General features: G+C 39.7%; 1 protein-coding gene and 1 pseudogene across 2 annotated transcripts; both read right to left on the reverse strand.

Annotated features, from left to right (window-relative positions):
- Positions 1-11,515: 11,515 nt before the first annotated feature.
- Positions 11,516-59,032, reverse strand: Kif5b (kinesin family member 5B). Of its 2 annotated transcripts, none has more exons than XM_075970759.1 (26): positions 58,756-59,032; positions 51,498-51,585; positions 43,602-43,675; positions 42,494-42,598; positions 42,063-42,111; positions 41,200-41,255; positions 41,025-41,112; positions 40,733-40,857; positions 38,444-38,548; positions 37,905-38,050; positions 36,964-37,112; positions 35,353-35,546; positions 33,609-33,677; positions 29,677-29,883; positions 26,841-26,984; positions 25,497-25,682; positions 25,028-25,145; positions 24,462-24,523; positions 24,251-24,360; positions 23,256-23,357; positions 21,586-21,646; positions 21,413-21,484; positions 21,156-21,260; positions 19,767-19,983; positions 18,939-19,086; positions 11,516-14,027 (listed from the first exon to the last, which is right to left on the reverse strand). In XM_075970759.1, the coding sequence occupies exons 1-25, from the start codon at positions 58,879-58,881 to the stop codon at positions 18,956-18,958; spliced, it is 2,889 nt and encodes a 962-aa protein (XP_075826874.1). In that variant the 5' UTR covers positions 58,882-59,032; the 3' UTR covers positions 11,516-14,027; positions 18,939-18,955. The 2 variants fall into 2 exon arrangements, with proteins under 2 accessions (XP_075826874.1, XP_075826873.1); XM_075970758.1 differs by having other exon boundaries at positions 25,497-25,685.
- Positions 59,033-70,708: 11,676 nt separating this feature from the next.
- On the reverse strand, positions 70,709-71,278 carry LOC142848955 (small ribosomal subunit protein eS10 pseudogene; annotated as a pseudogene).
- Between the last annotated feature and the right edge of the window lie 811 nt (positions 71,279-72,089).

Below are 72,089 nucleotides of genomic sequence, written 5' to 3' on the forward strand. Positions count from 1 at the left end.
TACTGTTTTAGGAAAAATGAATGAATGCTGTTGATTAAACTGCAGTAACTGGTCAGCTGGGAAAAGATTATTAATCTGACCTTGAAACTGAGAAAATACAATTGCCCAAGAATCACTATTTTGGAATAACCATTCAGTTTGCTGCTTAGTGTAAGGAACATTGATCACAGCTGGTTCTTTGTCAAAGTATTTCCTAGATTCCACTCTGCTTTTCTGTGCTAAGCATGCTACTGCTTCCAAAAAAGGATTTAATACTTTTGCTGGTGATACAGGCAGATGTATCCATAAAAGTGGTCCGTTCTGCCATAAGACTGTTGTAGGAGTCAGCCTTGTAGGTAAAATACATGCCTGCCATGTCTGGCTGTAATCAATATAGTGCACCTGCTGTTCCTGTATAGCCTGCTCTATCTGTGAGAGAGTCTGTCTGGCAGCTTCTGAAAGCTGGAATTTGGATCACTGTCCCCTTTAAGGATTTCACTTAGAGGTTCGAGGTTTCCTGTAGGAGACCTTAAATAAGGTCTTAGCCATTGTATATTTCCTTACAAACTTTGAAAGTCATTAGGAGTTTTTAAGTCATCCTTCCTGATTTCTATCTTTTGAGGCTTAATTTCTTTGGGGTATAACATATTACCTAGATATTGAAAAGGTGAGTGTCTCTGTACTTTCTCAGGAGCAATAATTAACCCTGCATGGTTTAGGCTCTGTTGTAATAGTCCATATGTCTCTAGTAAAATATCCTCATCTCTATGAGCAAACAGGATGTCATCCATATACTGAATAACATAAACCTGTGGAAATCAATCTCTAACCTTCTGTATAGCTTGAGCTACAAACTTCTGGCCTAAGGTGGCACTATTTTTCATGCCCTGAGGTAAGACATTCCATTGATATCTCCTCATTGGCTCTCTGAAATTAACCGAAAGAATACTAAAAGCAAATCTTTGACCATCTTGTGGTGCCAAAGGAATAGTATAAAAACAATCCTTTAAGTCTAAGATAATTTTATATGTACCCTTTGGTATCCCTGTAGGAGATGGCAGCCCTGGCTGTAACGCCCCCATTGGCTGCATGGTTGCATTAGCCTCCCTTAAATCCTGAATTAATCTCCACTTTCCTGATTTCTTTTTAATAACAAAAATTGGAGAGTTCCATGGTGAAATATGTCCATTATCCAGCTGTTCCTGCACTAACTGCTGGGCAGCTTGTAATTTTTCTTGTGTTAGAGGCCACTGATTCACCCATACAGGTTCAACATTTCTCCATATCATTGGGTCAAGAAAGATAACAGTAACTGTAAAATCACTAAGAAGGAAAGGCAGAGAAGGGGCTCAATAGCAGGGGCAAGACCAGAAGGATGCTCCAGGGGCCCTACTCACAGCCTGGGGTGATTATAAGGAAAGAGAAAGGGGACTACAGTTTTTCCCTATTTGGCCCATGATTGGTAGTTGCTGGGAGTAGGGAGCCAAACTAGGTGAATGGAGTTTCAGAACGTCAGGTAATGGATAAGCATCTTTTGTGGCCTCCATTACTGGGGTCAGTAGGGCAAGAATCTAGAAAAACAAGTTACTTTAGCATGGCCGTGGCTAGCAATAGCAAACCTCACAAAGTCTGAGACCTTGTGAGCTTGTTCCTATCCAATCTGATTATGAAGCCTTCATTAAAGAAAACCCAACCCTTCCTTCACATGCTACATTAATAATTTCAGATGTGATCATTCAATATCTCAGAATCAGAGAGCAATAACAAACCTAGGGGTCACCTTGAGGTTTTCAAATGACAACTCATTGTTTCATAAATGAGCAGTGGCATTCGTGAGGGCACAGTGTGACCAGGTGGCCCCTCTCCTGCTGCCACGATTTCCCAGACACAAGGGACTGAACCCTTATCTATGAGTTGCAGACACTCTTCCTTCTACAAGTAGCTTTCACCAGGTATTTTATCATAGCAAGGAGAAAAGGGATTGATGCTGTCAGGAAACTAGAAGCACAGGTGACCAACTACACTTGGGCAAGTCAGTTGGCTCTAGGAAACCTGCTTCATAGCCGCAGCTCCCTGCCCATTTCACTTCTCTCCTTCCCAGAAGCAAGCAACCACTCTCTCGACTTGAATCTCTAAACCACTGATATTTTCAGTTATCCACTCTTAGGCATCATCTGTTCTTCACTATGTAAGATGGAAATCGAACTCGCAGAATCAGTACCCCCCACCTCTCTCCCTCTCAATTATGAATTTGTTAATCTGATGAACTGATAATCACTGCTGAGCCATATAATATAGTATGGTGACATTTCCTTTCTTGTCTGGAATCAAAGTCAGTGTCTTGCATATGCTAAGCATATAGCCTTATGCTATACGCTTATATGGGTTATATGGAAATCTCTATGCTTTTCTGAATCAGTGGGTCTTTTTTTGTGCCTTATGTACCATTTTCTCAACACTAATTGTATTAACTCTCCTATCAAAATGCAATACATCAATTAATTTGTCCCATTTTTTCTTAACAGCGCTGGCAGCCTGCCCTAGCCAGGAATGACTGTCCTATATGCAGTCACCTTGGCAAGTCCTCTCAAAAAGACTTTTACTGTTTTAAACTATGTGTAGGTACGTGTGTTTGCATGTGTCCAAGTGCATGTAGGTGCAGGTGCCTTGTAGAGGTCTCAAGCTGAAGTTAGAGATGGTTGTGAGTAGCCTGATACAGATGCTGGGAACTTAATTTCAGTTATCTGAAAGAGCAGTTAGTGCTCTTAATTGCTGAGCCATCTCCCTAGCCTCAAGTCCTATCTTTTGTTGAATTTCTTTTCTTCTTTTTAAAGACAGTGTGTGTGTGTGTGTGTGTGTGTGTGTGTGTGTGTGTGTGTGTGTGTAGTAGCTCTGGCCGTCCTGGAATTTACTCTGCAGACCAGACTGGCCTTGAACTCACAGGACCTGCCTGCTTCTGCTGCCTGGGTGCAGAGGTTGAATTAACTTCTGGAAGCCCTCCAAGTGGGCTATGTATGAAGTTGTGAGACCCCAAGATATTGGAGATGCTAACATAGAATGTGTGCTGAGGAAAGGTGCAGGCACTGGGTGGAACAAGTGACGGGAGTGTAAGGGAAGTGAATTCAAGCTCACGCCATGCTACCACAGAGCCTGCGAGCTGGACAGGTTACAGAGAATGGAATGGGGTTTCAGCCTTGTTCTAGATCCAATCTTACTATCTGTTCTTCCCTTAGAGGATGGGAATGCTTACCCCTTCCATTGTATATTGGAAGTAGTTCTATTTAGAGTCTGGCAGTTGAGGGTTTGTTTGGAGGACTTGTAAGATGGTTCAGAGTGTAGAGGTACTCACATGTAGGCTGATGACAGGGGTTCAGCCTCTGGATCCCACAAAGTAGCTGGAGAGAACTCATTTCTGAGAATTCTCCTCTGATCCACACACGTGCTGTGGAATACACACATCTGCACAATACATAAAGCATTTGCATCTTAGCAGACTGACCTTTGAACACTCACAGTGTTGGATCTGTCAAAATGATGGTCTTGATGTCGGCTTGAATACTATATGAGGGTTGAGATTCTCTGGTCTGAGTCTGCAGTATGCCCCTCAAGGCTCTTGTTTTAAGCATGTGATCCCCAGCTATGTGGTGGTGCTACTTTGAAGCCACATGCCCCTGCTGCCGTAACAACCCAAAATAACTGTACATCCAAATAAACTTTCCTTCATTATGTTGTTTCTAAGGTATTGTGTTTACAGGAATGCATGAGTAATTAATACTCCAGGGAACACAAACTTGCTAGGCTTTAGTGTGATCCAGTCTAGGAAAGGGCTGCACAGGAGATGCAGCTTAGTTGCAAGCAGACCCATCGCATGTACTATGACTAACACTGGAGATACCAGTGCTAGGACAAGAGGCCCAAAGGCAATTAGTGGCGATGCCTGAAGGCCAAAGTCCCAAACCTCTGCAGTAGGACTGTAAACTCTATAGTAAATTTTATACTCTTGGAAAAACAAGTGCTGGTATGATGCTGGGTCTAGCAGAGATGGAGACCTGAACACAAAACCCACAGTGATAGTCTACTTAGAAATTCCACCAAGAGATGGATTTTACCAAAGCCAGAATATTACAAGGTCAGTGGTGCATTCAGATTGAGCATGAACAAAACCACAGGTACAAATGAAATCCCAGTGCTGGTCCCCAGATACCCACATCATCTATCACTACTTCACACCTACCATACTACTTCAGTGAATAGTCAGGTCAAATGTGGACTGCAGTGTCCCATGTGTAGTCTATAATGATAGTGACTTGGGGAGACGCCTGATTTCCAGTCTAACAGATCAGGAGTTTGGAAGACATCACTCCCATTCTGGACTGGCTGCCACATACTTCAACAGTGCTGAAGATGGCGCCTAGGCCCTTGAGCACGGTAGGTAAGTGATCTCCTCAAGAGACATGGACAAAGTACTGGTCCCTAAACTAGAGACACAGGAGTACAGACTGCTGGCCAACTGGAGGAGCAGAGTTACATGAATGACTTCAGGCGTCAGTACTGAATTTTAAACCAGTACATCATGTCCAGCTTCTGACAAAAGATTCTAAGACATTTCTTGTCAGAACAGATACAGAAAAGAATCAGAACATATTCAGATATCAGTATAGATTTCAGATCTATAATTACCAATTTAGAATAATTTATGGGGTTGGGGGTGTAGCTCAGTTGGTTGTTTGGTCAGCACTGCACAAATGGAGTGTGGTGACTCACACCTGTAATCCCAATGCTAGAAGATGAAGACAGGAAGATTGGAAGTTGAAGGCTATCTTTGGCTTCTGAAGGAATCTGAGGTAGCTTGGGCTACATTGAGACTGCTGCTAAACAACAGAACTGAAAACTTATGATGGATACAGAGTTGGTATAGTAAATGTGAGCGACACGGAAAACAGAGTTGGAAGATGTCGGGGACAAAGACTGAATAGTAACTGAAGTTCATTACAAAGGCAGCAATGTAATGGCAGCAAAGGAGTACCTGAAGCAATAACAACCAATGTTTCCTAAAATTAACAATACAAACCCACAGATCTGGTCAGGTATAGTGTTGTGGGCCTGCAGTTCTAGACTTTGAGAGGCAGAGGCAGGAGAATCACATTGAAGCCAGCCTACCTATTAGAAGACACTTTCTCAAAAACTAAGACAGCAGAGATCCAGTTACCCCTCGAAACTGAAAGGGGAGTACTTCTTAGATAAAGCTAGAAGAAATGAATGTCCCTGGTAGACGTGCCCAATGACAGAGCTCACTCAGACCTAGGAAAAGGAAGAATATGGAGAGGAACAGACTGAAAACAAACCCTAATCACCAGGGAAATTCCACTTGTCATACAACAGGGCAAAATGCTCAGAAAATACCAAATTGTATGTGCATTCACAGGGAAGAGCAAATGGTGTGCCTTAAAATGATGGATTGGTTTTATTCTGTTGCTTGACAAAACCAACTTTATTTTTGGCTTTTAGTTCCAGAGGGGACACAGTCATCATGGGGATGAAGGCGTGGTGGCAGAAGTATGAGTTCAACTGGCAGAATGCATCCAGTCATGAAACAGACAGAACAGGAAGTTGGACACAGCTATCCCCTGAAGTGTACTTCCTCCATCAAGGCTGTGGCTTCGAAAGACTGTAACTTTCCTATTAACAGCGCTGCTGGGGAATGAGCCTATGGAAAGGAACTCTTCCCATTCAAACTTCAAATGATATGCTAGATGAGAACAGAGGTGTAGGCTGGCGTGAAGCCATCAAGAACTCTCCATGACAGTGCGATGCCTACCAGGAAGACGCATTCCTACACAGTAGGAATTTCAACATCAATGGAATGCTAATAGTGGGCTCTATCAAAACCAAACCTGCTCCTAAAACAAGGATACCAACTTAGGAAGTCTGAGCCAAACACCGCTCTACTGTCATGTTCCTCCTGTTAGCAATGGGCTTAGACATCCTTGAAGAGACCATCTATCTAGCAGTTTGGTGGTAAGCTGACTATAGTAAGTCTACCACTCTGGAAAAGCCAGAGATCTGTCTTTTCTGCTTCTGGATCTTAAGCGGTATTGAGAGAAGTTAGAGCAGTTTGATCATTTTAAGACCAGAATTCTCATTTCACAAAGTAGAGTATGTGCCCATTGTTAACTGTCCATAGATCAGACCACACACTTCAGAGGCCTCAACTGCTGGCCTGGCAGCATAAGCGTAGTCTGATAATGGTGTTAACTGAAGGGTCATCTTATAAACAAAATCTTTAAGAATGAGGCACTATCCTTTAGAGCATAGTACACACTTATCTGAGCACTTCTGAGTTCTCTGTTTCCAAAAGAACAGTTCTACGAACAGAAGGAAGCACCAAGACACCATTTACCACCCTACCCCACACCCCTGTGACCATGGGAACATAGTGGCCCCTCCCCTATAACCCAGAGTTCTACAAAGATAAAGGTCCTTCCTGATCGTTAATGAGAAGAGTTGTACAACAAAATTAAATCCTGCAGTACTCTGCTACTTCATGCAAATTGTGTGCACATGAATTTATAGGCCGAAGGTCAACCCTGGGTAGCATTCCTCAGATATCACCCACTTGTTTTTTGAGACAAGGGCCTCTTTTTGGCCTGGAACTCATCATTCAGGCTAGGCTGGCCTGGCAAGTGAGCCCCAGGGATCAGTGTTTTGCCTCCCCAGGACTGAACTACAGCATGCCCCCATCAAATCCAGCTGTTGTTCTGTGGCTATTGGGGATGAACTCAAGTCCTCACTCCTGAGTGATCTCTCAGCTCCTGCTTTATGGAAATTTCTTTACACTAGCGATTTAATACAAAACTATAAATTCTCTGTAGTCAAAGTAAAACTTAGCTCTCAATGAACAATGCACGTTTTTATTGCCTGCACCACCAGAATTGCCAAGCCTGAGCTATTGGGTGAGCATTTATAATTAATATTAAGGCTGTGTGGTAATTTGGAAGCAGATTGGAGGGAAAGGAAAATTCTATCTACAAATGGTGCCCAAACATTCAGCACCTACAATCACATTAAACCCGAGAAAGCCTGGGAAAGGGATCTAGACACAGCAACGGAGTAAGACACAGCTTCCTAGTCTTGTCTTTCATGGCGGCTGTGGTGTGAAGGGATCTCCCAACTGTTGCCTGTGGACTTGAGCGGCCAGCCTAAGCCCTGCCAGCACACCATAAGCTAAGCAGCTTGGTGGGGTCCTGCATTCTCTCACGTGGGCAGTACTACAGAGGTGTCTCTTGGCAGCTGCCTGGGGGAAGAGCCAACCACCATGCACTACTGCCACATACTAAGCCAAGATACAGTGGAGGCTGACATAGCAGTTTAAGATTTATCTCATGTGATCAGAAAGCAATATAGATGCTCAGCAAAAAAAAGCCCCTGAATGGGTTACAGTGTGTAAAAAACATACGAATATACATAGGCTCGGGAGAGAGAAGAGTATACAGTCATAGATATTTAGCCTGGAGAGATGACTCAGAGGTAAGAGCACTGGCTGCTCTTTTAGAGGTCCTGAGTTCAAGTCCCAGCAACCATATGGTGGCTCACAAACATCTATGAGATCTAGTGCCCACTTCTGGCAAGCAGGCATCCATGCAGGCAGGACACCATAAACATAGTAAAGGAATAAATAATCTTTAAAGGAAGTTTTAAAATAATAAAGTCCTTTAAAAGGGAGCAAAGTAATATATAAAAAAGCTCATAAAAATGGAAATAATAGGCAGAGTCTGGATACTCTATGTTATTGCATTGTCTTTGAATTTTTTGATTGCTGAGGAAGGAGCAATAGCTGATAAGAGACATCTGATTATAAAAGCTGCTGGATTAAACCAACCTATATATTTTTAAGATGCCTTGACTTCAAAATGAAAGCAAAAAAAAAAAAAAGTTACTTTAAAAAAGTTTCTGCTTTCATTTCCACAGAAAATAAAAGCTATGGATTTGTTCCAAGTTAATCAGGTTTAATCAAGAAAGAACTACAAGACATGTGATGTATATTTTTTACCTGATCAAAATATAAAAAAAGATCATCTTTGGCCGACTTGTGTACAATGCAATCTATAATTGTATTAAAGCATGTATGTTTACGTATTTTCAGAGCAAGGTGACCAGATACCAATGAAAATGGATGACACAGGTGATCCAGCATCCACAACAGTTTGAAGGCTCTGGCTGAAATGATCCAGCCTCACAGAACATTCCAGTCAAGACTTAAAAATTATCCTGATTTTCTCAAAGTTCCCCCCAAAGATTACCAGCACTTCCAAACAGGAAGCAGTATAGAGAAAGACACCCACATTCCCAAAAGATGGGTTATGGATATATTTATTAACATCTAAGGGGAGTTAGTTACAAGTTGTTATTGGCAATGGTCAGGGAAAAAAACTGAACAAAGGAGATTAAACTCAAGGATCTCTTTCTGAAGAAAAAAGGGGATACAGAAATGACAGGATAAAAGGTTAGATTATTGAATCTACTTTTAAACTAAAAGAGCAACTTCTAGTCTTAAATATTTCAAATTGGTATGGATTTTGTTTTGTTGATACAAATTTAAAGTTATTTTTACTATACTATGTTTTTACTTGTTTGGGGTATTGTGCTTATGCAACTCATTTAAAAATATAATGTATAGTTAAGAAATACAGATTAATAATCATCTATAATAGTCAAAGTTATAGTCATTTTTGTATGTTTTCAAGGTCCATACACAGATATACTTAGGTTGATAAATGGTATTCAAACAGTTCAAAGGTCTACAGAACATGGCATTTAACATGTTTTAATAATATAAGGCTTTTCTTTTTTTTTTTTTTTGATTTTTTGAGACAGGGTTTCTCTGTGGCTTTGGAGCCTGTCCTGGAACTAGCTCTGTAGACCAGGCTGGTCTCGAACTCACAGAGATCCGCCTGCCTCTGCCTCCCGAGTGCTGGGATTAAAGGCGTGCGCCACCATCGCCCGGCAAGGCTTTTCTTGACAGTGAGACATATATGCTCCCGACAGCACCAATTTACTTCAAGGATGATGGGCATCAAAGAAACTCTGTATGGAGTTTACTTTCTTTACGGCAAAAACTTTGCCATTTGGGCAAAGAAACTCCCCTTGCCTCAATTGTTGACAGTATACTGTCCAATTGGATCAGTAGGGTGCAAAAAAAGCAACTGTCAAACCTTGCAAAGACAAGGTAGGACATCCTTCAGAATTCCCTTTTTCTCAGAAAAGTCTGTCAGATATACTAGGCCTGTAGACCAAAGATGGATACCCCACTGTTACAAAAGAACTTTGAGTGACATCCAGACAGCCAGATGTCCCTGTCATTAAGTAACATTTCATCCCTTTGGGATCTTTGATGGAACTGAAGACTAGGCAGTCATAGTTAAAATTTTCCTTAGTTATACGCTAAATTAGGTATAAAACTTTAGAGTCACAAAGATAAAATAGATAATAGAATATTTTCTCTAGTTCTGCCAAAAACAAATGAACTAGATATTGTCTTTTTTTTTTTTTTCGAGACAGGGTTTCTCTGTGGCTTTGGAGCCTGTCCTAGAACTAGCTCTGTAGACCAGGCTGGTCTCAAACTCACAGAGATCTGCCTGCCTCTGCCTCCCGAGTGCTGGGATTAAAGGCGTGCGCCACCATTGTCCGGCTAGATATTGTAATTCTTACTTGATAACTGTATTTGTGCATAATTTTACTATGTTAAAGTTAAAACCTTCCTTTTTAGTTAGACAAAAAGGGGGAAATGTGGAAAAATCCACCTGTACACTGTGAAGATTTGTCTCTCGGATTGGTTTAATAAAGAAACTAACCAGCCAATAGCTGAACAAGATGTTAGGTGGGAGAGTCAAACGAGAATGCTGGGAGAAAGAAGGATGGAGCTAGACAGTCACCAGAGATGCAGAGAGAAGCAAGACGGGCATACTGTACTGAGAAAAGGTATTGAGGAGCCACATGGCAAAGCACAGTTAAGAAACATTGGCTAACATAAGAGTTAGCTAGTAACAAGTCTGAGCTATTTGGTGAGCATTTATAATTAATATTAAGGCTGTTTAGTAATTTGGAAGTGGGTTGGTGGGACAGGAACTTCACCTACACTGCTTGGCAACTGGGGAGATGGAAATTGCTAACTAGCTAGTCTAGCTGAATTAGTGAGCTTCAAGTTCAATTTGAAACCTGACTCAAAAAGAATGGTGGAGAGCAATTGAGGACACCTGGGGTTTGCCTCAAGCCTCCATATGTACATTCACATGTGCATATACAAAGAGGGGAAAATGAACAACCACCTGGTCATCACTAACGATGAAGAGAAGCAAGAGATGTTGTGAAGCTAATAGAAACTAGGAAGAAAATCAGATATTTATTTTCTCTTTCTTATGCAAACCAATCTTCAGGTAACCCATCAGGAAGATGGCAAGTTATTCTACTGAAGCTAACAAAAGGGATGATAGGATTACAGTGCTGCCATTCAGTAACTCCTACTGAACTGGAACATCCATGGCATTATTAAGGGCCTGATAACCGGTAAGAGACTATAAACTATACTGGTAGTTCTACTGGTAAGTCCCCCTCTAATAAAACAAAATACCTGCATCCCAGTGGATCTAAAACAAATGTACAAAAATACAAACAACAGAGTAATGTTAAATACTCAAGGATTGTAAGGGCACTACTGGGGAAACTATGGCAGCCTACCTGCTGTCTTCGTAAGCTAATTTCAAGAGAAAAATAATAGATGCAATAGATGGCCCTTACTTAACTGGATGCAAACACATTTTTTACAAAAACTAAGAACTTGGTTCAAAAAATTATTTCTGTGCGATAATGGTCTCTGGTGTGTCTGTATTCTTGAACCCAAGATCCTCTTGGCTCTGCTTCCGGGATCATTAAAGGCATGTTCCACCATACCTGCATTTGCTATATGCCTTAGGTTATTTTTATTTTTAAGAAGTAGACTATTAAAAGCATCATGAAAATACCTTTAAAATACTATAGACAAGGGCTCATTGGTTAAGAGCACTGGCTGCTCTTTCAGAGGTCCTGAGTTCAATGTCCAGTCACCACATGGTAGCTCACAACCATCTGTAATAGGATCCAATGTCATCTTCTGGAGAGCAGAGGAACATGCAGATAGAGCACCCAGACATAAATAATACACTGGTATATGATTAAAACTTTCCACAGTAATTTTAAAAATACAAACCAAAATAAAAGTCAATCCCACTTGAATTTAGTAGTAATCACTCACTGCTAAAACATATACAAATGAGTAGAAAGATGAAACTAACACTAAATACCAAAAACAAGACTGATGGTTTCCAGGTCTTAATCTCTGACCTATCTATTATAGTCTGAGAAGCAACAACACATTACAAACACACATGCGTGCAGACACACACACAAGCACACGCACGCACACACACAATTCTGTCAGGGCAGACCATTCAGTTATATAAAATCAAGCTAACACTTCATTAAGTAAGGTTCAAAAGTGTCATTACATTTCAAAAAAATTTTCCTTTATTTAAACACATTTACAGCATGCAGGTTAACTTAAAATTATATGGCATTTTCTCAAACCAATTATATTTGAATGTAACTAAGCAGTGAAAATAAACCAACATATTCCACAGGTAGACTCAGACTCTCTTACCTCAAATCAAACTGAGAGTTGTAAAGGAATTCAGTTATGCATAGTTAGTTTCATTAAGTTAGGCAAATAATTTAATTGATCACCGTGAATAAATACTACTTTTATTTCACTGAGTCTCTCTTCTGAACCAATTACCAATACCACTCAGGAACATTAATATATCCAGTCACAAAAAAAAACACTGCAAATTAAAATATTTTCAATATTCTAGATGATTAAAAAAATGTCCATTTTGAGTGAATGCTGTATTTAATGATCTATCATAGCAAAAAAGAGCAGTTCAATTCACTGAAAAGAAATTTATAAAATTCTTAATATACTTTATGAAAGTTTGAAATTATAAATAGAAAAGAAATATTAAAGTTTAAAAAGCCTAACAATGTGTCTTAACAACATGCTAGTTACAATTCATTTTGTGTTACACAGCACCAATACCCATGATACATTTATTTAAAACTACTGTATTCAGACAAAAGAGAATTTTTTCCAATTATGAAAACTGCCAAAGCAAATTTTCATTTGGAAAGATCGTCCTTTTGAATGCAGCTGATGTGGAACAGTGATGACCACAGGATCCATGCATCTTACTAACCACGCCTTACACCTCGCTGCATCAAGATTTCACTTCAATCTGTGGAGTGTTTCTTTTGATCATAAAAGCAACACAATCATTAAAGGCTGCAGACTACAACAGCAAAGATTTTGACTGTTAAAAAAATAAATAAGTTTATTTTTCAAATCAAAATTATTATAAAAGTGAAAATTACAATAGTTAAGAAATAGAAAAATAAGCCAATTATGATCTGAGTCTTCTGACTATGGCTCCAATTTTAATAATACAAATATCTGTATATAAAACTTTTCCAAAGATTCTGACAGCCAGACTCTAAGACAGAACTTCCAAAGCTTCTCTATTAACCAAATCACCTCAGACACACCATTTCCTGTGGATTTTTGCTAACAGGGCTGCAGTTATGCCAGCACTGAGGAATCAGATGTTGAAATCTTTCCCTGTTACTTTTATAGATCCTTCAAATAAACTTGATTGAGTTTAATCATCTGAAAAATGACTGGCAAAAATAGGTATACACAGTTCTAATTACAAAATTATGCACTATGGCCAACAATATGACTTTTTTGGGGAATTAGTGATCTGCAAACAATTTATGATCTCTAACTAAACAAATTATAGTACATGACTTGGTGGAGCAGGTGAAAACCTTCGAGATTCCAGAGCAGATATCTATTTTAAGTTTACGGTTTATCTGTCCTGGTCACAATTTTTCTCAATTTTTTAAAGTCTATGAATTTATATCAGCCAAAGTAATTATTTAACAATTCAAAATTGTTTAATTCTATAATGTCTTAATCCATTTATCCCCTAATATTAAAGATACATTAGCATCTGTCCAATTCTTGCTCGAGCAGGCAGGTTAACAGAGAAGCACGGGCACTACTGTCCCATTAAGCTATGTTTGAGTGCAGAAGTCGAAAGGGATACAGTCATTTCCAAACTCATCCTTAAAATGAAACTTGCTTCTGATATGTAAAATACTTCTATTTAAAGTAATATGCAACAGGAATTTCATGAGTTTACAGTCTCGGAGCCTGTTCTGTCTTCAACTCCCGGCTAGACAATCAGAGGTCTCGGAGCTCAATGTGTTCAGAGGCAGGGAGACTATACCAGCAACACAAGCCCTGACTTCATTTCAAGGAATATTTATTTGTAAATGAGTAAAATTTTTTTTGTCTTCGTTATTTGAGACAGGATCTCTCTACATAGCCCTGGCTGTCCAGGATGGCCTCAAACTGGCAGATATCCACCTGCTTCTGCCTGGGATTAAACATGTATGCCACCGTACCCTGCTCAAGGGATTTTTAAAATACAGTACTCACTGATCTGATAAATTTTGTGGTGTGTAGTGTTCTAAGTGGTAAGATTTAAGATATTTAATCTAAATATGCGATATTTCCTTAAAAAAGAAGATATTTTAGTAGGAAAAGAAAAATGAAAAGCAATAGCAGCTAGGTAATGTAAACCAGGATTAAACATACACGGAAAGGCAATTGCAAAGAGCACAGTCCAGTAATGTAGCCACTGGCACAGTGAACATGAAAGACAGACCGTAATAAATAGGGCTGCAGTTGTAAGCTGTCATTTCCCCTCTAGGACATCAACATTGCACTCCAGTGTTGAGAAGCAGCAGAGTTTACAAGAGTGGATAGGAAACAGCTGTACAAGTTAGGAATAATTTACACATTAAAAATTAAATTCCTACAATCCCAAGGGGATAGAGGTTATAGTTATTGAAAGACTGATTTTATGTCCTCTTCAAACTTCAATTATTTTCAACACCTGAAATGGGAGAAAGCAGAGAAAATTTTAGTTTTTATAAAACTCAAACAGATAATAATGAAGGATGAAAACAGGAATGATTTAATTTCTTTTAAAAGTACCTTTTAATTAGATTTTACACGCATAAGTGTCTTGCCTGCATGGGCACCACATGACTGACTGGTGCACATGACGTTCAGATGAGGGATCCCCTGGAACTGGAACTAGGCATGATTATAAGCCACTACATGGGTAATGGGAAAGGAATTCAGGTTCTAAGCAAGAGCAGCAAGTGCTTCTAACTGATGTGTTATTCTCCAGCCCCATTTCTTTATTTCCTAACTTGAACTATTTATGAGCAGGACAGTATTTACAAGGTCATCCCATCATTTTTTTTCATCACCAGTAATGAAGCTATAGGTGGGCTGATATATGGATCATTTTAATAAAGAAAATAGAGCTAGGCATGGTGGCTCAAACCTGCAACCCTAGTTATTTGGGAGTCTGAGGCAGGAGGCCTTACCATGAGTTGGGGTTGAAGCATGGAAAAGTGGGGGAAAGCAGGCTTGACAATCTTTTTTTTTAAAACTAGTAAACATGACATTGTTAAATCAAGGACCACTAATTAATAGCAGTTAGTTTACAAATACATGTGGCTTAAATAAACATAAGGAAGGACTGGGGAGATACTTCAGTGGGTAAAGTGCTCACTTGAGTTTGGATTCTCAGAACTCACATGGAGTAGGAAGGAATGCCTGTGTATCTGCAAGAAGGGCAGGAGACAAGAGAAGGTCTGGAAGCTGTCAGGATAGTTAGAGTGTGCAGAAGGGCCTGTCTCAAACAACGTGGAAGACCAGGACTGACTCCCAGTGTTGACCTGATTTCCACATATATGCTGTGTTACTTGAGGGTCTGCAGACATATCCCCTCCCCTCACAAATACACAATTATCCTCAAGTACCTGAAATTAGTGAAAACCTGTTCACAGTGCTATGGGACAGAAGACTGGCTATGTAAAACTGGAAACACACATACTAATAACTATCTGCCCTAAATACATGTTTTTCTCAACAATGAAAAAACTGGATATTTAACTTTTCAACAGCTTATCAGCTGAAGATGCACTGGTATAAGAAATTAAAAGGCTGGAAGGATGATCAGCACAAGAATTAAAAATTAAAATTAAAAGGCTGGAAGGATGATCAGCACAAGAATGCATGTTGCTTTTGCAAAAGGCATCAGTTCAGGTCCCAGCACTAAGTTGGTGTCCAAAGCCACCTGCAATTCCAGTCCAAAGGGATTGATAACACTGGCTTCTGTGGGCACTACACATATACACATAATTAAAAAATATTAATAAAAATAATCCAGGTGGTGGTCACTCACACCTTTAATCCTAGTGCATGGAAAAGGCAAGTGGATCTCTGTGATTTCAAAGCCAGCCTGATCTACAGAGTGAGTTCCAGGACAGTCTGAGGAACCTTGTCCTGAAAAACCTAAATAAATAAATAAAATTTTAAAGATGAAATAAAAAGATGACTCTCCTTTGATCCAGCAATTCAACAAACCTATAAACCATTATACTTCATAAATACACTTCAAGACTTAAGAACCCACTCAGCTGAGCTATCTCCTTTATGTTCTAAACTGCCATCACTATAGAGATAAGCTGTACGTATTTAACAGAGACCATGGTCTAATCTATGCAAATGACGTAGGAGTTCAGGGTTTGCCTATGAATTAACACAAACATCTGAAGATACAAATGCTGAGCTTTACACTTCCATCCTCTAGGAAGGCAGAAGGTGCAGTCTCTATGCAGTAAAAGCTTGGTGCTACATGATGAGATCTTAACTCATAATTCTCAAGAACTGTTTCCATCTTACTAATAAAAGGGCTTGAAGTCAGTTATTAAAGTGGAGTTGGGGGGCACCTCTCAGTGTAGAAACATCAACTACTCTGTCTCCTACTGTGTCACTACAGTATAGCTCAATCAAAAATGCTTAAACTATTGGCATGGTGGCACATAAGGTTAATCCCAGCAGCTGGGAGGCAAAGGCGGGTGGACATCTGTAAGTTCAAGGCCAGCCTGGTCTAATAGCAAATTCTAGACAAGTCAAAGTATATAGTAAGACTCTGACTCAAAAAACAAAAACAAACAAAAAACCCCAAAACGACAACAACAAAAACACAAAAAGGAAACAACCAAAAATCTTATGCTATATCAATCTATATCCATACACAGTGAATAAAGGGATAACCACACACATTAAATGCATCCATAAGGTAGCATACATTCGTGATAAGAGGTGTCTTTAGTAAATCACTGCTATTAAAAGGGTATAGATATGTTCTAGATTAAAAGAAAACTAAGGGAAAAAATACAAAGTCCTCAATCATACCCTTATTTAGAAGAATAGCTATATAGGATATTAACAAGAAACAGAAGGGCTGAGGGGTACAGATCAATGGCATAGCCCTTGACCAGCAGGTACAAATCCTCGATTAAGTCCCCAGCACGCCAAGAGAGAAATTCAAATTTGGATATTAGATAATATTACACACATTAATTTTGTTGGATGTGATTGTTAATTACAACTGCGCAAAAAACCCAAACACTTATTTTTCATGAATCTGTAACTTACTTTTTACAGTGAACTTCAAAGGGACTAAAAAGGAGAATGAGTCAATTTTCATGTGTGTGTGTTGTCTGTCCTGGTGTGCAATTTGCTTCACCAATGTATTTTTTTGACACAGGACATCTCACTGAACCTAGAATTCTGATTTACTACTACTGCCCAGTAAATTCTAGAGACTCCCCTCCTCCAAACTGGATTTACAGATGTGCACTTCCGTGTCTAGCTTTTACATGGATGCCAAGGTCTTTTTGCTTCTGTGGCAGGCACTCAGCTGGAAGACTGAGTTATCTCTCCAGTCCAGAAAAAATTAACTTTAAAAAGTGACTAGGCTCAAGTTCACAAAGGCAGCAAGGCAGACCGACACTTCTGCCCCACCCTCTTAATCTCTCACCTAAATCTTATACTAGATATTGTTGCTTTAATCTCTATTAAAAAGTTGGAGACAGCATTATGCAAAGTGTCAAACAAAACTAAGCAAAACTAAAATAAACCAGCCTTAGCATTTCTCAGAAGCAGTAAGTTTACGATTTCATAAGTATCTAGTACTTTAAATTTTCAGCGTGCATTTGTACATGGAGTTTGAGACCGGGTTTCTTTCTGATAGCTGTTCTAGAACTCACTTTGTATATTGGGCTGTATACAAAATCAAAAAGATCCACCTGCCTCTATCTCCAGAGCCCTGAGATTAAAGGTGTGCGCCACCATGCCCAGACAATTTCAGCATTTACTGTAGGACTTCTGTAGTTAAAGTCAGACTTCTGGCAGCATGTCATAGACTATTTACAAATGAACATGATACACAACAAAGAGCTGAGTGCATCACTAAGTTAAAGAGAAAGCTATCAAGTACCACACGGGAACAGGTCTAATATGTCATTCTGGAACTTTAAATTTTAGAATTATACTATATAAAGAAAAGTCCTCAACTAACTGAGTAACTATATATAAACACACACATATAAAGAAAGCCCTCTCAAGCACATATATCTAGTGTGTAAAGAAAACATTCATATACCATCTTTTATTTTCCTGCAGGGAACAAATGACAAGCCTGCATTTGATCCCTGGGACTCACACATTGTGTGTCTGAGTGGAGAGATGGAAGGAGAACAGAATCTCAAAGTTGTCCTCTAATTTCCATAGTTGTGCCCACACACAGATGGAGATACATACTTGTACATCAAACAAGTGGGGAAGAAAAGAAAAAAAGAAAGAAAACTCAAAAACCCATTAGAAAAATCAACTCACAGGGGCTGGAGGAATAACTCAGTGCTTAAAAGCAGTACCCTTTTCCAGAAGATCAGGATTTAATTTCCAGCACCAACATGGTGGATCACAACCGTCTATAACTTTACTCCCAAAGGATCCAATACCTTTCTGAGCCCCCAGGGCACTGTATGCATGCGGTACACAGTAATATATATAGGCAAAATATTCATACATATAAAACTAAAAATTTAAAAACAGGAAAGAAAAGACTCACAAAAGGTGAATGAAAAGGGACATAAAGAGGCAACTTGTTTAAAAAGGAAACATAAATGGAGGAAAGTATGCACATAAAGTCCACCCTAATTCAACAAACTAATGGGATGCTATTTGGGGCCTATCAAATTAGAAGCTTACAGACTACCAATATTCAATGCTGGCAAAGGTGCAACCAAAGCTAATTTTTTATTAAGATACAATTTTAGGTTGCCCTTCTAGAAAGCAACTGTAAAAGCCTTAAAAAATGTTCATACCTTGGAATTCTATTTTAGGAATCTTCTGAGAGTAATCTAAAGGGTGAAATAGTATAAAAGACACTTCATATTTCTAAGTTCATTTATATAAGTTTCAATTTTGGAACAAAATGGATGTGATTGTCTAAAATTTCTAGTAAAGGAGACATAAATCTGGGCATAACCATTCGGTAGGATGCAAAGAACTATTATAAGTGATCCAACTTGAGTTTTTTGACTCAGGAGATCTTGTCTTTTTCTACTTCCCGTGTAGATTAGATCTATGAATGTCTCTCTTAGGGTCCTCATTGTTGTCAAGGTTCTCTGGGATTGTGATTTGTAGGCTGGTTTTCTTTACCCAATGTGAGTTTTAAAAACAACACAAAACTGAAGATACAGATTATCTGAATCATGACGGAGACTACAAGAAATCTATGCCAAGCTACTTTCATAAAACCACACACATTTAGAAAACAAAAACAATTCCTGGTCCTATTGTGAAGCTCTAATCCTAAACCAGCAGCTCAGAATTTCCACACACAGTTACAACTCAAAAGCCAGGCATGAGCCCACACCTGCGATGTGTCAAGGTTTACACCTGCTTGCCTCCACCACCTCGCAACGCCACTGGCTGGTTGTTCTGAACAACTGTGCCTCCTCCACGAACTGCAGCAGGGTGAGTTGGAGAGGCTGCCGGATGCTGTCCAGGACGGATGGGTTTTGCTGTAAGAAGATGGGAGTTAGAACATGGTTTAACAGTGACTATGGTGACTACGTAGGTTTCTACCCATTCCCCAGTGCTTCCATGTATTAATTCCTTTTATAGTTTTGTTTCTTGATCTCTTGGTTATTTCCCATTCTTCAGAAATAATATAATATCTTGCCTCTAACAATCTTTCAAAATATTTATTGATTACTTGCTAACTTTTGACACAGGTTCTTTCCACAGGCTGCAGTTGTCCAGGAAAACTCTCCAGTGCACTAAGCTGGCCTAGAACTGGCGGGTGGGTAATTTTCAGAGGTTCAGTTCTCTTTCCACTGTGGGGTTAGGGCTCGAGCTCAAGCTACCAGGCTCGCACAGAAGTGCTTTCGCCTGCATGCTCTTACAAGTTTTTTCAGCACCTGTAACTAATTATAGTTAATCTGAAACAGGAGTAACTAAGTGTGGCTGCCATCCTTCTGCTTTCCTGGTGTTTACCTAGACAGTCACTTAGTTATCTGTCCAGTGAATGTGGCTATCCCTTAGTTTCTATCTTCCTTCCCAACACTATCACTTTTTAGTAATTTGGAAAATAAAGACAGGAAACACCATCATGACAAAACATAAAGGAGAAAATGTTTTCAAGCTGAAGGACAAGCTACTTGGGCATCATGTAAAAGTTGATTTTGTGTATTCTACTAACCAATCTGTGCAGAGTGCCCTCTTCTGGCCATATTTTTTGACCTGACTGCTTCCTTTATCCGATCTACTTCTTGCTGATAGCGTTTGCGGTCGCGAGATGCATTTTCTTTGGCTTCTTTCAGGGCAGACTCCAAAGCTTTCACTCTCTCGGCAGTAGCTCTAAGTCGTTTCTCTAACTTAGGAAGTTCACAGCGAAGATCTGCATTATCACGTACCAACTAAAGGTATACAAAGAAAATACGGATAGCTTTTAACAAGATGATTTAAGAAAATGAACATTTCATAACTCAATTTAGAATAAAACTACATTTTCTGTTGAGCTTTTCCATTTAGGCAGTGCCATATAAAAATTTCCCATTTTGGCAGCACTATGTAAAAATACATACATACCAGACATATACCTCATAAAGCACACACTCCTAGAATAGTTTCAAACTCACTGGGTAGCAGATGACCGTAAACTTCTGATCCTGACTCTAGTGAGTGCTGGGATTAGAGGCACCATCACCACACTAGCTTTTCTATGGTGCTGAGGACAGAACTCAGGGAGTCCAGCACACTAGGCAAGCACTCTACCAACAAACCTAACACCCCAGCCCTGTTCATTTCACTATTTTTTATGGGGCCGAGACAGTGTCCTGGATCCACATGGCCTCCTATACATGAGGATGACCTTGATCCTCAGTCTCTACGCCCCAGCTGGGATTACAGGTATGCGCCACCATGTTCAGTTTTTATGGGGGTGGTGGGTACTAAACCTAGGATTTTTTTTTTATATCTTAGGCAAACACTATTAACTTAAGCCAAGTCTCCAGCTTGCTTTATATGCACATGAAAAACCTAAGTAAACACACAAATAAAGCTAAAAAGTCTTTATACTGGTGCAATAATTAATTTTGCAGTAACAAAATTGTATTTTTTAAAATTGGCAAAATAAACATACATTCCTGTAAAAATATGAATTGCTCAATGGGCAAAAAGATCAACAAAGAGAAAGACCATGCTTTAACTACAAAATGTAGCCTATCCAATAAATTAACAAGAAATTTCAATCTTGAAGTCCTACAGAGAAAATAAAGATATTTCATACTTTTCATAGGACTTGAACCAGGGTTGATAAAAACATTAACTTCTCACTTGGGCATGCAGTCCATACCTATAATTATAGCACTTGGGAAGCAGAGACAGGAAGATTGCTTAGCTACATAATGAGACAAGGCTCAAAATTTAAAAAGTAAAAATGTTAGCTTCCCATCAAGTTCCTCGTCTCTGTTCAATCAAACAACAGAGCAGCACAGAGCACAGTGGTTCAGGCCCTGGAAGGTTAAAATGTTTCCTACTCCCACATTTATGGTTTTGCAAAGGTGCCACACGACACGTGCTCTGTTACCTGTTTGTGCACTTTGGTAAGCTGTTCCAGATTGTTCTCTAGGAAGGAGATTTTCTGCTTCTGTGCAGCGCTGCCGCCAGTGTCATCAGAGTCAACCTCAGCGCTCTGAGAGGAGGGGGTGACAAAACAGATGAAGGGAGAGATCAAAATATCCAAGGTTCCTCCACACCAACACGGACATAACAGACTCACTCATGAAGGCGTGCCCAAACACACACAGCAAGCACATCTGTACAAGCAGCCCTCAGCACTATCACCTTTTTCACCCTGGTAGCCAGGTCCTGAACAAAAAGCTTGCGCAGGTTGTGTAAAGTCTGCAGTTCTTTTGCCTTGAATTAAGAATAAAGATATTAGTCTTACATTCACAACAATTAAATCAGAAAAATCCAAAGTGTATTCTCTAGTCCTACGTATTTTCACATTTTCTTACCACTGTCTCCTCCAAACCCTTCAAGTCTTGTCTCGCTTGCTCTCGTCTGTCTTGCATAACCCTAAATCAAAGCAAATCAGGTACATTTTTCAACTTTGATTCCAAAATCAGTTTCATCTAGCAAAAATTAAATCAAACTTTATTAAGTTAAAATAGAAAGATGCTCATATTTAAACAACAGTTTGTGTTGTCCATGCTGTTTCTTTCTTTCTTTCTTTCTTTCTTTCTTTCTTTCTTTCTTTCTTTCTTTCTTTCTTTCTTTCTTTCTTTCTTCTTTTTGAGATAGGGTATCTCTGTGTAACAGACCTGGCTGTCCTGGAACTCACTCTGTAGACCAGGCTGGCCTTGTCAGAGATCCACCTCACTCTGCCTCCTGAGTGCTGGGATTAAAGCTGTGCTTCATCACCACTTGGCTATGCTGTATCTTTCACGTAAATCTATGTGAATATTTCAGTCTCTTTTTCAATACATAGTTTATTAGGGAGAAACAGACCTCATACAGCAATGGAGGAGATCAAATAGTATGTGACGGAGTTCATATAAGGCATGGCTAAAATTTTTATTTTAAAATATGCTATATATAGTATACTGCTAATTCATCCAAAATAATACTCATTAAGTAGAAATTGTTGATACTAAAATTTGTCTGAGACTAAAATATTTTATATTACACAAAATTACAGATGAAACTCAGCACAATGCCCCCTGCACTGTAGTGCTGGGACTTAGTGCAGGCCTGGCACATTCCCAGCCCTCAGTAGAACCTTTAGGCAACCCACGCTAAACTGATCTACAGTGTGATTATCCTAACTACCATAGTTCATTTGCAAATGATTTCTTAAAATTCAAGACTTGTTGCTGGGTGGTGTTGGCGCATCCCTTTAATCCCAGCACTCGGGAGGCAGGTGCAGATGGATCTCTGAGTTTGAGGCCAGCCTGATCTACAAGAGCTAGCTCCAGGACAGGCTCCAAAGCTACAGAAACCCTGTCTCGGGGGGAAAAAAATTCAAGACTTGTGGAAGACTATCATCAACCTACCTACTAAGACTCCAGGGAAAAGTAACTCACAGCGAATGAGAGAAAGTACAGGAGAAAAAAAAAATCTCTGTTCAAAAAATTAAGGTTAGGGGCTAGAAAGATGGCTCGGCAGTAGAAGCACTTGTCTTCCTTCAGAAGACCTACATATTGACTCGAGACAGCCTGTGGCTCCAGTTCTGTGGGATCTGTCACTCTCTTTTGACTTCTGTGGGTACCAGGCATTCACATGGTGAATCCACATGCATAAATCGGGGTAGGCTACTCATACACATGAAGAGAGATGGAAAAAAAAAAAAACAAACAAACCAACCAACCACCACCAACAACAGGAAGAAAAAAAAAGCACCTCTTTTTAAAAAGGCCAAAATAATGTCCTTTTTATGAAAAGCCAAATTTGGCAAAATGTTAGAAATATATTCTATAATTTTCTAAATTATTTGTCATCAGATTTTAAGATGTTTTTAATGATAGTCCTGAAGACACCAAGGAAATAAGAGGCAGTCTGAGAAACAGGACTGTGTCTATGTGAGACCTTGCTTTCACTACAGAATAAGCGCATGTCACAAATCAAAGCAAGGTAGAAGGCAGCCATGCCCGTGTATTTCTAAGCTTGAATCCAAGTGATAACTCACGTGAGCTCATGCAACTTCCTGCTCTTCTCTTGGTCTGTGGCTTTCAGCCTCTCATGCTCCACTCTGAGGCGTTCCTGCTCCAACACCATCTTCTGGTTTTGGCTGACAGAAGAATATATAAGATCAACCTCAAAATTTTCTGAATGTCAGCATCAAAATGTAACTTTGGGGGAGGAGGGGTCTGTGCTTTCTGAAATAGGACCTTATTACATACTCTTGCCCAGGAACTCAGAATCTTCCTGCCTCTGCCTAGGATTAGAGGTATCTGCCACCATCCTGGCTTTGAACTCTAAATTGCTCTATGTCATTTGCCAACTGGCAGGACTTTTCTACAGGTAGGAAAGAGGGGCTGGGACACTTTTAGTCACAGGGTATTTCCCATATGACCACCTGAAATCACTTTATTCTGCTCCCCAAACTTTTATCTTCACTTCCAAAAGGTATTAGTAACAACAACGATCTCCCGAAATTCTGTCATCATTTAATTTGTTTCATCTTTTGTTTCTTAACCAAATTATTACAGATTTCTCAAATATATATAAAATGTTATATATATATAACATATATATACACACACATATATACAGGAGAGCATGGGAGCATGGAAGACAGGAAACATGGGAAGAAAAGAAATGGCTTCTAGATTACAAAAAAAATGACTATTTAGAAACAAAACAACATCATCATAGTTTTCCAGGATGCTTTTTCCAAATTCTTAGATGCTAGCAATTACCTACACTAATGAGTTCAAGCTGGCACCCCTTGCTCCTTTGTTCCTCTTTTATAAAATAGTCAGATCAAAAGATATAAAAAATTTTTTTAAAACTGATCTGTAACTTGGGAAGTTTTACTAAAAAATGTGGGAAAAATTCTAATTTTACTGAAAACAGCAGGTTTCTAGCGAGAATGTCTTTGTCCATTAGTACCTACTAGCTCCCCATCTGAAACCTTTCTAAATTAGTCTCTACCATCTCAGAGAAAAGTGCAACACTTACTCTTGGAGATCGGTGATTAGCTTTTCCTTCGCCTCCACTTCATCTCTCAAACTACTGATTTGTTTCTGGTGAGTTTCTCTGTGACTCTGGATCTGCTGTTCAACAGCTTGCTAAGATTAGTTTGGAAGGGGAGAGGTATATTAGAGTTAGACTAAGATTAATAATGATGATGGATTAAAAACACTAGGACCCACTAGAGCATCACACTTGCCTTGACTTCATTCGCAGTCTGAACCTTGTTTAAGTGCTCCTTTTCCATCTCATGGACTTTCTCTGTTTGGGTACAAGAGAATGAGGGAAAAAAAGAGGCCCAAAGTGAGCCTTGGGATTCCTTAATAGAAACCATAGAAGAAGTATGTTTCATAAAAAGAACTCGGCCAAACTCTCCAAGTTCAATAACACTAGGTTATTTTGTTACTGCCACTGTATTGATATTATAACGGGAAATGAAATAGTTTCTAAATGTTGTATGTTAGGATTTACATATATACACATACATACACACAAGAACTTTGTGGGAAATCCCTTGAATTGCTATTCATACTCAATATGATTTTTTTTCTCAACATGTGTGTTTGGGTCACATGTTCACATGGATGTGTTCATCTGTATGTATGTGTCTGGAGGGCGATATTCCTTAATTTAAAAAATATTTCAAAGCCACACTGAAGTGTATAATTTATTTACTATTCCAATTTTCTACATTCTTACTATTTTCTTTCAGTGTATGTGCACAACAGTTATAGGAAGATGAGCATAGCCATGTAAAGTCAATACCTTGTGCTCGAAGTTGGACCAGTTCTTCACCAAGAGAATCGACAGATTCCTCCAGCTGTCTCTTCTTTTGTTCTACATTTTGAAGGTATTCAGTCAGTGACTTGATTTTAGCTTCGTGCTTTAGGGAGAAAAATACTGATATTTAGTGGGGGAATCAGACATGCCCGAGACAGTGCTATTACCAATCCTCTGTGAACAGTCCCTAACATAGTGCCTGCCATTATTCAGCAGCCAAAGACAGAACACTGGTCCCTGCAGTCCTGCTCACTCATTCTGTCAGTCAGTCACATGTCTCTAGCTATATTTAGGGTGTACCTGTTAAATCATTCAACTACACTAAGAAACACTATTAAGAAAACTAGGCCTTTTGTTACTCAAAATACACAGAAGCTTATGATTCTGAAAACCATTATAATAAAATTTATACATTAGCTTTTTAGAGACATGAAAACCATTCTGTAACACATACTTGGGAGATGCGAAGCTGGCATGCTGCTAACTCCTTCTCATTTTCCTCCATTTTCTTGTTGCTCTCAGTCTGTGTGCTTTCTAGCTGTTTGCAGCGCTTCACCATGGTTTTCACTTCCGATTTCATTTTGCTAATGTAGAGCCTTGCAACAGTGAACTCTTCATCTATCATACCAGTTCCCTCTGGCTGCTGTGAGAAAAACATGAAGTAAGTTAAAGCTAGGATCATGTGGTAGCAAATACCTCAATCCCATAACTAGAGAGGCAGAGGCAGTCAGATCTCTGTAAATTCAAGAACAGCCTGCTTTCCAAACTGTACCAAGTGAGAATCTGTCTCAATCAAACATCACAAACACCACGAAGAAGAAGAAGAGGAGGAGAAGAAGGAGAAGAAGAACCACCTTTACACATTTGAGAAAAGAATCCAATATGGCCCAATGAGGTGCTTAGTGAATATTCTTTTTTTTTTTTTTTTTTTTGGTTTTTTGAGACAAGGTTTCTCTGTGGTTTTGGAGCCTGTCCTGGAACTAGCTCTTGTAGACCAGGCTGGTCTCGAACTCACAGAGATCCGCCTGTCTCTGCCTCCCGAGTGCTGGGATTAAAGGCGTGCGCCACCACCGCCCGGCCGTGAATATTCTATTTCTGTGCCCTGTGTCTACTCCTCTTGTTTCATCTATTTAAATCAGTTACGGGCGGGAGAGATATCTCAGTGTTCACAGTGCTTGTTGTGGCTCCTCCAGGAGCTGAACTGGGTTGCCAGCACCCAATGGGGTGTCACAACAGTCTATTAACTCTACTCCAAGGTATCTTCTGCTCTCCAGAGACAGATGTACGTACACACATGGTAAAAATTCACACACACACACAAATAAAAAAAAAACACCAAAATTGTAGTTAATACCACCTAACACACATGTTTATGAGGTTAGCAGGTGTAACAAGAACTTTGTGAAAAAACAAATAGCAGAACTGAGGATACAGCATAGTCAGTAAAACACAAAAGCCTGAGCATTTTTTTAAAATCCACATTAAAAATACCAACATTCAAAACAAAAAACAGCCAGGTGTAGTGGGTACACAGTTGTATTCCCAGTACTTGGGAGGAAGGTAGATAAGGGTCCCTGTAGGAAATTCCAGGTCTCATTGGGAGACTTATTTCAAAAAACAAGGTAAGATACAAAGGAAAAGAAAACCCTAAAGTGAATGGGTGCTAAGGAACAATACCCAAGATTGACCCCCAACCTAGCCACACACCTGAAAACATGTGCATCTTCACCTGCACAATAATGCACACACAACACAGGAAGCCACAGAAATTACATGGAATAGTCAATAACCGCATTACCTTCACATCATTATTTCCTACAGCAATTCCTATTTCTGCGAGGTCTTTTAGTAATGATGCCATCATTTCAGCTGCTCGTTTCTTCTGGTGGTTGGTCATTTCCTTCAGTTTCTGAAGCTCAGCGTCAATACTTGCTAAAGTTGCCTGCCAGAATGAAAACAGTATAGATGAGGCTCTTCAAAGTCATTATAGTCCTTACAAAAACGTTTATTTCTTGCTTTGAGATTCTTGATCTATAATGAATAATGACAGCTTCTATCTCAAGCTTAAAAAATAAGACTTCATACTATGTAAAGCAGGCACGTTCTATTCATATATCCCAATAAAAGCTGGTATAAAGTGTTATCAATTCACTAAGTTCCTCAGGTTGGATTTCTTTTAATATAGAAGTGGGGAACTTCATATTAACTAGGTACTACTATCATTTACTACTACATTTTTGTTTATCTTTTAAAATTAGTCTGAGCACATTAATGTTTAGAACGCTATTCTCTGGTTTGGGAGAACTACTTTCTGTAGTGATATTTCATTTGTGTTTTAATAAATAAAGCTTGCCTGAAGATCAGAAAGCAAAATAGCCTTGCAGGCCAGGCAGTGGTGGCACACAGCTTTAATCCCAGCAGCCACACTAGTTAGCCATAGAGGTCAGGAGGTGGGTGCATGCCTTTAATCCCAGCACTAGAGAGGAATATAAAACAGGATGAGACAGGAATTTGCTCTTTTTCAAGGTGAAGACTTCATAGAGGTAAGAGCTCTCCAGTGGCTTGGCTGCTTCGTTTCTCTGATCTTCAGGTTGAACCCCAATCTGTCCCTCGGTTTTTATTATTCATGCTACAGCTTTCTATGCAGTTAGTATGCTTCCTTTATTTACTTTGTACATGCCCACTAAAAATAATTTACCTAATCATAATTATTCTTACTACTATGATATAAGCAATTACCTAGGAGCTAAGGATGAATCAATGTTATTGACTTTAATTACTCTAACTGTACATTTAAAATAATATCTGGTTATCAGCTACAAAATCATCACATTTTAAAGAGTATAATCCAATTTGGCCCATGTTAAAATGATACATCAAATATCAAATGTAGCATGTTTAATGCAATTTGCTGACTTTTAGTCAATATTTGAGTACAGGTGCCTTCATTCAACTGCCTGTTTCTTCTACTGGTTGGTCATTTCCTTTAGTTTCTAGTTATCAGCAGAACACTTCTCCCAGTTTACAGTATACTAGCTCTACTCCATGTTTCATAATTTAGTATATACGGTTTCTACCAAAAATCAAACTCCCAGGTATTTTCTTTACTATCTAAACACAATACTGCTTGAACATATAAGCAACAACATCTGGAGATTTCAGTTCCACATCCATGCTACAAATACAACAGTATTAAATACCAAAATCAGTGGACAAAGGCCAACTTACTACCTCTAAGATTCACCTGTTGTTTTGCTAAATAGCATTTAGGTTTGCTAAAATAATTCAACTGGGGAAGAATTACAACACTCTTAGATATCCTTGGCAACAAACTATGAAAATCTAACTGTTAACTTTGGAGATTAAAAACAGAAAACGAACATCTGAAGCAGTAAACCTTTATTTATAAGCTCTATGTCTTTGTAGATTTACTTTAATGTGTATGAGTGTTGGTGGTTTGTGTGCCACTGTGTGGGTGCCAGGAATCAAACCTGGTCCTGAAAGAGCAACAAATGCTTTAAAACACTGAGCCATCACTTTAGCCTTTCAAGGCACTATTTCATAGCAACTCACAAAAGGCAAATCTTTTAAAGGTGCTATTTGATAACATTTCAGGAGCAGTAAGTCTTTGTAAAGGCTTTATTTCTTAGTACTGACTAGTTTCTTTGAGACACGTGAGCACAGGTAGGAAAGATACGGCAGACACCAATACTGAATACATCTAGGTACTGATTTCTAAGCAGAAAGTCACATATTAACATCTGGAACATAGGATCAGTGTTGTTGAAATAATAATAGCTATTTGCTATTTCTGATGTCACTCCAGGAAGTAAGCAACCCACATAAATCTCCATCTGCTACATAACCTTGAGGTCCTATTCCTTGTGCTGCAAAGGCTACTGCTCCACGTGCACACAGTTAGTATTCCAGTGAGCAAAACAATAATTATTCAAAATAATGTACGCATAACACTCTGAATAACTCAATTAGATGGCACTTCCTCCCTCCCTTCCTCTCTCTTGGCTTTGCTGAGACAGGTGATCACTGTATAGCTCAGGCTGTCCTGAAGTTTGCAGCTATCTCTCTGTCTCTCTTCCCTAGTGCTGTAATTAAAGACACATGCCACAACATCTGGTTACATTTACTATTTTCTCATATGCATATTTCTTTTTGTTTTTTTTTAGAGACAGGGTTTCTCTGTGGTTATGGAGCCTGTCCTGGAACTAGCTCTTGTAGACCAGGGTGGTCTTGAACTCACAGAGATCCGCCTGCCTCTGCCTCCCAAGTGCTGGGATTAAAGGCGTGCACCACCACCGTCATATGCATATTTCTTAATTTGAGTTTGATCATCGATAGTTTTACTAAAATGTGTGTTATTTTTCCCTAACATTAGAAATAGCCAACATCATTTAAATTAACAATTAAATTATGTATCAATATACTTTTAGGAATGAAAATTATAACCCTGTTGCTCTACCTCCTAGGGTTTCTATGTAACAAGTGAGGGTGAGACCTGACTGTCTTGAGAGCTGATATTACCAATATCTTAGACATATATAGGAATCGCTTACTAAAATATCTTTTCATTTAACATAACTTATACTTAAGTATAAATAAAACCAAATTTATCTTACAGATTTCTGATTCAATTCATCACTAAGCAATTCATATTCCTTGGTTTTGTCTTCAACTTCCTGAGACTTCTGATCATAGTTAACAGCCAGTTCCTCTAAGGCTTGTAAAACTTCCTTGACTTCCTCTTTGGAGGCATCATTTTCTGCTTGTAGGCGATTCAATTCAGCTTGCATGTTATCTTGATCCCTTCTGGTTGATGCCAGAAGCTGTATGACAAAGAGCAAAACAGAATTTTAACAAACTCGTGAGACAAGATTCATTTCCTTAAAGATTTACAAAAATGAGAGATGAAAAGTAGCAATATCAAAGATGCTGATACAAAGAAGACCTACATGTGCAGGTACTCGGCTACACTTTGTGGAGTACAGAAAGGGAGAAAAGAACACTCTGTCTTTGAGAAATCTACTAAACTGAAGTCCAGGAAAATAAGGGCAATACAAGGCAGAGTTTAAAGCATAAAAGAGACAGCAGACCGATTGGTACCATAGAAAAGGAATATCTTTCTGGATGGAATTCATGGAGAAGTTAGCTAAGAAGTAGACTTTAGTCATGTAAATAAATTTTAAAAAATTAAAAGGAAGAGGATTCTAGACTTGTGAGTACCATGTTTAAAACCCCAAGTCCAAGTCCAAAATGATTTGTTCTTTAAACATTTAGATCTGGAGCTGGAGACATGGCTCACACTGAAGAGCACTTGCTGTTCTTCCGTAAGATCTGAACTCAGAATCTAGCACCCACCCATATCAGGAAGAACAAAATTAACTCTAACTCCAATGTCAGGGAATTAAATGCCTTCTGTTTTCTAAGGGCACCAGGCACACACACGCTACACATGCATATATGCAGGCACTCAGATATACACATGAAATCAAAGTAAATCATCTCTCAAGAACTTAGATCTGCTTTAGGGAACTAAGGGTGGCTTCTAAGTTATGCCTCAGAAATATTTCAGCATATTAAAGCTTGAACTGGAGAGAAGAAAAAGGATCATCCAGGTCAGTTACTTTTCAGCAAAAACATTTGGAAACACATGGGAATGTTAGTAATGGCTATTAATAGCATTAGAAAACAGGAATAATGAATGCTAAATGTCCCACACAGTACAAAGAACAGAAGAGTAAAAAATTATCAAATCCCAAATGCTAACAGCGTCCCTCCAAGACCACTGCTATGGCTGAAGTAAATAAGAAGACACCAGGCATGGGCTCAATGTGGAGTTCCAGGCTAAAAAGCAAGACTGTGTCTTAATACTCCATAAAGATAAACTGATTTTCCTGATGACAGATATTCAGTCTACTGGAGTTTATAGTCAATTCTATTTCTTCAGCTTCTCAAAACACCTTAAATAGGGACTATTTTTCAATTATCTCCACTGTATTGGGTGAAATAAGGATCCAGACTAAATCATGAAAAATAAGATGAAAGATGGCACAGATTGAGTGTAGGAAGATAGCATGAAGGAGTAAAAATATGTTTATTCATGTGACATTCACATTTCCAAAAAGAGTCACATTGAAAATTACACAATTACTAACAACTGTGATGGCTATTCTTGGTTGTCAAATTGATTATATCTGGAATTAACTAAAACCCAAATAAATGGCTGGGTATACCTGTGAGGGATTTTTTTTTTTTAAATTTAAATCATTTGAAGTAGGAAGGCCCATTTCTAGTCCAGCTCTTTCAAGGTGGACAATCCACTTTTAATCTGGGACATACTTTCCATGTAAGGACATGGAAAAAGGAAGTTTTTACTCTTTGCCTGCTTACTCTCACTCTGGCTGGTAAGTCCATTCCTTCAAAGTAGGCATTAGAGACCACTTCTTTGCAATTCTGTTATATGTTGAATACCAGCTGAGACATCCAGCCTTGTGGACCGAACAACTAATAGATTCTTGGATATTCTGTTGGTAGACAGCTGCTGTTAAACTAGCTGAACTACATTCTAAAGTAATGCATTCTGATAAATCCCCTACAATGTTCTGTTCCTCTAGAGAACCCTAATTAATACAATGACTAAGTCAATGTGTTCAGAAACTATCTTTCATAACAATGGTTTAGTCTTAGCTTTTAAATTCTGAGTAACAACCTGGCATAGAGCTAAGAAAAATGTATCAGCAGTAAAAGTTTCTGATCAGTGTCCAAAAGGAAATCAAAACTAATCAAGAACTAAATCAGGTGAACTAAATCTGGCACACACACACACACACCACCTCCATTTTACAGCAGGTAACTTGACAGTCTGAGATATGAACATGTAATATGTAACCATCCCCAAGCCTGTATGATCAAAGAACTCTAGATATCTGGGCTCAGGTCCCAAGACTGTATGTTATTAACGACAGTGTTTTTATTGTGCATATAAAGGTTTCTGCTCTTATAGAAATAAGGTGATTTATTTATGGAAAATAAAGACTTAATATTTTTCTACCATCATCTCCCAAAATATAAATATCAAATTTTATGGTGGTATCATTTTAGACTATTATTCTCCCAAGATGTAAATATCAAACTTATGGTGGTAATGTTTTAGAATTTATTATTATTATTACGGCTACCAGGCTAGAATACTTGATTTTAAAAACTGGCATGCGGTTGGGCGGTGGTGGGGCACACCTTTAATACCAGAGCTTGGGAGGCAGAGGCAGGCCAATCTCTGTGAATCTGAGGCCAATTTGATCTACAAATCAAGTTCCAGGACAGTCAGAGCTGTTACACAAAGAAACCCTATCTCAGAAAACAAAAACAAAAGGTGAGGAGGCATTCATTAGTATTCATTAGTAGCAGATTCAAATCTGCTTTCGTTTTTAATAGCAAGAATAAATGCATACCAAAGAACTGTTCTAAAATAAATTTCTTTATGATTTTTATTATATGTAAATGTTTGGTTTTATACCTATTATACTGGCTAGTTGTTTGTTTTTTTGAGAGAGGATTTCTCTGTGTAGCCTTGGCTGTCCTGAAACTTGCTCTATTAGACCAGGCTGGACTGAAAGGAAGTGATCAACCCACTTGCTTCTGCCTCCTAAGTACTGGGATTTAAGGCATGTGCCACCACTGTCCAGCATGTTGGCTTTAAAAAAAATGATTTATTTATTTTTTATTTAATGTACACTGAGTGTTCTGCCTGCATGTTTGTGTGAGGGTGTCAGATCCCCTAGAACTGGAATTACAGACAGTTGGGAGCTGCCATGTGGGTGCTAGGAATCGAACACAGGTGCTTTGGAAGAGCAGTCAGAGCTTTTAATCGCTTAGCCATCTCTTCAGCCCATGCTGGCTATGACAATTTGATGCAAGTTAGATTCATTTCAGAAGAGGGAACCTCAACTGAGAAAATGTCCCTACCAGACAGGCCTGTGAGCAAGGCTATGGTGAATTTTCTTGATTGATGATTGATGTGAGAGGGATCTGTCCCATAGGAGCTGGTACCAACTCAGGGCTGGGGGCTCTGGGTGCTGTAAGAAATCAGGCTGAGCAAGCCATGAGAGAAGTCTAGTTAAAAAGCTCAAAGACATACGGTGGTCCAAAATTTCACTACTGTTGTTTCTGAGAAAGGGGCTCACTATGAAGTCTTTGCTGGCCTTAAATTTGGAAATTCCCTGCCATAGTACCCCTACTTCTGAGATTATAGGCTTATGATGATTATAAATCACTACAGCTGGCAAAAATAAACATTTTGTAGAAGCTGTCTTCTCCCTTCCATAAGAGGAAACTCAATCTTCAAAACCAAGCAACAAAAAGCATTTAAAGGAGGAAATCAGTCTCTGCTTCATTCAATATAAGCAATGATTAATCTCATAGTACATTGACAATTAAGCATGCACACACTCAACAACTTTAAAAGTATAATACTTAACACAATCTGAGCTCCATAGATTCCTTTATCTTCAGATGATAAACACTAAAGCCATTCTGAGAGCACTTAACCCACCTCTTCCTGATCCAACATTTGCGTCTTCAATTTCTCCACCAGTTGACTTTGTTGATTAATCTCTTCATCCTAAAAATGTAAAGGATCCCGTTAGCAAAGTGGACTATAATGTGGCTTGTCTCCCAACACTAACTCCTCCGAAACAGTCCACAGAATATGTTTTGTTTTTTGAGATCAGATTTCTGTGTGTAGCCTTGGCTGTCTTGGAACTCTCCCTATAGACCAGGTTGACCTTAAACTCAAAGAGATCCGCCTGCCTCTGCCTCCCAAATCCAAGTGCTGGGATTAAAGGTGTGCGCCACCACCACCTGAATTAAATTCCTGAGGAAAATTGAAAGGGGAAGGCTTTTCTTCATTAATAATGTGCCATTTGCTGTACAACCAAGAAAAGGTCCAAAGTTTATGGAATAACTTTAAAGGCTAAAAAATTAGTTATTATTTAAGTTACTACTGAAAATAATGGTTATGTAGTCTCTTCAAAACCCAAAACCATTGGGTGGTGGTGATACATGCTTTTAATCCCAGCACTTGGGAGGTGGAGATAGGTGGATCTCTGAGTTTGAGGCCAGCCTGCCTGATCTACAGAGTAAGTTTCAGGAGCCAGAGTTGCGCAGGGAAACCTGTTTCGCAAAACCAACGAACGAACCAACCAACCAACCAACCAACCAACCAACCAAAACAAAACACACATACACAAAACATAAACCACAAACCAAATCAAATCAAACCAAACTATGTTCTATTTCCACTGTGTTTATGCCTGTCTTTTTGCTAAGTGATGTAAGCAGGGAAGATAACAACCCTCTATTCTTTGTCCTTTCCTCTCTTCTCTTCCATGATCTCTTATGAAGGTCTTCAGATCCCTAATTTTAAATGGTTGCTTTATTATGATTCTTCAGTGACCCAATGCCAAATTATCCTATTATATTTTGTCTGTTTTTAAGGGGTAGGTAGGATGTCCAGATCATTCTAGGCAAGTAGCATGCACTCTACCAAGGAGCCATGTTCTGATTTTTTGTTACTGTTGTTTGTTTTTAAAATAGGGTATCTGCCAGGCGGTGGTGGCACACGCCTTTAATCCCAGCACTCGGGAGGCAGAGGCAGGCGGATCTCTGTGAGTTCGAGACCAACCTGGTCTACAAGAGCTAGTTCCAGGACAGGCTCCAAAACCACAGAGAAACCCTGTTTCAAAAAACCAAAAAAAAAAAAATTAAAATACGGTATCTCCAGCTGGCCTCAAACTGGTGATTCTCCTGCCTTAGCTTCTTGTATGCTAGTATTATAGGTATGCCCTCATCATATGGAGAAATTTGTTTATATACAATTTCTACACAGAACTGATATTGTATTTTCTTTCCCTGGTGTTGCTAACGAAATCCAAAGCCCCATGCAATGCAAACATTTTACGACTTAACTATATCCCCAAGCCCTTGAAGTCAGCTTTTAAATTTTCCGTTAACATGATTCCCCAACCCCCTACAATCACTGTGGGTCTCATACAACCAGGTTAGCTTCAAAATCACTATATAATCAAGGCTAGCATATTCTTAGTCCTCCTGCCTCTACCTCCCAAGTGCAAGAATTTCAGCATGTTCCATCACACCTGGCAATATCATGGCTTTCTAAAAGCTAAGAGAAATAAAGGAAGATGTAGACCACAAGGAACCTTAAAACTGAAATTAAATAAAAATACTGATCAACAGCATTCTAAAACAAAACAGAAAACAAGGTATATGAAATGTACCTTGTCATCAAGTTGTTTATACAATTTAGCGATTTCTTCTTCACACTTCCTTCTTTCAGCATCTGTAAAACTGCCAGCTACTCCAATTGCAGCTGCTGGTTTATCATTGGTAATAGTAATATCTTTATCTGCTGTGAAAGCCTCCAGATTGGCTTTCTCTTTGTCAAACTGCTCATCAATAGGCACTGTCTCCCCTAAAATAAGACAATGAAATGGTTACTACAAATCTGCACACTCTTCTCCCTCTGCTCGTCTGACCTAGTCTGCTATCGGTGCTCTCTACTGCCACGTTTAGCACAGAGCTGTTTGAACTTTAATTTCTCATTCTAGTCAATGTTTTTTTTTTTCACTTCCTTCAACTGTCTTTCTATACTTTGCAATTTTCATAGCTTGGTTACAATAGCTACTCTGAATTATCAGGTGATTCGCTCATCTCTATTTCTTCAGGGTCAACCACCGGCACTTTCTTTTATATCTCTGCAGTGCCATGTTTTCCTGAATGATCCTTATCATATATGATGTCAGCATTTGAAGAACTAACTACTTATTCTAGCTTTTGCAGATTATATTTGTTCAAGAAAGACCAGCAACAGCCCATCCAGAGATGATGGACAGAATATTACATATGGTTCAAAAGCCCGGGGCTTCTGCAGTGGTGCACCAATGCGGCCTGTCTGCTGCTGAGAGCTATCCAAATCCTGGGATTGCTGATGTTGGAAACAGGAGTCCATTTAGCAGACTTAAAGCCCAAGGCTGTAAATTCCCAACTGGTACTGGGATGGGACTGTAGGCATCTGTGTGAGATATAATGTAGAGGGGGTCTAATGTACACTTATTTCCTTTGCTTTCTCCCTATCTTGGGTAAGGAATACGGAGACAAAAGAAATCTAAGAGATTCATTGAAATTTTGATTATTAAACTCTATCAAATTCTATTTTTCACCTGTTGAGATTAACGTTTTTGCAAAGTGATGGGTAGCAAGTCCCATTTCACAAGTCTTCTCTGTTCCTCCTTTTACTCAATGTCAGCAGCTCTTACCAACTTTTCTTTCTGCTCTGTTCTTGAGGTTTCTGTTTGTTTTTGAGATTGGTAGTCTTGTCATGTTGACCAGACCCTGTCTCACAAAAGCTGGGACTAAAATCGTGTGCTACCACTCCCAGCTAGGTTTCATATATAAATATATATAAATGTAGTGTGTGCGCGTGTGTGTAAGTATGTATACATATTTTATACAAGGCACTGTTACATAGGCTAGGAAGGACCAAACTTAAAAAGTCACTGAGGTCTGCTTCCCAAGTGCTACGGACGTACCACAAAAGCTCTGTCTCTAAGATCTGGACATCTGGAGTTTACACTCATCTTACTCGCTTCTTTGAAATCCATCAAATCTTGCCTGTTACTGACTCCTTTCTAACCTAGGCGCCTTACGATACTGTAGCGGCTATTGTTAAGTAAACATTTAATGACAGATTGCGATCTTTACTTGAAGATGGAAACCTGGTTAAAAACTGAAAATAGGTTTTATTTTCATTTAGCATTCCTATAAAAATCTCAAGTATGTAAAATAGCCCCAAGTGAGAAAATCTAAATGACAAATCTTTAAATTATTACCATTACGCCATCGGTTGAGTTCATTTTCGAGCCACTGAATGGTGTTTCGTAGAGTCTTATTTTTTTCCTTTTCTTTTTCATACTTCTTTTTCCACTGCTCTGCAGTCAACTCCACATTGACACAGACTGTGTTCTTAATTGTTTTGGCCCTAAGAGACGCAATTATGGCAATAATTAAGAAAGAGTAGTAATTACAAAAAAGAGGGCATGACTCAAAGGATGGTTAGCTGACATCCTGTGTATAACTAAGTAACAATTTGTCCAAGATTATCTATTTGTTCTTAGAATAAACAACAAAAGATATCATATGAGAGTATTATCTATGGACAACCCAAATTAACTTGTCAGCCCTAAGTCTTTGGTAACATTAAACAAAAACAAACACACAAACAATCAAAACTAAGAAAAGATACTTGCAGCTCTAAGATAATGTCATTGATTTTCCTATAGTAGCCATTTCATGTACATTACTTTGAGTCTGTTAGGTATGTCAGCGAACTTAATACAGGCTCATAAATAGACAAGCTTTTACTTTATCATCTGGTTCAAAAGTTTACTTTCATCAATGGGAAATTAGACTCCCACAAAAATGTGACTAAATTTCAAAATTAATTTTATTATTTATGAAAAGTCAAGCTCATCAGTCTAAAATAAGGGATCTAATACATATTACCTATATCTTGCTTGAAAAGTACAGGATCTAGCTGTCTGATAAAAATGTATAGATTTGGATTTGAGTAGTAGCTATCTGACATAATAACCTTTATGCACAAGTATCTTTAGACTTTTTTTTTTTTTTTTTTTTTGGAGAAAGGGTACGTTTTCACAGCCCTGACTGGCCTTGAACTCACTAAGATCTGTCTACTTCTACCTCCTGAATGCTGGGATGAAAGGTGTGTGCGACCACTGCCTGGCCTTAGATTTTGTATTTAACAACAAACCTTTGACCAAAGAGGAGTGTTGATTTTGTTTCAGACTCATTGTATGATGATGGAGAGCAGCAGATGACAATAGTGGTCCTACAGTTGCCACCTAATGAGTCTTGAAGAATTCTGGTCATTTTACTATCTCGATATGGAACGTAGGTCTACAAACAGAAACCAAGAAAACACAAAACCAGTGAGTTTTTGTACAATAGAAATTGTTCTATAACTTTTCTTTCTCTCTCTCCCCTCTTTTTTATTTTATTATTATTATTTTTTGGGGGTGGTGTTTCAAGACAGGGTTTCTCTGTGTACAGCTCTGTCTGCCTCCCAAGTGCTGGGGTTAAGTTCTGTAACTCTAAATTACCCCACTTCTGCGCTGTGATCAGACGTGCTTTCCCAGGCCTGGCTGGCTTATTTATTTTAACTATTTGATTTTAAGATAGGAGCTAGGATTCACATACTAAGCTCAGAAGACAGCATACACACTTATTCAGATTGACATTTCTGCATATGTATAGTCTCAGAACAGGGAGCTAACAGGCATGTATACTCACACTGCCCTCTGCCAAAGCAGAAATGACATTTCCAAGTGCTGAAAGTGATTTGTTGATGTTCTTAGCTTCATCTAGCACAGCACCTTCAGCTCCAGTTTTACTAACCTATGAAAAAGATTACACAATAATAAAGCAAATTTATATTAATGTAAGGTAATTTTCTTCCAATTTTCTAAAAAGTCATCAATAAGCAGCAGTATAAAATTACAGAGGAAAAATGGTATTCATACTGAGGAACTAATATTCCTTGCACACTTACTATTCCAAGAACCTTGGCAAACAACTAATTGCATAATAATAATGTGATTAAAGAAATATTAAATGTTTTTAGTGTGCTTTTGACAGTAACAAATTTACATTTAAATTTGTAGTTTTCATTGTTAATCTCTTTGCTACATGAGGAAATAAGAAACTATAGTGGTATATTATTTGTATTTTAATAAATAAAGCTTGCCTGAAAATCAGAGTGCAAAACTAGTTAGCAATAGAGGCCAGGCAGTGTGGCACACATCTTTATCCCAGCACTAGAAGATAAGATGGGAGGAGACCGGTCTCATTCTCAGTCTCAGTTTGAGCATTTGGGAAAGCAGGATTAGTCTGAGGTAGGGGTAAGAGTCAGTGGCTGGCCACTTTGTTTTTCTGATCTTCAGCCTGAACCCTAATATCTGTCTCTTGTTTTTATTAATTGTGCTACAAGAAACTGAAAATCACCTAAGTTTAAAAGATGCCATAACTGGTAAAAATAAAAAAACCACAGTTCTAAAATACTACATAAGCTAACCTGTGATTTAAAAAACAAGTACACAAACAATTAAAAAAACAAGGACACTATAGTCATTTTTTTTGTAGACTAAAATTAGAATCATATAGTACCATAATAATAAAGCAAAATTCCCCGTTGGTACAGCTGACCCTCCTATATCCATGTGTTGTGGAATATTAGTTGAAAATGTGTTATATTTGTTTGTGTTGTAGAATATTTGTATAATAATGCAAACAAGTGTTGCATTTTGTTATGATGCATTTGTTTACCTCTGTGAAGCTCTGTGAAGCCTGTCTAAAACTAACTGGTCTAATAAAGAGCTGAACAGCCAGTAGCTAGGCAGAAGAGAGAAATAGGCAGGGCTGCCAGGCAGAGAGAATAAATAGGAATAGAACAAGGGAGGGAGGGAGAAAAGGAGGATGCCAGGGGCCAGTCATCCAGCCACCCAGCCAGACACAGAATAAGAAAGGAAAGAAAAGATAAACAGAATAGAGAAAGGTAAAAGCACAGAAGCAAAAGATAGATGGGATAATTTAAGAAAAGCTGGCTAGAAATAAGCCAAGCTAAGGCCAGGCATTCACAAGTAAGAATAAGCCTCCTATATTTGAGGGTTTTTTTTGTTTTGTTTTTTTTTTTTTTTGTTTTTTTTTTTTGATTTTTGAGACAGGGTTTCTCCGTAGCTTTTTGGTTCCTGTCCTGGAACTAGCTCTTCTAGACCAGGCTGGCCTCGAACTCCCAGAGATCCGCCTGCCTCTGCCTCCCGAGTGCTGGGATTAAAGGCGTGCGCCACCACCACCTGGCTAAACCTCCTACACCTTTGTTTAGGAGCTAAACCTTTGTTTAGGAGCTGGGTGGCAGGCCCCCAAAGAACAAAGAGTAATAAAAACAACTACACCCATTAACTCAACTAGTCAAAGATAAGATAAGAAACATTCCAAAACAAACTGCATTTGTATTGAATATATATAAACTTAGTCTCTGGTCAACAGTCTCTAAACAATATAGTTTAACATCCATTTATGTGGTCTTTATACTACAATAGATATTAGTAGTAATCTAGAGTACTAATATATAAAAGAATGTGTGTAGGGTCTATGCAAACACTGTATGATTTTATAAGCGACCTGAGCACCTGTGGATGTTGGTATATTAATGAGGGTAGTCTGAGGGGTCCTAAACCAATCCCCCATGATACCAAGGGACAACTGTAAAACCAAACCAGAAAGGTTGCAGACAGGGATAGAAAATAAAGTTGCAAGGGCATGTTAACAATTTGTCAATAAGGACATACATCTTAATCCAAACAGTGTATCTACTGACTGAATCAAATACAGTCAATGACAGTAACTTAGAAACAGGTTATTCAGTTATCACATAGCACTGGTATCAACAGTTACAATTCTCAGATAACCAAGTCCAATTTCACAAGTTCTCAAGATACAATAATAGGTAGCATATAATTTCAATTTAAAGTAAAGTTTACAGAAATGCCTAAGAATCTATCAGAATTTCAAGAGAGGGTTTACCTTTTCACTGCCAGCTAAATCAACCAGATAAAGCTTTCCACTCAGTTTCTGTTCCGTTTGTGTATTCTCTTGTTTTACATTAATCAGAAATATACTGTGACTTCTAGAGCTATGTTCATTCATATCTGCAACAAAATTAGTAAGCAACTATAAATACAGTTCTTTCACTAATGATTTCCCATATGCATTATTTTATATTAGAAATATCTTGAAACTAATAGACTGCATTATCCTCATCGAAAGAATGTAAGACTGACATGCCCTAGCTGGTACTAATGAATATTCCACTTACTTGTGACTGCTACGTGTCTGTTGGATTTCCCTTCATCTATGGTATCCATCACTTCATCTGGACTACACACAAAACGCTCTGTGCATCCCTAAGGAATATTTTAAAATGTATTGTTAGTATCCTTTTAAAAACCTCTTGCTGGACTTTCTATAGTAATCATTCCTTCTATACGTACCTTTACATAAGGAACACGGTTTTTGTCTTCATGGACTGAAAGGTTGGTCTTTGAAACTGAAACAGAAAGGCTGTATTAGCAAGATCGCCTAACCTCTACTATCAGCTATGAAATAACCAATGTAAGTGCAAGGCTTCCCTTACAGTCCAGCAGGAGGAAAACTTAAAAATATGTACTGTGTTGCCGGGCGATGGTGGCGCACGCCTTTAATCCCAGCACTCGGGAGGCAGAGGCAGGCGGATCTCTGTGAGTTCGAGACCAGCCTGATCTACAGAGCTAGTTCCAGGATAGGCCCCAAAAGCCACAGAGAAACCCTGTCTCGAAAAACCAAAAAAAAAAAAAAAAAAAATGTACTGTGCATATTATATATGTATTACTATAAAAAAGCAAGGCCTTGTTAACATACTAGGAGAGTATCTGGAAACTAAAGTAGCAATATAGAATTTAGATCCATTCAGACTTCTACCACCCACATTTTATAAAGAACATTAGGCCTGAGGGAAGAACAATGCATCTAACAACTGAGACTAACATTTGGTTTAAGCCTACAACTTTTAGTTTAAAGTTCTCATCACCACTTAAGAATTGCCCATATGATGGCAGCTCATGTTCAGGTTCCCTCCTAGCTACAAAGAGCTATTCCTTTACTTCTTAATAAACTTCGCTTGCCTTTAAAAATAAATTTAAAAATTGCCTTTAAAATAAAAAATTTAAACAAATTTTAAAAAATTTAAGTACCCATATGCTGTAAGTTATCTTACGTACAGCATGTCATTTCATGAAGTTTCATCCATGTTACTAAGAACATCTATTACTAGAAGAGCAATAGGTACTAAAATTATTAGAGCAATAATTTAACTTACCATCTAAAAGGTCTCTTATTTTATCCAGATATATTTCGAAATATGAAACCTAAAGCACAAACAAAGAAAACCTCAGTTCACCAAAACTACAACAACAGTGTGCTCACTTTATAAGCGATGCAGTCTAAGGACTGATGTGCAGACTAGGACACCACACCAGCAGCAGAGCACACGCTAACAGGAAAGTGTGCTACAGGGCTGCTGTTACAAATCACCCACAACAGACAGAACAGTTAGGTGTGATGGGAATCTTACAGGGAGAGAAGCTAAGAACAGATTTAGCTAACCCAGGCAGTCATCTAATGGCATATGAACTAGAATCAGCTTGCTAATTCTAATGATCCTTCAACCTTATCTCCTACAACAACTTTTTGAAATTGACTTTAAGAAAGCAGCTATTTTGGAAAATAACTTTTCCCATTGGAATTTACCTTAATATGAAATTCCAAATTTTCATCCATCGAGTAAATATAATTAAAAATATCTTGCACTATTCTTGGAATAATACCCATGCCCTCTGGATCATGTAGTTTACCCTGCATGAAAAGAAAAGCAGAATTTTTAACAAATTTTATGAGATAAATTAAAAACAAAACCTTTGACTCTCTAATAATATATAATTAATCAGATAAGAACTATGTCTGGCTTTTTCTTTTGGTAGAAGTTGTTCTATAAATAATTAAGAATTTCAGCTATTACATATAATACGTATAACCACAAACCAACTAAAGTTCTTTCTTTTTCTTTTTATGAGGCTGGATTTCTCTGTATACCCCTGGCTGTCCTGGATTTTGCTCTGTAGGCCACATTCGCCTCAAACTCAGAGATCTGTCTGTCTCTGCCTTCGAGTGCTAAGACTAAAGGCACGCGCCACCACCACTTAGCCAACTAAGTTCTTTAAGTACTAGATTTAGATCATCTGCATTTGTAAAATAAACAGAAGATTTTAATTTCTTTTCATATAAATACACATTATTTTCTACACTAAATCAAATTTATGCAAATACTAGGAATGTCTTTATTTCTATTATTTTGTGAAAATTACAAAAATAAGCTGTCATTTACTTTATACAGTACATTCAGATAAATGATAAACCCAGATGGCCTGCAGCAGGGATCTCAGGCTATTTTCTGGGAACAAAGTCAGAAAAGGACAGTCATATCTAGTATTAAAGAGCAGAACTGAGAAGGGAGGGGATAATCTTATTAGAAAAGTATAGCAGATATTCAGGAGACATTAGTCACTTATAATCATCTAAATTTTCCCACAAGGTAGAAAAACAAATGTTTAATTCTAAAATGTTCCTTATCTTGTAGTTACACTAACCAGTAAAAGACTTCATAATACAAAATATAGGTACAGGTTACTATCAAGCTCAGGAGCTCATTAGAATCCAACACTTCTGAATCATTTGTATGAGAAAAGACAATAAAGAGTAAATAAAAACATTTAGGCATGATGAATTAACTGCAAGAAATCAAAATGGATGAGTTATCTATGCTGCAAACTATATTCAAGCAAAGACTATGAAATGTTACCTCCATTGTGTGTGTCTTCCCAGATGATGTTTGCCCATATGCAAATATTGTTCCATTGTAGCCCTCAAGAACATCTGTGAAAAAACAAAAGACCTTGTATTTCCGGGACATTAAATAAAGTACTTAAAAAGTGATTAAAGTTTAATGTGTAGAGTGTTTATAAAGTCATCAAAAGAATGCACGGAGAGATGGCTAGTTTATGTCAACTTGACATAAGCTAGAGTCATCTCAGAGAAGGGAACCTCAACTAGGAAAATGCCTCCATACGATCTGGCTATAGGCAGGCCTGTATGTCATTTTTATTTATTTTGGATTTTTTTTTTTTTTTTTGGACAGGGTCTCTATAGCTTTGGAGCCTGTCCTGGAACTTGCTCTGTAGACCAGGCTGGCCTCGAACTCAGAGATCTGCCTGCCTCTGCCTCCCAAGTGCTGGGATTAAAGGCTGTGTACCACTATCGCCTGGCAGTAGGTAATTTTCTTTTCTTAGTGATTGATATGGAAGGAACCAGCCCATTGTGGGTGAGGCTACCTCTGGGCTGGTGGATTTGGGTTCTATTAGAAAGTAGATTGAGCAGTCAGGCACTGGTGGTGCATGCTTGTAATCTCAGCTCTGGGGTGGGGGTGGGGGACAGAGACAGGCTAATGTCTGTGTATTCAAGGCCAGACTGATCTACAAAGTGAGTTCCAGGACAGCCAGGACTGTTACTGTCTTGAGGGTGAGGGAAGGGGGGCGGGAAGAAGGCTAAGCAAGCCATGAAAAGTAAGGCAGTAAGCAATACCCCCATGACCTATGCATGAGCTCCTGCCTAGGTTCCTCCTCACTGCTTTTGATGATGAACTGGTATCTTAAACTGCGAGTGAAATAAACCCTATTTTTCTCCAAGTTGCTTTTGGTCATGGTGTTTCAGGACAACAACAGTAACCCTAATTAAGACAGATGATTCAGTTGTCAAGGGAGCTTCCTGTTCTTCCACAGGACCCAAATTCAGTTCCCAACATCCACATGGAGTGGCTTAGAACCATCTCTAACTCTTTTTCCAGGCAATCTAAAGATTTTGGCCTCCAGGGGAATCTGCACTCACTAGTATGTGCACAACAGCACACACAGAGACTTTAAAATAATAAAAATAGGAGCTGGAGAGATGGCCCAGTGATTAAGAGCTCTGGCTGCTCTTCAGAGGCCCTGACTTCAATTCTCAACAACCATATGGTGGTTTACAATCATCTACAATGAGACTATGGTGCCCTCTTCTGGCATGAAGGCAGAACACTGTATACATAATAAATAAATCTTTAAAAAATTGTAATAATAAATCTTTAAAAGTTAAGGTATATTTAATAGTAGCTTTCTGTAATGATCCATATAAGCAATTGCTTTCAGGCCTTGATTATTTTCTGTGATCAATTAAGAAACAAATTTGAAGATCCACTGCTTAAGATCAACTTTCAACATAAAGCTCATTTCATTACACTTATATTCCAAAGTCTTATTGTCTTAAAAGACAAAAACTGACCAGCAATGGTAGTACACACCTTTAATCCCAATGCTCAGGAGGCAGATCTCTGTGAGTTAAGAGACCAGCCTGGCCTACAAAGGGAGTTATAAGACAGCCGGAGCTACATAGAAACCCTGTCTCGGAAAACCAAAAAGACAAAAACCCTGTCAATTAATATACATGTATGAATTAGCTTTACAAACAGGCTTAATTAATTGCTCGTGAATCTCACAAACCCACCCGTGAGTATTACACAATTCTGGTGTGAATGAGATTGGCCCCCACAGGCTCATATATTTGCATGCTTAGTCCCCAATAGACAAGCTAAGGTCGGTAAGGATCAGGAGGAGATGTGGTCTTGTTGGAAGAACTGTGTCACTAAGAGTTCACTTTCAAGTTTCAAAAGTCCAAGCCAGGTACAAGGTCACTCTGCCTGCCTACAGATCAGGATGTAGTTCTTAGCTACTTCTCTAGCACCAAGCCATCTATGTGAGTAGCTACATTTCCCCACTACAATGATAATGGATTAACCCTCTGATACTGTAAGCAGACCTCCAATTAAATGCTTTCTTTTCTGAGTTATGCTGTGGAAAAATCTTTTTGTATACTGTGAAGATGTGTCTTTGACAAGGTGCCTTCTGATTGGTTTAATAAAGAGTTGAATGGCCAATAGCTAGGCAGGAAGAGGTCAGGCAGGACTTCTGGGCAGAGACAGAAGAGGAGATGAATCTAGGCAGGAGAGAGACACCAGGAGACACCTAGAGGAAACAGGATGTGCAAGATGGAAGAGAGGTAACGCCACATATAAAGCGTAGATTAATGTAAATGGGTTAAATTTAAGTTATATGAGCTAGTTAGGAAAAAGCCTAAACTACAGGTCAAGCTTTCATAATTAAATTAAGTCTCAGTGTCACTATTTGGGAATTGGTGATACAAAGAAAAGTCTTACTACAGACTTGCTACGGTCATGGTGTCTCTTCACAGAAATATAATAATGAAGACACTAACTCAAAATCAATTTTGCTAAGAAATTATTAAAGACCTTGGGTATCTCAGGATCATTAACATGCAAGGATCTTAAGTGGGGGTTAGAGGGAAAGTTTTTTGTTTTTTTTTCTGTTTTTCGAGACAGGGTTTCTCTGTTTAACAGCCCTGGTTGTCCTGGAACTCACTTTGTAGGCCAGGTTGGCCTCGAACTCAGAGTACGCACCTATCTCTGCCTCTGCTGGGATTAAAGCTGTGTGCTACCACTGCCTGGTTCAGGGTGACCTTTTGATGTCAAATCTTCAGGAATTTTCGTTGATTTTTGGTGCCCAAAGGGGAAGGGGGTGTATAAAACTGTGTTCTATAAGAAGTAAAAATAAAAGACTCGCCAGCCAAGGTGGTGCACACCTTTATTCCTGGTGCTTAGGAAGCCGAGGAAGACATATTTGTGAACTTGAGGCCAGCCTGGTCTACATAATGAGTTCCAGGACAGTCAGGGCTAGTAGAGAGAACCTTTGGGGGAGGGGTGGGCATGGTCTACTAAAAATGAACAGTAGTAAAAGGAGCAGCTGGGGCGATTGGTTTTGTTTGTTTATAGTGTTAGGAAAAGGAAAGGTCTTGCCCAGGCTAGGCTAGCACTCTACTAGTGAACATTCTCAAAGCCCCTAGCTGTTTGTACTCATCATTTTGGAAAAGAGAACCAACCAAACAAACAAACCAAGTTCCAACACTGTACACATTCAGAAACACCATTAACTTAAAAAAGAAGACATTAAGCCTGTTGTGATGGGTCCTATTTCAAGCTTCCCTTCCAAAGATCTCAGCACAGAAGCTGTAAAGGTAAAAATAAAATGCTGCGGATCCGGAGTGGCTGCAGCAGGCAGTGAGCCATGAGACAATGCTGCAGGACTGGGGACAGGCAGTAGGCCCCAGAGCAGCCAGTCCCAGGCAGGGGCTGTGCAAAAGACCCCGCTGCAGGGCCTGGGCAGGGAGCCAGGCAGCGGAGACATGGATGGGCACGTCATGCAGGGTGAGGGTGGATGTTTATTTAGTGGGTTATGGAGGGAAAAGAGAGAAGGGGAGAAGAGCAGAAATGTAGGGTGGGGGAGAAGGTAGAGAAGGAAGCTGCCTCTTCGAGAGGTAGATGGAAAAAAAGAAGACACTCAGGCTGCAAGCAGGAAGGAATATCTGCCTGCCTCAGCAGAGGGGGGAGTGGGTGGGGCTTATCTCTTAAAGGGACAGGACAGATCATTATGAGGCCATTCTGGAGGACTCTATGGACAGAGGGGGTAGTGGGGAAAAAGGCATTATTACTTAGTTCCCAGTCAAGATATTTAATAAACTCCAAATATTGAAGTTTGAAAACCTTTTACTTTTTTGTTATTTTTTTTGTTGTTTTATTTTTATAATATCAGGGACTGAACCAAGAGTCTTGTGCATGGCAGGCAAGCGCTGAACTACGCCTTCAATGCTCTTTTGATTTTGCATCAGCGCTCTGTTCTGGTTAATTTATTTATTTAGTGGCACTGGGAACTGAACCTAGAGTTTTGTGTATGACAAGCACCCTGAACTATATTACATTTCCCAAAGTTCTTTTATTTTTAAGGGGAATAAAATCATTTCTTGAGTCACATTTACAACATATGGGATAGTAACACCTATGCAATTCTTTAGAAGCAGGGCAAACAGTATCAGACCCATTCTAACTTACTTTATACATAACTCTCAATAGGCCTATGTCAAACTCCCTTACTCAAGATCTTTCAACCAATCACATACCTAAACATACAATTCAATGTTTTAATAGATCTTTTAAAAAGATCCTTTCTGAAGCTGGAGGATAGCATAGCAGTTAAAAGCTTTTCCAAGACCTGGGTTCAATTCTCAGTACCCATATAGAGGCTCAAAAGTATAACTAGCTCCAGGGGATCCAACGTCTTTTCTGGCTTCTGCACACCCCAGGCACACAAGTGTGGCACAGTCATACATGAAGGCAGAACACCCAAACATATAAAATAGAATTAAAATATTTTAAAACAACTAAAGTAAAAATGTCCTTTCACAATATGATCTAAACTTTTCTGCTACCTCGCAATTAGAACTAAGTAAATATTTGTAAGTAAATGTCTATCTACATAATACATTTGCCAGACTATATAGAGTTGTCTAACACTGGGGCAATAAATGCATACATGTAACAAACACATCTGAGACTTAAAACACAGTTTTTAAAATTTTATATAATTACAGAGACTGTGAACTATGTAATGTTCAAATATCTACTAAGCACTCATTATTATCTATGTTCTTTGGAGTGTGGAAAAGGCAGCAAATGCTAAGATTATATGTAAGTATTCAAATATGGCAACAGCAATTGCATTTTTATCAGTTAGGAACAGTATCAAGAGGAACTAGTTTTAGGATTTCTGAGGACCTACCAAAACAGAAAACACAGGTACTCAAGTCTCTTACACAAGATGACATGTTTGCATATAACCTATTTATACCCTCTCATTTACTTAAATCATCTAATTATCTACTAAATGTAAGCCAATGCTACATAGTTGTTACACTGTATTGTTTAAGGAATAATGAACAGGGTAGGTAGGTTATATACGTTTGGTATGGCATAATCTTATTTTTCAAAGACTTTCAACCTGAGGTTGACTGTAATAATTTTTCATATCTTCAAATCTACTCGACTTTGCTTTTTATAATAATTTTACTGCTAACATTTTTCAATATAATGTACAGGAAAAAAATGAGTTCTATGGTGAATACTCTTGTGATCAAGACTCTGCACTAACACCATTTTACTGTTTGCTTTAGTCATACTAAAGGAAGATGGAATCCAATAACCTCTGCTGGCCTCCATGAGCACCTGTACACCCATGGCATACATTCACACAGACAAACAGAAATAGATCCATGGATGGACAGACATACAGAAGCACACACTAAAAATAAAAATCTGTTTTAAAAAGCAAAATAGCAATTGAGAAGATATCTGAGGTTAACCTGTGACCTCCACATAAAATACATATACCAAGTAGGTCACAAAGAACACAATATAATTATAGTCCATTATACGCTCTTTGGGAAATTATTGATGCTATAACACAGTATAATACCATTGTTCCTCTCTGTTGCAGTTACAAAACAAATTAATCTTTCCTCATTTTACCAACATTTCAGCACCCAGTTCACTGCCTCTCACCAATACCACTCCCACTCTAATTCTTGGTGGATTTAAAGTCCATACAGTATATGATCTGACTGAGACACTAACTGCCCTCTCAGATACTTAATATGATTGCCAGTTTTAGAATGAGACTCCGACCTTTTATTACTAGCTAACCACATCACCACTATAACCTTAATTTTAAATATTTACCTTCTATTAACACCTGACTGAAGGAGTCCAAGAATCCTTTTGTCTTCTGGAATCTATAACCTACTACCCCTTTTATCAGTTTGTTATGCCTTTTAGACACAGGGTCTTAATATGCAGCCATAGGATGGTCTGGAACTCCCTAGATAGCCCAGGTTGTGGCAATCCTCCTGCCTCTTCCTCCCAAGGGCTGAGATTACAGGCATACCCAGTTTGTCCATTAATTCTACCATCTTTTCTCACTGTCTTTCATGGTTCCTCATACTATAACTTCCCTAGCTACCATGGTACGCCAATAGAAAGGTTACAGTGACAATACCCTCACTGCTCTTGACTTTCTTCTCTCCCGTTTTGCCCTTGTCTGCTAAAACTCCAAATGGGTAAATTCAATTCTTCTGGAAGCTAAATTCAAATGGGCCCTTAACGCTGCCTAGCAATGATTCTACATGCCCGAATCCATCCATTTCATTGTCTGATCCTAAAACCACCTCCCCATTCCTCACTCTTTGTGATGATTTTGGCTCTGACATTCAATATACGATATGTAATTATTGTGAAAAGAATGCCTGTAGTTTTCCCCATTACATTTATAAAACTGCTTTTATCTCTAAACTCAGCTTTCTCTTGTTATTAAGATAACTCTGCTGTTTAATCCTAACTCATTCACTTTTTTTTTTCTTTTTTGAGACAGAATCTCACTGTGTAGACTCGACTGGCCTGGAATTTACAATATAGATCAGGATATGATGTGGGAGTGTCATATATCAATCTGTTGATTTCATTGGTTAATAAACAAACTGCTTGGCCTCATAGCTTAGAACACAGGTGGGTGGAGTAAACAGAACAGAATGCTGGGAGGAAGAGGAAGTGAGTTCAGAGACTCGACAGCTCTCCTCTCGGGGGCAGACGCCTCAGAGAGACACCATGCTCCCCGCTCCCGGGAAGATGCACGCGATGAAGGTCTGACCCATCTTCCCGGTAAGACCGGTGCTACATTGATGATTAGAAATGGGCTAGTCCAGGTGCGAGAGTTAGCGGAGAAGAGGCTGGATAGAAATGGGCCAAGCAGTGTTTAAATGAATACAGTTTGTGTGTTGTTATTTCGAGGCATAAGCTAGCAGGCGGCCGGGGTGCTGCGAACACAGCCCCGCCGCTCTTATTACTACAAGGATACCTTTGAGCTCATAGAGATTTGGCTACCTCAGTTCTTCAAGTCCTGGATTTAAAGACCTGTGCCACCATGCCTGGCCTTTATTAATTTTTTTTATATTAAATCCCAATATGTCTGGTAAATATCTTAAGAAATTTGCTTGAAACTAAGCATTTTTAGAACTGTCAATAAATATAATAATTATAAACAACTATTTAATTGTAAAAGCCCTTTGATAAAAGGCATTTTTACAGTAAGCAGGAACTTCAGCTAATCATTCAGAACCCCCTCGGCTCTCAGAGTTCTATGGTCTTAGACAACATAAAACTGAAAAACACTCTGCTAGGTGTCACTTTCCTTTTAACCCTTGGCAATCCCTAATAAACTTTTTGCTAATGACCATAAGATAAACCTCTGAGGAAGGAACAATGGAATAAGAATAAAAACCCTATTTCTTATGTTTGGAAAATTATCTAGCTACTCTGTTCCATTTCTACACTACTACCTTGGAAATTCTCCCATGAATAGTGAAAAGAAACTCACTTCTCAAGAATACGCTGAAACAGTCTTCCCTAGGCGCAATATATGAGAATGTGGCAATTGAAAATACAACAGGTTAACTAATGGTATTCATATTTTTGTTACTGTAACTTCTAATTAACTTAGGTAAAAGGGGCAATGTATGGGAGGAGGGGGAAGGAAATGGGAAACGGGGAGGAGGCGGAAATTGTTTTTTCAACAACTAAAAAAAAAATAAACAAAAAAATAAACAAAAAAAAAGAAAGAAAAAGAAAAAGCAATGTTGGGAAATGGGAAAGATCACAAACCAAATTTTACTTATTGCTGGGATAGAACTTGACAAGTTAAACGTTTACCTTTAACAATTTTCTTTGCACAATCATTGTACACCTGTTCTTGAGATGTGCTTGACTGGAACACACGATCAAATGCATAAGGTTTGGACTGAAAAATAAAAGCAAAAGTATTATACAAATTACAAATGAGTGAACATTTTAAAACTCAAAGACACCATGACATTCTTTAAAAATAGTATACCTATTATGCACCTTGGGGGTAAGGGGCATTAAAAAATTAGCTCCGCTAAACAAGAACATCTGTTTTTGCTCTCGTTGTACCCCAGGATCTATTCTGACAAGTACTGAGACTCAATTTTCTTTTTCTACGCCCCTTCCACTTGCTATCCATAACTCCACTTCTGAGTTCTAGCCCATCAGCTTTCCTCAGCTTCTTTAAAAGCATTTTTGTTTAGGGTTTCACTAAATTGTCCAAGTTGACCGTGAACATGAGATTCTCTTGGCTCAAACTCCCCAAGCAGTTTGCATTACGGGCTTCACCTCCAGGACTGGCTTCCATTTTCAATACTAATATTACTTTGCAGATAAGAAATATAAACAGGGCCGGGCGATGGTGGCACATGCCTTTAATCCCAGCACTCGGGAGGCAGAGGCAGGCGGATCTCTATGAATTCGAGACCAGCCTGGTCTACAGAGCTAGTTCCAGGACAGGCTTCAAAGCCACAGAGAAACCCTGTCTCGAAAAACCGAAAAAAAAAAAAAAGGAAATATAAACAGGCACAAAAATTGTTGTTAATAATAAAATTAAAATAGGTCTGCCAATTAAAATTCTTTCACTAGCTTTGATTCAGCTTTCCATTCTTTCATTTAACAAATATTTATGGAATGCAGATGCCATATTGACCAAGACAGATTGTGTTTCAGTGGAAGCTTAAGTAACAGTGGGGTCCACAGGACACAGTAAAGTGACGACTGTACTTAACTGATATCCCGAGAGCACACAAAGAGAGCAGGAGAATGCCAGACACTCAGAGAACATCTGACTCACTAGCCCGTTTTCCACTATCAGCCATAATGCCAGCTGAGTTGGTGTGAGGAAGGGGTACAGGCTTTGCTAATAAGATGCTTCAAGAGCCTGGGGTCAAAAGAAGCTTGTAACATTCGAGAAACAAAAGTCTGAAGTAGTAGGAGCAAAGATCAATAACAAATGTCAACCCAGGGAAAATGACATCATATTTTGAAAGTCCTTAAACCTTGTGGATTCCTTACGGAAGGTAATATGAACGCTGAGGACCATAGAACCACACCTGGAGAAATACTTAAGATAGTCTAAGAAAGTGGCAGAGGCCTAAAAGTTTTTTTAGGAATTGGAATATGGGGCCAGTGAGATGACTCTGGGTAAAGGAGCCTGCCAAGCCTGATGACATGCTTTCATCCCCTGGTACTCATGGTAGGTAGGAGGCCTAGTAACTACTCTATAATGTTAAATTTGTTTTTTCCCTAGAGTCATACTGCTGTATGCTTTGGGATCCAGCTTTTTATCCTTTAGGAAAAACCAGGGAGCAGGCAGGTATATACCCAGACAGTCTGTCCTTCCTTTTCTCATCTTTATAGAGACCTGTTCTCCTAAGTAATTATATTATTCCTACTAGTGTTCAACCCATTTTAAAAATTAAATTAAAAACTAAAGCTGGAGAGATACTCAGCAGTTAAGAGCCCTGGCTGCTCTTCCAGAGGACCCAGGCTCAATTCCCAGCACCCACAGCAGCTCATGACTATCTGTAATTCCAGTTCCAGGGAGTCTGGTACCCTCACACTGACACCAATGAACTAAAAATAAGTAAAATATTTTTAAACTAAATCTTCTTAGACTCACTGACAAATTTTCTGCTCTACTTGATTGTTTCTTATTCTTTCCCAACCTATAACCTGACCTCTGAAATCAGTGCTCTATCACTGACCCATACCCCTGGTACTAACCTGACCTCTGAAGTCAGTGCTCTACCACTGACCCATACCCCTGGTACTAACCTGACCTCTGAAGTCAGTGCTCTATCACTGACCCATACTCCTGGTACTAACCTGACCTCTGAAGTCAGTGCTCTATCACTGACCCATACCCCTGGTACTAACCTGACCTCTGAAGTCAGTGCTCTATCACTGACCCATACCCCTGGTACTAACCTGACCTCTGAAGTCAGTGCTCTACCACTGACCCATACCCCTGGTACTAACCTGACCTCTGAAGTCAGTGCTCTACCACTGACCCATACTCCTGGTATTAATATGACCTTTGTCACTGAGTTCACAACTACCTTTCCTTGAGGTACATGCATTTTATATTCTGATTTTTCTTAATCAAAAAACTAAAATATGTCAGGTGGTGGTGGTGCACATCAGTAATCCCAGCATTTGAGAGGCAGGCGGCTCTCTATGAGTTCAAGGCCAGTATGATCTACAGAGTGAGTTCCAGGATAGGTTCCATAGCTACACAGAGAAACCCTATCTCAAAAATTAAAAAAAGAAAAACAAAATTAAAAAAAAAAGAAATACATTTATTTGTGTGTATGCATCACTACACACATACATTCAGGACATCTTGGAGGAATTGGTTCTTTCCAACTACTGAAGATGCTCAATATCTTGCAGACTTAATTTTTTATATAAAAAGTAAACAAGCACATCTATCTAATTAGCATGCAAAACTGTATTCATCTTTAATAAGTAGTATCAAAAGAATGCTTTAAAATATTTTTATGATTATCAGTACATGTCTGATACTTTATCTGTTTTATATACCCACATACCATAAGCACCATAAGACTCTCTTAGGCAAGTGGGAAAAGTTCAAGAAGCCCTGATCTATAGGGCTATCTATCCCAAACCCTCTCCTTTCCCTGTGACTTTCTACTAGTCTAGTCTGCTTGCAAATGGTGGTCACATGATGCAGCTCCGAATCATATAAAATAGTGATCTGCTAGGAGGCCCCTGAGAAAGTCTTACTTCCCTGATAAAAGGGACCACCCAGTTGGAACTGCTTTCTTCTTCTTGGAATAAAATCTGAAGCTGTAGCATCAATCTTGTAAATGCAACTACAATAATCAAAAGTAACTAAGCATGAGAGACTATAATAGTCTTGGAAGCAGCAGCAATATGAACCTATTTCTAATATTTCTATGAGAAAAATAAAGGTTTACTTATTTAAGCCCCAGCTGTTTTCCCTCAGCAACTGGAAACATTCCTAATTGGACTTTATTTGAGAATCAACTTAAAATGGTAACAATTTTGATTATTCTGTGATGTAGGATTCCCCTCTGTATGCTATGAATATGTTTTATTACCATTGGTTAATAAAGAACATGCTTCAGCCTATAATAGGGCAGAATATAGCCTGGCTGGAAGAGATGTGGAGGGAGGAGCCAAACAGAGGCCATGTACCTGCTGAAGGGGACAGATGCCAGAACTTTACCAGGTAAGCTACAGACTTGTGGTGATACACAGAATAATAAAAATGGATTAATTTAAGATGTAAGAGTTAATTATTAAGAAGCCTAAAATAATAGGCCAAGCAGTGTTTTAATTAATATAGTTTCTGTGTGATTATTTCGGGTCTGGGTGGCCAGGAAACAAACAAGCAGTCTCCCTTTACAAAAGTAATCCTTTTGCTAAGATGCTACTGACATATTAACATTCAATCCCATATACACAGGTTTGTTAAAAAGATAGTTTGTTATTTACTTGTTTGACAAAACAATCTTTTTGGACTGCAGTTCTAAGATATTAATTTTGAGACTGGAAAATGGCTCAGGAGTTATCTCCTATTATTCTTCTAGAGAACCTGACTTCTGTTCCCAACATCCATAGCTTACAATAGCCTGTAACTACCTCCTGGCAACCCAATGCCCTCTCCTGGCCTCCATGGGTACCTGCATGAATGCATACATGCATACGCATATGCACTCACATACACCCCAATGAAAGAAAAATAAATCACTAATTTTACTATGCAAGGCAAAAGATAAAGTTATGAATTTACTAATTGAATCTGGCTTCCTTGGAAGAAATCAAAACCTTGTGAATGAAAATTTTACAGTGAAGACCTATCTCTACCTTTTGAATAAATTAAACAAAGGAAACATAAATCAGGTCTTAAGGTTTTTTTTTTTTCAAGTACACTTCTTTTGACTTATACATATTACACAACCTATACCTCTGTGTTTTCAAAATTACTCTATTTTACAAGCTCTAAATCACAAGAAGCATCCATACCTGACTTAGCCTTCAAGGGGATAAATTCAAGGAGTGAGTTTAACCGAACTGCATCATACCTTAGATTTTTTGAATGACTGCCATGTGAGGATGCACAGATCAAACCAAATTTGGTCATAAAGAAGGGATATGCTACCAATAGGAATTCTGAACAGTGATCTTTCAGACTGCAGTGTGTGCTGGATTTTCTTTTGACATGATGGTAAGTAAGGATGTCTCTTTCCTCTCTCAAGGTTAAAACATAAAACCAGCATTGAGATGTAAGTGCAAGTTGTGTTCTGCTTGAGGTAAGTAAGGAAACGGACAAGATAATCTAATTAGTTTTAATTCTCTTTTAATGTCAATGAATTACAGTAGGCTGGCTTCTGTTCTGGTAGCCTGAACAATATACCATATAAGGAATATGATTAGAAAACATTTAACTCTGCAGACACAGTCCATATATCTTTTTATCAGGTTCAGGATCCAATAAAATGATTAAAATAAATCATGTTTTATAACTTTTTTCAATCTGGTTCTTTGACATAGAGATGTCCATTTCATTCCTTAAATTCCCTTATGCACTCCCAAAGAGGCTTTTAAAATACAATTCACCAAAAAATTGAATACAAAGACTCCAGCATATTAGTATAGTTGGTATTTGTGAGAAATCAGTTCCTAACATAATGAATGAAACATATTAAATAATTTCAGTGTCCTTAATTTTCCCTTGGTTTTATAGTTTACTTTTCCATGTACTTTTTACTCATCATGTACCCAAAGTTTCTATCCGTCACTTAAACATGTTATTATTATTTACAGAAACCTTGAAACAGAAATTATGCACAACTTTTCTCAAAGGAAAGAACCTAAAATAAATGTACTTTCTGTAGTGGTGACTATTTTCCGTTTCTTTATGTATTATATGCCAAATTTGGCCCACACTAGAAAATTACTTTCTAACTTCTCTCTCAACTCCCCCTCTCTCCCTGGGGGTGGGGTGGTTGTTCACGTGTAGCCCAGGCTAAATTCATCCTCATGGGGATCCTCCTGTGTTTGGAGTGCTAAGTTTAAGAGTGTAAATTACCACCCAGGCTTTTAAAAACAAAACAGGAGCTCACGATTCTCTTGTCTCAGACTCACATGTTCTGTGACTACAGGTGTGTGAGCCACCATAACTTAAGACATATTGTATATCCTAAATTTTGGCATTCTAAGCATTCTAATCTTAGTGGTATTTATAGATTTGTTTAAACATGCACAAACCCCCAGAGAATAAAGACTATCTTAATACAAGTGGGAAATGAAATACATCTATCTTTAATTGTCTAAACCACCGCTGACAGTGAATAATCAATCATAGACCCTAAGGAACAAGCAGCCCCAGGTTTGATAACTAACAGAAAGTTTCTACTGACTCCAGGCACAATACACACGCATACACACACCCCACCCCCACTCCCAGGCGCCTAAAGAAAAGGAGGATCCCTACACTTAACTTCCCTTCCTTACTATGATGTCATTTATGGCAAAAGCATCTTGAGGACTTTTAACAAAGAACCAGCCTGATAATCATCACACAGCAGAAGCTGGTAGCGACCTAGTGGTTTTCTTTTCCTGACAAAACCTACCAAGATGTGGCACTAACACATTCAACTTCCGAAACTGAACTTTAGAAATCTGTGCATTAACACATTAACATTAACTTCAGTACTATCTTCAGGCCAATGCTTTCAATCATCAATGGCTCGTCTCCTGTGACCGCTCTGTCCTATTTCTATATTAAGTAGTCTAAACGATAGACTAAATATAAAATCCCACTCAAGGAAACAATTGAGAGTAAAAACTGACATTAAAAACTGAATCCTAATAATGCATGCCTAATGCACATGGCATTCATCACTAAGATGAATTTTCTTTTTATTTAGCTGGCTATTCTGTATACAGGCAAAACCTTAATTACCTTTAATCTTTAATTCAGAATATTGTCTCCAGAGAACTTGCAATGCTGAATAGGAAAAATTCTCATCAACTCAGTCACATTTTACACTACGAAGTATTATTTACTACTTCTCAGATTACCAAGATCAACTTTCTCCAAAATAGGTTGTATTTGTACTAATATGAATCTAATAATAGTGATTTCCTCCCTTTAAACGGTCTTCACAACACTTTGCTATTCCATAAAACCCAGTAAAGAGTGAAATTCTACATCTTTCTGATACTTATTTGGCCCAGTCTGAGTCCACTTATATGTACTATAGCATTAGACATAACTGCTAATTTCAAAGAAAAGCCACTATTTCTTTTTACAGGCCTTAATTTCCCACTTATTACTGTTAACATGAAAAGAGGGTGAACATTTAAGATGCAAGCATATTGTAGTTGCCGTTTCTCCTCCCCTAAGATTTCAACGCCAGTAGCAAGTTCCTTAAAACTTAAAACTAGGTATCTATTATTTACCGTACAGTACAGTGGGGCCCACAGCTCAGTGATCTTGATGAACTCTGACTTCTTCTCAATTTGGAGGCAGTGCACATCATCAACAGCATCAGGAACAATGAGCACACACAGACACACACGAATGAATACATCCTAAACTAGACTCTAGAGTCCCAGGAGGAGAGTATCCTAACATACAGACACATGCAAACAGACAGACAACTGGCTCCCGGGACGTAGCCTGCAAGAGAGCCCTAGGGAGGAGACTATCCTAACACACACACACACACACGCACGCACACACACACACACACACACACACACACACACACACACACACACGCCCTAAACCAGCTCGCGAGACATAGCCTCCAGAGTCCCAGCTGGGGGAATATCCAGGCTAAAAGACATCTCCCAGATTCCAGGGCTTAGAACTGGATTTGGGGGTGACGCTCGAACCACCACGGAGTCGCCGGAACAGGTTCGATCTTCTCTGGCCTTCTGAACCCGCAAATCTGCCTCGCAAGAGCGAGCACTGCCCTGCTCCCTCCCGGCTTCGCGACAGGCCACGTCCCAAAACTCACCGCCCTTCCCGACCTCACGCGACGTGGGTACAGGGGCCACTCACCGCGATCATCACCGTGTCTTCTCCCTGGAACTTAGCGACATACTTGTCGCCACGGTTCACCTCGGACTCGTTGAGAGGTCTGAAGCGACACATCACTTTGATGTTGCACTCCGCCGGGTCCGCCATCTTTCTGGCAGCCCGGGCCGCAGGCCGGGAGCCACTCCCCGCCGCTCAGTCTCGGGGTAAGCGGCGAGAGCCGAGGGGCAGGGGTCGCGAGGGCCGGGAGGGCCGGGCTCTGCAGCGCCGCGCGCCCCGGGCAGCGCCGGGCAGCGAGACCGAAGCGCTCTCGCCGGCAGCCCGCGCCCGAAGCTCACTTCCGCTCCATCATGGCGGCCATTGGCGGCGGCGCCCGCAGTCTGGGCGCTCCTCGGTCTCCCTCAGCGGCCTCCGCAGGCTGCAGAACTGGAGAGCAGCGCCGTCCTCCCTTTCTGGGAGGGGAAGCCGGGCCCAGCGCTCGGCCCACTAGCCGATACCGGCGACTCGCCGGCTTTCGGGCAGCGGACGCTCGAACCCTCCAAAGGCCGCAGACCCCGAGCCGGCTGCAGGCTGGGCGGGCGGGAGGAGCACTGCGCAGGCGCAGGGAAAGGCCGGGTAACCAATCATAGCCCGCGCCGGGCCGCAGGCCACCTCGGCTCCACCTCGCTCCACCTCGGTTGCGTGTTTGGGCTCCAGAACAAGTTTTCCTGCTAGTTGAGGAGCCGAGGGCGCTGCGGTGTTCTTTATAACTCAAGAAGCTCCACCCGTCTTTTTCTTTCGAGAAGTTTGGTTCTACCATTTAATGGTGTTGTTTAATTTAGTATGACACCAGATCTCTAAAAGAAAGAGTTTGCTTTCATTTTGGCCACTGTTGGTTTTGTTTTTTTAGATTGCTTTGCCTTAACCGGGGAAATTTGAATTAAGGGAGGGGCATGGCCATGGTGCAGCAGTACTCCCCCATCCCCGCCCCACGCGCGCCCCTTTCAGTATGAGTTGGAGAAACATAACAAAGGGGAAGTTTCTTTAATGAAAAAAGTTTTCGAAGAGATATGGAACAGTAGGGTGGGATGGAAGAAGAACCCCTTTCAGCTACCCATGACTTGACCATCACACAGATGGACCACAACATCCCAATGGTATTCGGTGAATTCCCACCACCTGGAAAATGCAACTCAGAGGAATGAAAACTGGTTGCTTAAGATTGTGCCTTTAAAGGTCTAGTATCTAGGCCCTAAATAAGTGTGTGAATTACATATCTAAGAAAAATATTCCGGAAGCTTGAGTTGTAGGTCAGGCATGGTGCTTGCTTTGAAAGCAGAAGGCCCTAGCTTCGACCCCTTGCACTGTAAAAACAAACAAATGACTAGCATTCTCTTCTCAGTAGAAGAATACCACAAAACTCTATGTGGAACAGGTTCTGAGGTGCTGCAAGGGAAAATGCTTCAAGGATAATTAGAAACCTTTTCTTATGGTTTTCAGACTTCGCTGGGAAAATGAACCATGGAACTTTGGAAAACTCCAGTGACCCCTGAATTTGCTGGAGCATTCTAGCACCTCTGAAAACAAATTCACAGTTCAATAGAGTCAACCTGATTGTCTCCTGCAGTGGAGGAGTGCTGCGGGACAATGGTCTTGTACCCTGTCACTTGTATTGTTTTAATAAAATGCCCATTGGCCAGTAGCCAGGCAGGAAGTGTAGGTGGGGCTATCAGAACAGAAGAATTCTGGGAAGAGGAAAGGTTCAGTCTGCAGTCCTCATCCAGACACAGAGGAAGCAAGATGCGAATGCCTCGGTGATAAAAGGTACCAAGCCTCACAGCTAACACAGACAAGAATTATGGGCTAATTTAAGACGTAAGAATTAGTCAATAAGAAGCCTGCACTAATAGGCTAACCAGTTTATAATTAATGTAGACCTCTGTGTGTTTCTTTGGGACTGAACGGCTGCAAGACCGGGTGGGACAGAAACCCTCTGTCAACAGAGGAGAGCTCACAATAGAGAGACAGTGGGGAATCTTAGAAATATAGAAAAAGATGGGAGTATTAAACATTGGAAGTGTGCAATTTAGGTACAATTTAAATGGTCCAGTATTTTGAGAGGCTCTAAGCAAAGCAGAGCTCTGATAAAGGTACCACCCCAGGGCTGTATAATAGTGGTTAAGGTTCCATTTCCTTGAACATGACAAAGTTACCACCCATGTGGGATGTTGTCTTGGGAATATCCTTTTTCTAAAGCTCTTCAAATCAAGACTGCTTTGCTGTTTCTGTGGTCCTCCAGACATTAGTGGAGGGTTTTCTTTTTGCTGATATTTAGAACCACAGTTTCTGGTAGTCTGTGGTTTTAGAGAACAGTTTTTCAGTGAGAAATGCAGTCAGTGTAGGGAGGAATTGGCTGTAATGTTGTATGGATGTAGCAAGTCCTTGAAAGAGATACCTTTTTCTGCTGTTTTTAATGTGCCTTTATGTCTGTTAATAATTCAGTTTACCGAGATTTTTACTTTCTTTCCTCTTTAGTCCTTTTACTCTTCGTCTGATTTCTTTACCATATCTATATCCTATCTCCTTTACCTCTAATTTCAAAAGGAATTAGTTTTTCTCTGGAAAAGTAAGGGTTTTTTTTATTTGTTTGTTTGTTTGGTTTTTGTTTTGTTTTGTTTTTGGGGTTTTCAAGACAGGGTTTCTCTGTGTAACTGTCCTGAAACTCACGTTGTAGACCAGACTGGCCTTGAACTAACTGAGATTTGTCTGCCTCTACCTCCCAAGTGCTGGGATTAAAGGCGTGTGCCACTACTGCCCAGCCGAAAAAGTAAGTTTTTTATTTACAATCCAAATTCTCCAGTACCTGGCTCCTACCAGTTTTCATCTTCTATCTCTAGTTAGTTGTTTCTCCTTCTTATCCTCCCTCCTCCTCCTCCTTTTTTCTCCTCTCCCTTCTTTTCCTCCTTTTTCTCCTCCTCCTTTTCTTTTCTCAGCTTACCTGAAGGAAAGAAGTAGACAAATGCAGGCCATACCAGAGCTTGAGAGGCTGAAATAGAAAGATTGCAAGTTCAAGTCCACCCTAGCATACATGATGAGTTCCAGCCACCCAAGATAGATAGAAATGCTGTACCTCAAACAAACAAACAAACAAACAAAAATCTATAAATAAAATAGACAAACAAAGAAAGCCAACAATAGATCTCACACCTTTATTGGTTTCTTTGACTATTAACCTTTCATCAAAAGTAAATAGAGCCAGATCCTAAAGCCAAGCTCTAAGTAGAGTTTCATCAGTCATATGCTATTGCAGTTGGAAAAGAACTCATAGTGAACTGAACTCTGGTTTGTACTGAGATAATTGGGCATTTATAAAGGAAAAAGACCGGAGCAAAGAAGGAAATGAGCTGGAGCTCAATAGAGTGAGAGAAATGAAAATTTTTTTTACAAAAACTGGCTCTGTAGTAGTGGCACATGCCTTTAATCCCAGCACTCAGGCAACAGAGGTAAGCCTGGTCTACAAGAGCTAGTTCCAGAACAGCTAGGGTTGTTCCATAGAGAAACCCTGTCTCGAAGAACAAAAAAAAAAAAAAGACTGTGCCATAGCCTCAAATAAACTCCAAGCATTGAGTTTCTACTTTCTACAAATACTTAACTACCCAACTCTTTAGCTTTGGTGACCAATATCAGCATTCTTCCCTATCCCAGGCTAGAAACACACTTTCCTGATCTCTTTATGTGCCAAAGAGAAGTGTGGTAGTCTGAATCTGAATCTCAGCTTCTACTCCATGGTTCCCTCTGGTTTCCCCCTGCTTTCCAACTCAGAATATCTGAGCAATGATTGACTAAGAGCATTGACCTTCAAGTCTCCTCACCACCCATGGAAATCAATGCCCAAGAGGTGACTCAAAGGCTTCCCAGATATGGGAAGCAAAGAAAGATGAATGGGCCTGGGAGGGAATCCTCTGGGTGCTGCTGTGAGCAGAGGACCAACAACCAATGTCCATGGCCTTTCAACTCTTGCTTCTTCCTCCTTCATAACAGTGTTTGGAAGCTCAGGCCTAATAAAAACAAAATCCATAAAGGGAAGTGTCGTGCAAGAGCCTTCAGCTTTCAGGCCTGCCATACATACTTGGGTTAGGAAGCACCCACCTCCTGTCCTCATAGAACCAAGAAGGAGAAAAATGCTATGCAAAAATAAGAGCTTCCCCAACTGTTTGTGATAATAAACAATTATGGTAATAAAAGCCTATGGAGTACTTTCATGAGGAAATAAATTTTTTTATTTGCAGGTATTGTATATGTCTATATAAGTATATAACTTGAGTGCATAGGATTCCTGGAGCTGGAGTTACAGGTTTTTGTGAGCCACTTAATGTGGGAACTGAGAACAAACTGCTATGCTCCTCATCACTGAACCACTTCTCCAATCCCCTAAAGACTGATGTTTTAAAACTTAGTAATCCCAGTTTTTCTTCCATATATAAATAAGGCAATTATAGAATTGTCCAGTCCTTCATGGCTTGATCCTGGAAACCTGACTAGGGTGATAGGGAATGAAGAAAGGACAGACAGACATACAGAAAGGCTGGGATTGGTTAGGCCCTGCTTTCTCTGACAGCAGGAGAAGGAGGGGAAGGCTCTGTACGGGAGCAGTTTCTGGCTTTAAGATCCAGGAGGGAAGCTGCTTCTGTAAACTCTGTCAGCATTGGCACACAGGTCATAGGAAGGATTTGCCAGTTCCCTGAACCAGACCTATTGATCTAAGGCATGGATGTCTTTATCAGCAATGCACATTCACCCAGGACTCCATCATCTTCTTACACACTCACTCGGGACTTCATCTTTTCCCTCACACTCACTCAGGACTTCTTACACACTCAGGATTTTATCTTCTCCTTACACAGTCACCCAGGACTCCATCTGTAGTAATAGGGGCGACGGCGGGGCTGCGTCCCCAGCACCCTGCCCACACGGCTAGCTTTATCCGAAATAATTACACGGAAACTGTATTCTTTTAAACACTGCTTTGGCCCATTCCTATCTAGCCTCTTCTAGGCTAATTCTCACATATTAATTTAGCCCATTTCTAATCATCTGTGTAGCGCCCCTAGGTGCGCTTACCGGGAAGATTCTAGCCTAAGTCCATCCTGGGTCGGAGCTTCATAGCGTGCGTCTTCCCTAGAGCAGGTAGCATGGCGTCTCTCTGAAGTGTCTGCTCCAGAGAGCAGAGCTGTCGAGTCTGACCTCACTTCCTCTTCCTCCCGGCATTCTGTTCTGTTTACTCCTCCCACCTATCTCCTAACCAATGAGAGCCAAGCAGCTTCTTTTATTTTAACCAATGACCTTCCTCCATCATTTCCCCTTTTTCGGTTTAAACAAAAAAAGGCTTTAACTTTAAAATAGCAAAATTACATATAACAAAACAGTTATCAAGTAAAAGTTACATCAGAAACATTTATACATATAACAAAATTGATCGTAAATCTCTATCAATAAAGCAAAATCTATACTAATGCAAATTATTCATGTCTATATCATATCCCCCTTTAAATGTAAAAGAACATTTATAAACCATATTTGGGAACATGGGCGCAGTTTTTTCTCTCCAAACTGCTTCCTGCTGAATGGGGGCGTCGTTAATTAGGTCTTTCATGGTATAACCTGTGTGCTAGTTTCATCTCAGTTGGCAGTTGAGCAAAGCAATTTTCTGAAGATGTTCACAGCAACCCTTCAGGAGGACGTGGTCCATCATACCAAATCGGAATAGAAGAAATCCATAGAGTCTCATCCTCTGTGAAAACAAAAGAAGACTCTCTCCAAAGCATCATATCCTTAAACCCAAATTCTGAAATCATACCCTCATGATATCCGTTCTGGTTCCACTTGGCAGCCCATATAATGAAATGTCTCTCTGTACTTAGCTCCTTCACAGTCAAAAATTTTAAAGAAAACACAATAATACAAAGAATCCAGACTCTCTGTGAATTTTTCATTTTTACGTAGTTTTTTACTCTATCACTTTATTTTATTCTGTCTCTTTAAAGACTTTACCCTTTTTTTAAACATTAACTTTATTTTCTATATTCTTTTTCTTCTCTCTCCCAAGCCTATGTACATTCATCCAACAGTGTGACTCATTTAGTGGTCTGAATCTGTCCTATTGTGAATCTTCAATTTTTTACTATCCAGGAGCACTTTTGATTTATGCCTTTAAATCACTAGGCGCTTAAGAATCTAAGCTGTGACATTCCTAGGTTAACTTTTTGCTTTTTGAGCATATATCTTTGACCTGTAGACCAGGCTGTCTTTGAACTCTCAGAGATCCGCCTGTCTCTGCCTCCCAGGCATTGGAATTAAAGGTGTTTGCTACTACACCTTGAACTCACAGAGATCAGTTTGTCTCTGCCTTTTAGGCACTAGATTAAAGGCGTGTGCTACCACACCTTGAAGTCACAGAGGTCTATCTCCCTCTGCCTCCCAAGTGTTGGGATTAAAGGTGTGTACCACGACACACAACAACTCTCTTCCTTTTTTGTTTTTTGCTTTAAGAACTTCAACTTTCAGCTTGCATATATTTTTAACACACTTTAAACCATTCAGAAATTTTCTCTGTCTTTGAATCTCTCTTTACTGTATATCTCTCTTTTTCTGACCACATGAGTCTTTAATTTGCCAAGCAATCTCAGTAGGACTAAAGGCGTGGCTTTGCCAGCTAGATACAGTCCATTCCTTAGCTTTCCAGCCTCATGGCGGATATACAGGCTGCACAAACATAAAGCCAGAGTTTGCACTGGCGGCAAAGCCCCAGGAAGCCACACTTTAAAATAACGCAGCTTTTTTTCTGCTGCTGTTGCTGAATCAGGAAATCTCTCTACAGCACGCCACCAACAAACAGCAAAAATCTGTGTTAAATGCTCTCTCCCTTATTTTTAAGCCTTCTCAGGTTTTTTAAGTGGGTTTAGTCCATCACGTGGGCGCCATTTATAGTAATATGGGGCAGCGGGGCTGCGTCCCCAGCACCCCGCCCACATGGCTAGCTTTACCCGAAATAATTACACGGAAACTGTATTCTTTTAAACACTGCTTTGGCCCATTCCTATCTAGCCTCTTCTAGGCTAATTCTCACATATTAATTTAGCCCATTTCTAATCATCTGTGTAGCGCCCCTAGGTGCGCTTACCGGGAAGATTCTAGCCTAAGTCCATCCTGGGTCGGAGCTTCATAGCGTGCGTCTTCCCTGGAGCAGGTAGCATGGCGTCTCTCCTGCGTCTGCTCCGGAGAGCAGAGCTGTAGAGTCTGACCTCACTTCCTCTTCCTCCCGGCATTCTGTTATGTTTACTCCTTCAACCTATCTCCTAACCAATGAGAGCCAAGCAGCTTCTTTTATTTTAACCAATGACCTTCCTCCATCAGCCATCTTCTCCTTACACACTCACTCAAGACTCCACCTTCTCCTTCACACTCAGTCAGGACTCCATCTTCTTCACACTCACTCAGGACTCCACCTTCTCCTTACACACTCACCCAGGACTCCATCTTCTCCTTCACAATCACTCAGGACTCCACCTTCTCCTTCACACTCACTCAGGACTCCATCTTCTTCACACTCACTCAGGACTTCATCTCCTAACACACTCACTCAGGACTTCATCTCCTTACACACTCACTCAGGACTCCACCTTCTCCTTCACACTCACTCAGGACTCCATCTTCTCTTTACACACTCACTCAGGACTCCACCTTCTCCTTCACACTCACTCAGGACTCCATCTTCTCTTTACACACTCACTCAGGACTCCACCTTCTCCTTCACACTCACTCAGGACTCCATCTCCTTACACACTCACTCAGGACTCCATCTTCTTCACACTCACTCAGGACTCCATCTTCTCTTTACACACTCACTCAGGACTCCACCTTCTCCTTCACACTCACTCAGGACTCCATCTTCTTCACACTCACTAAGGACTCCACGTTCTCCTTCATACTCACTCAGGACTCCACCTTCTCCTTCACACTCTCTCAGGACTCCATCTTCTCTTTACACACTCACTCAGGACTCCACCTTCCCCTTCACACTCACTCAGGGCTCCATCTCCTTACACACTCACTCAGGACTCCATCTTCTTCACACTGACTCAGGACTCCATCTTCTCCTTCACACTCACTCAGGACTCCATCTTCTCCTTACACACTCACTCAGGACTCCATCTTCTCCTTCACACTCACTCAGGACTCCATCTTCTCTTTACACACTCACTCAGGACTCCACCTTCCTCTTCACACTCACTCAGGACTCCATCTCCTTACACACTCACTCAGGACTCCACCTTCCCCTTCACACTCACTCAGGACTCCATCTTCTCCTTACACACTCACTCAGGACTCCATCTTCTCCTTCACACTCACTCAGGACTTCATCTTCTCCTTACACACTCACTCAGGACTCCACCTTCTCCTTCACACTCACTCAGGACTCCACCTTCTCCTTCACACTCACTCAGGACTCCACATTCTCCTTCACACTCACTCAGGACTTCATCTCCTTACACACTCACTCAGGACTTCATCTTCTCCTTCACACTCACTCAGGACTTCATCTTCTCCTTACACACTCACTCAGGACTCCACCTTCTCCTTACACACTCACTCAGGACTCCATCTTCTCCTTCACACTCACTCAGGACTCCATCTTCTCCTTCACAGTCACTCAGGACTCCATCTTCTCCTTACACACTCACTCAGGACTCCATCTTCTTCACACTCACTCAGGACTCCATCTTCTCTTTACACACTCACTCAGGACTCTACCTTCTCCTTCACACTCACTCAGGACTCCACCTTCTCCTTCACACTCACTCAGGACTTCATCTCCTTACACACTCACTCAGGACTCCATCTTCTCCTTACACACTTACTCAGGACTTTATCTTCTCCTTCACACTCACTCAGGACTTCATCTTCTCCTTACACACTCACTCAGGACTTCATCTCCTTACACACTCACTCAGGACTTCATCTCTTTACACACTCACTGAGGACTCCATCTTCTCCTTCACACTCACTCAGGACTTCATCTCCTTACACACTCACTCAGGACTTCATCTCCTTACACACTCACTCAGGACTCCACCTTCTCCTTCATACTCACTCAGGACTCCATCTTCTCTTTCCACACTCACTCAGGACTCCACCTTCTCCTTCATACTCACTCAGGACTTCATCTTCTCCTTCACACTCACTGAGGACTCCACCTTCCCCTTCACACTCACTCAGGACTCCATCTTCTCCTTACACACTCACTCAGAACTCCTTCATTCCCCATAAGAAAACATTTGTAACAAAATAGACATTTCTTTGAGTTTGTGACTTGTCAACATAACACACTAAGGAAAATGTGATACCTTTATCTACACAGATTGTTAGTCTTCAGTGATAACCCTCCAATGAACCAGGCCTCCAGAGAGTCATACCTTTGTGTGACTTCTTTCCTAGGATCTAAACTGGCCCTGTACCCTTGCTCAATACAAAAGAAGTATAACATTTCATGTTCATGATGTCTGAAATTAACTGTGAAGAAGGCTTGCAGTATCAACTTTGATTTTTGGAATACTCCTTTTGTTCTGACTGATGCATCAGATCCACCACTGCCCCTCCCCCACCCCCAGAAAGCATCACTCTAGCAAGGTCAGTAGGCACTCCAGGCAATAGTCTTAGAGGATCTCAGCCTTCCAGGCATTCCTACCTGGGGACCAGACTTGTTAAGGAAGCCATTTCAGACATGCAGGGCAGCGTTGTCCATTAGTTGAATACCAGTAAGTAATCTCAATTGACACTCAGAGCAGAAAAGTCAACTAGCTGAGGCCTGCCTAAATTCCTAGCCCATAAAATCATTAAATGCAATAAAGCAGTTATTGTTTCAAGATGTTCCTACTTGGACCTTAAGTTTTATCTTTGAGAAATAAGTTTACAAAGTGTAACAAAGTGTAACGAATGTACTTAGATAGAACTTTATTCTAGAGTAATTAAAAATTTAAGAGTTGGAGAGGGGCCTGGAGAGATGAGAGATGGCTTAGTAGTTAACAATCCTGACTGTTCTTCCAGGGGACCAGGTTTGGTTTCTACGTTACCCACAGAGGTTCACGCCCATCTGCAACTCCTGTACCAGGGGAGCCAACTCCCTCTGCTGGCTTCCTCAGGTACCGCATATACATGGTACACAAACATGTGCAGGTCTGTGTACGATGGAGAGGGTTTATTGTAACTGCGTCTAGAACAGTATTGCTCCAAGAAAATGTGCTTTATATTTTATGTGAAATGGCTTTCAGAATGGGTTTCTAGGATAGCTTAGTAATAACCATTTCTTCAACCTCTAAAAGCTATCCTTATTGTTGTTATTTTTAAGACAGTGTCTCTGTACATAAACCTAACTCTCCTGAACTCACTCTGTCGACCAGGCCGGCCTTGAGTTCACAGAGATCCACCTATCTCTGCCTCTGGAATGCTAGGATTAAAGGTGTGCGCCACCATGCCCAGCACTCTAAAAGTTATTTTTTGCAAAAATATTTTTAGAGCCTGGAAAGATTGCTCAGTAGTTAAGAGCACCTGCTGCTACTGTAGGGGGCAGAGTTTGGTTCCTAGCACCCATGCCAGGTAACCTTGGCTCCAGGGGATTCTACACCATTCTCTGGCCTCAAAGAGCACCTAAACACACATGGTATAGTCAGATAAACACATAAATAAAAATAAATCTTTCAAAGTTATTTTTAAACATAACACATAAGATTGCATTTGAAGTATATGATGTGAGACTTTGAAGTGTGTGTTGTGGAATAATATATGCATTACCTCACATAATTATCATCTTGCAATAGGAACACTCTGTATGTACTCTCTTAACATAGTTTAAGAATATACCACATGGTTAACTGCCATGTTTACAATAGATGTCTTGTCTTGAAACCAGTCTTCCCTTTTCAATGGCATTTTTAAATATATTTTGACCAGCATCTCCAACTCCTTCTTGCTATCTACACATTCTCTGGCCGTCTAGGAATCAGTTGTTTTAGATCCTACATGTGACTGAGAACATGAGGCATTTGTATTTCAGCACCCATCTTATTTCACTTTTTTTTCAAGCTGGAGTATCATGTAGCCCAGACTGGTTTTGACTTGCAATGCAGCTGATATGACATTTACATATTTTAATTTTAATTTATTATTATTGATGTATAAGTGATGTGTTTGAGTGTGGGTTCATGTGTGGAGGTAAAGGACCTGTCAATGCTACTGTGCAGCTAGCTGGCTTGACAAGCAATTCTCCTGTCTTTGCCTCTCATCTCACCATAACAGTGCTGGGATTCTGGGTGTGCACTGTCATGCTTGGTTTCTTTTTGTTTGTTTGTTTGTTTGTTTTTTTCATGCTTGGTTTCTGTGTGACGGTAGAGGTCGAAATCAGGCCATCATGCAGGCTAGGCCAGAACTCTGCCAATGGAGTTACATTCTTAGCCTGCTCATTGTGTGTTATCATATTTTCTTTATCCTTTCACTTATTCCTAAACATTTAGATTGGTTCTGTGTCTTAGCCATTCTTAATAATGTTGCAATAAACATGGAAGCACAGGTACCTTTTGGACATACCTACCGATTGCATGCTTGGATGCATGCCCAGTAGTGGGATAGTTGGGTTGCACAGTAACTCCATATTTTACTTTTTGAGGGAGCTGCTTTTTCCCATAATGACTGTACTGTTTATTCCTACCAACGATATGTGAGGGTTCTCTTTCTCACATCATAACCAACAGTTATATTTTGTGTTTTTAATAGCGATTGTATCATGTATGAGGTAATATCTGATAGTGGTTTTGATTTGCATTTTTTGTAATGATTGGTATTGTTGGACATTTTTCATCTACATATTGGCTACTATTTAGATCCATAATCCATTTAAAATTGTTAAATTTGTTTTCTTGCTATTGAAGACTTTGTCACTTGGATCTTTTTTTTTTTTGACACTTTAAAGTTTATTCCAAACAACAGTCTTCAAGCTCACTGTGGTGGCTGACCACGTCCACGACCAAAGCCTCCTCTAAACTGGAACTCGGTGGCTGAGCCAGCCCCGGCCTCAGCTTTCTTGTCAGCACCAGGGGGCACAGCACTCCTTCTGTAGGTGTCTTTGTCCGCCTCCCCTCTTGTGAATCTTGCCGGGCGCTCACCCTCTGGCCCTTTGGGCCGAGGCCTGCCAGTTTCGGGACGGCTGCGGCGCAGGGTGGCAGGCACGATCTCCGGAGGTAGGTGGAGATAATCGCGGAGATACTGGATGCCCTCATTCGTAAGGTCTCCAGGCAAACTGCTCCTTCACGTAGCCTCGAGACTTCAGAGACTGCATGGCCTTCATGACATGAAGGTTGGGCACATTCTTGTCAGCCAGCTCGGGGTGTTTGGGCATATGGACATCCTTCTTGGCAACCATCACTCCTTCCTTAAAAAGGAGCTCATAGATGGCAATCCGGTTCTTCTTGGGCATCAACATAGCGGCGGCTACAGGGTCCGGGACGGAGGCTGGAAAGGAAGGCTGTCACTTGGATCTTAACTGACCCATTAGATACGTACTTTTCAGACAAGTTCTCTCATCCTATAGTCTTCCTCTTCCTCTGCTAATTGTTCCTTTTTCTGTGGCAGAAGATTCTTAGCCTGGCGTAGCTTCATTAGTCGATTCTTGCTTTTGTTGCTGTGCTTCTGGGATCATAGCCACAGAATCCTTGTTCTGGCCACTGTTGTGGAGGATTTCTTTCTCATATATTTTCAGGTAGGTTCACAGTTTGAGTTTTGCATTTAAATGTTTATTCCATTTTGATTTTATTATTGTATATGTTGTGAGATAAGGTTTCATTTCATTCTTCTGCATGTAAGTATTCAGTTTTCCCAAATTCTCTGTTGTGTGGACGTTTTGGATTTCTTTGGGGGTTACCTATTCTAGTCCATTGGCCCATGTGTTTGTTTTGCTCCTAGTACCAGGGTGTTTTGGACACTATAACTGTGTAATATATTTTGAAGTCAAGTGTTTTTATGCGGGTGTCTACTCCCTAGCTGTGTGTGTTCTTTCTGCTCAAGAATGCCGTGACCATTGAAGGTCTTTTGTGCTTCATGCCCAACATAGAATTTTTTAAAATATGTATTTTTTCTGTGGAATAACCTGGTATTTCCATAGGGATTACACTGAATCTATAGATTGCTCTGATCTAAACATCACTAATGACATTCTTTTGGACTGGTTGTTTTCCATTAAGATGATCTCTAATTTATTGCTAGGTTAACACACACTCTGCTGTCAGTTTTGGGGTTTTTGTTTGTTTGTTTGTTTTTTATTAAATAGAGTT

This window comes from Microtus pennsylvanicus, chromosome 4, assembly GCF_037038515.1.
Source record: "Microtus pennsylvanicus isolate mMicPen1 chromosome 4, mMicPen1.hap1, whole genome shotgun sequence".
NCBI lineage: Eukaryota > Metazoa > Chordata > Mammalia > Rodentia > Cricetidae > Microtus > Microtus pennsylvanicus.

Excerpts from the sequence above, each read along its gene's own strand:
- Kif5b (XM_075970758.1), bottom strand. The coding sequence starts at position 58,881 with ATGGCGGACCCGGCGGAGTGCAACATCAAAGTGATGTGTCGCTTCAGA. Across the intron at positions 42,599-43,601 it reads GGAAGACACACACAATGGAG|GGTAAACTACATGATCCAGA; the intron begins GTAACATTTCAT and ends CTTTTCATGCAG. Across the intron at positions 25,146-25,496 it reads GCCAGCTTCGCATCTCCCAA|CACGAAGCTAAAATCAAGTC; the intron begins GTATGTGTTACA and ends TTCTCCCTAAAG.